The following is a 72,089-nucleotide window of genomic DNA, read 5'->3' as shown; positions in this document are numbered from 1 at the left end:
ACACACACACACACACACCATTCATTCTATTTCCCTAGTGAACCTTGACTAATACACTTGCTATAACCTTAAGTGCCCTACAAATCTGACCCTCTGATATCTCTAAGCTTATTGCCTACCACCTCTACCCAACTCAGCCTGTCCAGCTGCACAGGTCCCTTAATGTCCCTGGAACAGGCCAGGCACCCTCTTACCTCAGAGTATTTCTAGGTCCTGATGTCCATGCTTGGAATACATTTAACCAGATACCCCCATGGCTGGCTTACCTGTCCTCACTAATGTCTTGTTTGCTTGTTATCTTTCCAAGAAGCTCTACCTCCTGGACCATACAATGTTAAATTAGGAACCCCATCCCCAGCATGCTTGCCCTCCCTTTTTATGCCTCCATTATTCACAGAAGTTTTTGCCTACAAGCAAAACTTAGGATTTATTTCAGATGCAAAAACCACCTTCCATAGAGCTCACATTCCAGTAAAGAAGCAATAACAGTTAAAAAATAAGTAAAGCTTATGGTGTGTTAATTCAAAACTGCTGTGGAAAAAAAAAACGAGTGTGATGAGCAGAATCAGGAGGGCTGGGATAAAAGGTCTAAAAGGGGATCAATTTTTTAAAATCTGTATTCCCAGAAAGTAGAAAATTGCCTGGTATATAGTACCATGCAGTAAATATTTTTGTGTGCAAAAATTGTAAATTTATGCATTTAATTTTTTCCTATTAGAAGTGAGACCTCTGTTTGGGAAAAAGACAACACTCATTTTCCCAGACTAAACTTAATCAGACAGCTGAAGGCTGTTCTCAACACAAAAATTCAATTTAGAGGGAAAAAATTATAGTCTTCCTAGAATGGGGAAATATGGTATTTTGATGGACTACTCTGTGGTTCCCTATTGTCAGAAGCACAGTAAAATTAAAGTTTACTTCAGTTTTAGCAAACCATCAAAAGTAATTTATAACAAGATACTGCATTGAGAAGGTAAGCATTCTGGACTTTACTAAAACTGAACGTGAGAAACATTATATTTGTAGCTCCGGAAAACACTAGAAAAGAAAGAAGAAATATGAAGGTGGTTTATATCTCATTTATTTCAACAGATAGAAACAGCAGATTATAAAGAAACGTTACATCACCTATTACTAAGGAAGGTTCTTTAACCTAGCAAAAGAATATTACACAAAACTTAACTGGTTCTACTTGAGATTCCAAATGTTCACCATAGAAAAGTAAAGTGCCCGAGGCCAGGGGCGGCAGCCGGGAGGAGCAATCCCACATCCAAGGAGCCGTGGCTGCATGGGTGCAGGAGGGCCTAGAGGAGCTATCCCACGTTGAAGGTCAGAAAGGGCGGTGGTGAGGAGATACACCTCGTCCAAGGTAAGGAGCAATGGCTGCGCTTTGCTGGAGCAGCTGTGAAGAGATACCCCAAGCCCAAGGTAAGAGAAACCCAAGTAAGATGGTAGGTGTTGCAAGAGGGCATCAGAGGGCAGACACACTGAAACCATACTCACAGAAAACTAGTCAATCAAATCACACTAGGACCACAGCCTTGTCTAACTCAATGAAGCTAAGCCATGCCCATGGGGCAGCCCAAGATAGGCGGGTCATGGTGGAGAGATCTGACAGAATGTGGTCCACTGGAGAAGGGAATGGCAAACCACTTCAGTATTCTTGCCTCGAGAACCCCATGAACAGTATGAAAAGGCAAAATGATAGGATACTGAAAGAGAAACTCAGGTCTGTAGGGGCCCAATATGCTATTGGAGATCAGTGGAGAAATAACTCCACAAAGAATGAAGGGATGGAGCCAAAGCAAAAATAATACCCAGTTGTGGATGTGACTGGTGATAGAAGCAAGGTCCGATGCCGTAAAAAGCAATATTGCATAGGAACCTGGAATGTCAGGTTCATGAATCAAGGCAAATTGGAAGTGGTCAAACAAGAGATGGCAAGAGTGAATGTCGACATTCTAGGAATCAGAGAACTGAAATGGACTGGAATGGGTGAATTTAACTCAGATGACCATTATATCTACTACTGCGGGCAGGAATCCCTCAGAAGAAATGGAGTGACCATCATGGACAACAAAAGAGTCTGAAATGCAGTACTTGGATGCAATCTCAAAAACGACAGAATGATCTCTGTTCGTTTCCAAGGCAAACCATTCAATATCACAGTAATCCAAGTCTACGCCCCAACCAGTAACGCTGAAGAAGCTGAAGTTGAACGGTTCTATGAAGACCTACAAGACCTTTTAGAACTAACACCCAAAAAGGATGTCCTTTTCATTATAGGGGACTGGAATGCAAAAGTAGGAAGTCAAGAAACACCTGGAGTAACAGGCAAATTTGGCCTTGGAATACAGAATGAAGCAGGGCAAAGACTAATAGAGTTTTCCAAGAAAATGCACTGGTCATAGCAAACACCCTCTTCCAACAGCACAAGAGAAGACTCTACACATGGACATCACCAGATGGTTAACATCAAAATCAGATTGATTCTATTCTTTGCAGCCAAAGATGGAGAAGCTCTATACAGTCAGCAAAAACAAGACCAGGAGCTGACTGTGGCTCAGATCATGAACTCCTTATTGCCAAATTCAGACTGAAATTGAAGAAAGTAGGGAAAACTAGCCCATTCAGGTATGACCTAAATCAAATCCCTTATGATTATACAGTGGAAGTGAGAAATAGATTTAAGGGCCTAGATCTGATAGATAGAGTGCCTGATGAACTATGGGATGAGGTTCGTGACATTGTACAGGAGACAGGGATCAAGACCATCCCCATGGAAAAGAAATGCAAAAAAAGCAAAATGGCTGTCTAGGGAGGCCTTACAAATAGCTGTGAAAAGAAGAGAAGCGAAAAGCAAAGGAGAAAAGGAAAGATATGTACATCTGAATGCAGAGTTCCAAAGAATAGCAAGAAGAGATAAGAAAGCCTTCTTCAGGGATCAATGCAAAGAAATAGAGGAAAACAACAGAATGGGAAAGACTAGGGATCTCTTCAAGAAAATCAGAGATACCAAAGGAACATTTCATGCAAAGATGGGCTCGATAAAGGACAGAAATGGTATGGACCTAACAGAAGCAGAAGATATTAAGAAGAGATGGCAAGAATACACAAAAGAACTGTACAAAAAAGATTTTCACAACCCAGATAATCACGATGGTGTGATCGCTGACCTAGAGCCAGACATCCTGGAATGTGAAGTCAAGTGGGCCTTAGAAAGTATCACTATGAACAAAGCGAGTGGGGGTGATAGAATTCCAGTTGAGCTTTTCCAAATCCTGAAAGATGATGCTGTGAAAGTGCTGCACTCAATATGCCAGCAAATTTGGAAAACTCAGCAGTGGCCACAGGACTGGAAAAGGTAAGTTTTCATTCCAATCCCAAAGAAAGGCAATGCCAAAGAATGCTCAAACTACCACACAATTGCACTCATCTCACATGCTAGTAAAATAATGCTCAAAATTCTCCAAGCCAGGCTTCAGCAATATGTGAACTGTGAACTTCCTGATGTTCAAGCTGGTTTTAGAAGAGGCAGAGGAACCAGAGATCAAATTGCCAACATCCGCTGGATCATGGAAAAAGCAAGAGAGTTCCAGAAAAACATCTATTTCTGCTTTATTGACTATGCCAAAGCCTTTGACTTTGTGGATCACAAGAAACTGTGGAAAATTCTGAAAGAGATGGGAATACCAGACCACCTGACCTGCCTCTTGAGAAACCTATATGCAGGTCAGGAAGCAACAGTTAGAACTGGACATGGAACAACAGACTGGTTCCAAATAGGAAAAGGAGTACATCAAGGCTATATATTGTCACCCTGCTTATTTAACTTGTATGCAGAGTACATCATGAAAAACTTAGGGCTGGAAGAAGCACAAGCTGGAATCAAGATTGCCGGGAGAAATATCAATAACCTCAGATATGCAGATGACACCACCCTTATAGCAGAAAGTGAAGAGGAACTAAAAAGCCTCTTGATGAAAGTGAAAGAGGAGAGTGAAAAAGTTGGCTTAAAGCTCAACATTCAGAAAATGAAGATCATGGCATCTGGTCCCATCACTTCATGGGAAATAGATGGGGAAACAGTGGAAACAGTGTCAGACTTTATTTTTCGGGACTCCAAAATCACTGCAGATGGTGACTGCAGCCATGAAATTAAAAGATGCTTACTCCTTGGAAGGAAAGTTATGACCAACCTAAATAGCATATTCAAAAGCAGAGACATTACTTTGCCAACAAATGTCCGTCTTGTCAAGGCTATGGTTTTTCCTGTGTTCATGTATGGATGTGAGAGTTGGACTGTTAAGAAGGCTGAGTGCCAAAGAATTGATGCTTTTGAACTGTGGTGTTGGAGAAGACTCTTGAGAGTCCCTTGGATTGCAAGGAGATCCAGCCAGTCCATTCTGAACGAGATCTGTCCTGGGATTTCTTTGGAAGGAATGATGCTAAAGCTGAAACTCCAGTACTTGGGCCACCTCATGCAAAGTGTTGACTCATTGGAAAAGACTCTGATGCTGGGAGGGACTGGGCGCAGGAGGAGAAGGAGACGACAGAGGATGAGATGGCTGGAGGGAATCACTGACTCGATGGACGTGAGTCTGAGTGAACTCCGGGAGTTGGTGATGGACAGGGAGGCCTGGCGTGCTGCAATTCATGGGCCGCAAAGAGTTGGACATGACTGAGAGACTAATCTGATCTGATCTAATAACATATTTGAGAATCCTGACCATCTACCACCTCCGGGTCAGAAACTCAGGGCATGAAAACGTATACTACTACTAAGTCGCTTCAGTTGTGTCCACTCTCTGCAACCCCACAGACGGCAGCCCACCAGGGTCCCCGGTCCATGGGATTCTCCAGGCAAGAACAGTGGAGTGGGTTGCCATTTCCTTCTCCAATGCATGAAAGTGAAAAGTGAAAGTGAAGTCACTCAGTTGTGCCCGACTCTTAGAGATCCCATGGACTGCAGCCCACCAGGCTCCTCCATCCATGGGATTTTCCAGGCAAGAGTACTGGAGTGGGGTGCCTTCGCCTTCTTCTTGAAAATGTATAGCTTGGCCCAAAATAGAATTGTGTTTCATGCCTCTTAGTTTAGTTTAGTTCAGTCACTCAGTCGTGTCCGACTCTTTGCGACCCCATGAACTGCAACACAACAGGCCTCCCTGTCCATCACCAACTCCCAGAGTTCACTCAGACTCACATCCATAGAGTCGGTGATACCATCCAGCCATCTCATCCTCTGTTGTCCCCTTCTCCTCCTGCCCCCAATCCCTCCCAGCATCAGAATCTTTGCCAATGAGTCAACTCTTTGCATGAGGTGGCCAAAGCACTGGAGTTTCAGCTTTAGCATCATTCCTTCCAAAGAAATCCCAGGACTGATCTCCTTTAGAATGGATTGGTTGGATCTCCTTGCAATCCAAGGGACTCTCAAGAGTCTTCTCCAACACCACAGTTCAAAAGCATCAATTCTTTGGCACTCAGCCTTCTTAACAGTCCAACTCTCACATCCATACATGAACACAGGAAAAACCATAGCCTTGACAAGACGGACATTTGTTGGCAAAGTAATGTCTCTGCTTTTGAATATGCTATTTAGGTTGGTCATAACTTTCCTTCCAAGGAGTAAGCATCTTTTAATTTCATGGCTGCAGTCACCATCTGCAGTGATTTTGGAGTCCCGAAAAATAAAGTCTGACACTGTTTCCACTGTTTCCCCATCTATTTCCCATGAAGTGATGGGACCAGATGCCATGATCTTCATTTTCTGAATGTTGAGCTTTAAGCCAACTTTTTCACTCTCCTCTTTCACTTTCATCAAGAGGCTTTTTAGTTCCTCTTCACTTTCTGCTATAAGGGTGGTGTCATCTGCATATCTGAGGTTATTGATATTTCTCCCGGCAATCTTGATTCCAGCTTGTGCTTCTTCCAGCCCTAAGTTTTTCATGATGTACTCTGCATACAAGTTAAATAAGCAGGGTGACAATATATAGCCTTGATGTACTCCTTTTCCTATTTGGAACCAGTCTGTTGTTCCATGTCCAGTTCTAATTGTTGCTTCTTGACCTGCATATAGGTTTCTCAAGAGGCAGGTCAGGTGGTCTGGTATTCCCATCTCTTTCAGAATTTTCCACAGTTTCTTGTGATCCACAACGTCAAAGGCTTTGGCATAGTCAATAAAGCAGAAATAGATGTTTTTCTGGAACTCTCTTCCTTTTCCAATGATCCAGCGGATGTTGGCAATTTGATCACTGGTTCCTCTGCCTTTCCTAAAACCTTCTCGAACATCTGGAAGTTCACGGTTCATGTATCATGCCTCTAATCTTAGCCTAAAACAAACCTGGTTTCATCGTTAAAACAGAAGTATAAAATATCAGCATCATGTTTTCCTTTTGAGAGTGATGGTTGGTGTGTGTTGTTATCTTCAGTCTTTTTTCAGGAAGATAAAACAACAGTGCAGCATATTCAGAACAATAATTCACATATGTAACTATTAAGGAGTTGGGGGCTTTGAAGACCACACGTTGCATGTGTGCTGTAGGCAATGCCATGAATAAATGTGCAATAGATATGACTAAAGTGAAAGGAATTCATCCAATAACATTGTGACCACTTAGAGGACAGTTGGGAAGATGCTAGAGACATGTGTGGTCAACACACAACTTTTCAAGAGGGTATATCTGACAAGGTCAGTGGGTGACATAAGAACATGTTTAGGTGATTCTCACTGGATGAGAAAGTTATTTCTTCTGAAAAGAAATCCCAGAGCCAATTTCATGTCTCTGTTCCTTAGGCTGTAGATGAAGGGGTTTAGCATTGGTGTCACCAGTGTGTACATCAGTGAGGCAATCATGTCTTTGTCTTTGGACTTGCCTGATGAAGTGGAAAAGTACAGTGCCATAATGGTTCCATAGAATAGAGACACCACAGAGAGGTGGGAGCCACAGGTGGACAGGGCTTTGCAGATCCCCTTCGTAGAAGGGACCCTCAGGATGGAGACCCCAATGAGACCATAAGAGACCAGGATGCCACTCAGTGGAAGAATAACAACTGCAGTCCCTGCAGTGAATATGACCAGCTCATTGACAGAGGTGTCTGAGCAGGAGAGCTTGAGCAGGGCAGCAAGGTCACAGAAGAAATGTGGGATGATGTTGTCTTCACAGAAGGACAGCTGCGCCAGGAGGATGGTGTGGGACAGGGCAATGACACAAGAGAGGAGCCAAGATCCAGCCAGCAGAAACATACACAGCCCCTCCCTCATGATGGTGGTGTAGTGGAGAGGGTGACAGATGGCCACGTACCTGTCATAAGCCATCGCTACAAGAAGAAGGTTATCAATGCAGCCAAAAAGTAGGAAAAAATACATCTGTGCTATGCACTCTGCATAGGGGATGGATTGATCCTGGGTTTGCATGTTTATCAGCATCTTAGGGATGGTGACAGATGAGAAGGAGATGTCAGTGAAGGCCAAGTGGCTGAGGAAGAAGTACATGGGTGTGTGGAGGCGAGGGTCCAGCCTGATGAGCAGGAGGATGAGCAGGTTGCCCAGCACCATGGTCAGGTACACGCCCAGGAACAGGGCGAAGAACACGCCCTGCTGCTTTGGCTGGATGGGGAGCCCCAGGAGGAGGAACTCGGACACATGGCTCTGATTCTCAAGTCTCATGCTCTTCTTATCTCTGCTGGGAATGAATGAAAGTAGGAAATGTCAGGAACTTAGACATACTGAGCATAGCAATTACCATACATTACAAATTTCTCCCAGTGGCTGTGTCAATATACAGACAAATCTCACTGTATTTTGCTCACACATTGAGGCTCATCCAGTCTGGGGAGAACAATGAAAATGTGATGTATCTGAACACTGACACATTCACTTCGAGACATCAATCAAACATCAATAAAGCAAACATCAATCAAACTCTTCAATGGAAATCAGGAGAGTTTATTTTTTTAACATAGTGGAGACACAGTGAGAGACATTAGGAGAATAATAAATAAGACACAGTCTTTTCTATAACTTTATAGCCAGACTGTTGCTTATGTGTTTGTGTCTGTCTTGCACACAAATGCATAGCACACAGACATACATATTATAGCAGTTCCTCAGAAACTTAAAACATAGAATATGATCCAGAAACTTCACTTCTAATAATATAGCCAAAAGAATTGAAAGCAGAGGCCAAAGAGATATTAGTACACATATGCATAAAACAGCATTACTCACAGTAGCTGAAAGATGGAAACAATCTGTGTTCATTGACAAATGAATGGATAAACAAAATGTGGCCTTTACATACAATGGAATATTATTCAGCCTTAAAAAGGAAAGAAATCCTGACACATGCTACAACAAGACGTTGATGACGTTATGCTAAGTAAAATCAGCCAGTCACAAAAGTGTAAATACTATATGATTCCACTTATATGAGACCTTAGAATAGTCATATTCATAGAGACAAAAAGTAGAGTGGTGGTTGGTGGTTGCCAGGGACTTGTGTGGGAGAGAAAAGTGAGGAATTATTATTCAGTGGAAACAGAGATTCAGTTTAGAAAGTTAAAAAAGTTCTAGATTTGCATTTCTCTGATAATGAGTGATGTTGAGCATCTTTTCATGTGTTTGTTAGCCTTCTGTATGTCTTCTTTGGAGAAATGTCTATTTAGTTCTTTGGCCCATTTTTTGATTGGGTCATTTATTTTTCTGGAATTGAGCTGTAGGAGTTGCTTGTATATTTTTGAGATTAGTTGTTTGTCAGTTGCTTCATTTGCTATTATTTTCTCCCATTCTGAAGGCTGTCTTTTCACCTTGCTTATAGTTTCCTTTGTTGTGCAGAAGCTTTTAAGTTTAATTAGGTCCCATTTATTTATTTTTGCTTTTATTTCCAATATTCTGGGAGGTGGGTCATAGAGGATCCTGCCGTGATGTATGTCAGAGAGTGTTTTGCCTATATTCTCCTCTAGGAGTTTTATAGTTTCTGGTCTTACGTTTAGATCTTTAATCCATTTTGAGTTAACATCACTCATTATCAGAGAAATGCAAATCAAAACCACTATGAGGTACCATTTCACGCCAGTCAGAATGGCTGCGATCCAAAAGTCTACAAGCAATAAATGCTGGAGAGTGTGTGGAGAAAAGGGAATCCTCTTACACTGTTGGTGGGAATGCAAACTAGTACAGCCACTATGGAGAACAGTGTGGAGATTCCTTAAAAAACTGGAAATAGAACTGCCTTATGATCCAGCAATCCCACTACTGGACATACACACTGAGGAAACCAGAAGGGAAAGAGACACGTGTACCCCAATGTTCATCGCATCACTGTTTATAATAGCCAGGACATGGAAGCAACCTAGATGTCCATCAGCAGATGAATGGATAAGAAAGCTGTGGTACATATACACAATGACGTATTACTCAGCCATTAAAAAGAATACATTTGAATCCGTTCTAATGAGGTGGATGAAACTGGAGCCTATTATACAGAGTGAAGTAAGCCAAAAAGAAAAACACCAATACAGTATACTAACGCATATATATGGAATTTAGAAAGATGGTAACAATAACCCTGTATATGAGACAGCAAAAGAGACACTGATGTATAGAACAGTCTTTTGGACTCTGTGGGAAAGGGAGAGGGTAGGATGATTTGGGAGAATGGCATTGAAATACGTATAATATCATATATGGAACGAGTCGCCAGTCCAGGTTCGATGCACGATCCTGGATGCTTGGGGCTGGTGCACTGGAATGACCCAGAGGGATGGTATGGGGAGGGAGGAAGGAGGAGGGTTCAGGATGGGGAACACATGTATACCTGTGGCGGATTCATTTCGATATTTGGCAAAACCAATACAATATTGTTGTTTAAAAATAAAATTAAAAAAAAAGTTCTAGAGGTGGATGGTGGTGATGATTGTACAACAAGGTGAATGTACTTAATGTCACTGAACTGTACACTTAAAAACCATTGAAATGGTAATTTTTATGTTATATATATGTTTACCACAATAAAAAATGTCTACATTCAAAAATATGCCACAAGGGATAGTAAAGCATTGACTGAAGAGAAGCAGTCAAAGGAGTGTGACCCCAAAACTAAATAAATCAATTAATTATTTAGACAGGATGAATGACCAAGATCCCAGGTCAGGAACTAATGATAACAAAGATATGAGGAGGCCATCAAGAAAGAACCATGGTCTCTGAAGATTAACACATCCACAGCACTTGACTCACTGCAATTTTAATTAATTTGCTAATATATGCTAAAAACTGCCATCATAAATCTGCCTGCCAATGCAGGAGACAGAGGAGATGCCAGTTCAATCCCTGGGTCAGGAAGATCCCCTGGAGGAGGAAAAGGCAACCCACTCCAGTATTCTTGCCTGGAGAATCCCATGGACAGAGGAGTCTGGGGGGCTACAGTCCATGGGGTCACAAAGAGTTGGACATGACTGAGCAAATGAGTGCACTCACACACAATTGCCTTCATATGTACCACTGTCTCTCTCTTCCCTTCCATCTCCAGTGTTTTTAAATGCTTGAGTGAGCTCTGCACATACAACCAAAGTGAGTGACATGAGAATTTGCTCAATGTGTGGCCAGAGAGCCATGACATTACAGATGCTGTAGGACCTAGAAGTTGTATCAGAATTCACAGTCATCGGGTTAACTAGACAATATTCCAGAATTGACTCCACCATGTCCCCCAAAGTGGAAATAATGGAAATAATTAAATGTCGATGAAGAAAACTTGGGGCTCTGGAGAAGTTTGATATCTTTAAGCCACCAGGATGAACTGCCACAAACTTAGCATAAAGAGGACTTTGTTTAGAGCTGCCTGTTTACGTCCTGAAGCAAGAGAAGAGTCAGGCTGCAAGACTATCTTCCCAGGTCAAATGCAAACACGTTTCTAAGTCACTCACTTAGCCCACTCTGCTCTACACCCATTCAAGGAAAGAATTAGATTGTGAGGGTGCTGTACACAAAAACAGACACACAGAGTAACAAAGTGCCTTTTTTTGACCATCTCTGACTTATCTTAGACAAAAGTGTAGAGCTTTTTATGGATTCAGACCAACTTACACACAACTTTAAAATGAAATACTTAGTCATTACACAACTTGAAAATCATGAAAACAAAACCCTTCTACACTGTTGGTGTGGATGTAAGTGGTACGGCTACTATGGAAAACAGTATGGGGTGTCTCCAAAAACATTAAAAACAGAACTACCATATGATCCAGCGATCCCACCTCTGAGTATATATCAGAAAGAATAGAAATCAGGATCTCAAAGATATTTCTACATTCCCATGTGTATTGCAGTACTATTCATGATAGTTAAGTTATGGAAACAACCTGAATGTCCATTGACAGGTGAATGGATAAAGAAAATATGGCATAGACATACAATGTAATATTATTTTGCCCTTAAAAAAGGAAATTCTGAGATTTTTTACAATGGGGATGAACCTGGAAAACATGCTAAGTGAAATAAGCCAGTCTTACAAGGAAAATTACTGCATGATTTCAGTTTAAGAAATTCACTGAAGCAGAGAATAAATGGAGATTATCAAGTGCTGGAGAGGAAAGGAGCGGAAAATGTAGTGTTGTTATTCAATTGATATCAAGTCTCGTTTATGCAAAATGAATCAGTTCTAGAGTCCTCCTATACAGCACATTGCTAGAGTCAAAAATTCTGTATTGTGCACTTAAACACTCATTAAAGAGTTTTCATTACCACTTTGTGGCCACAAAGTGGTAATGAAAACTGTGTTAAGTTTTCTACCACAAAAAAAGGGACACGAGGAAATTTTTAGAGGAGATAGACATGTCAATTACTTGATTGTGGTGATGACTTCACATATGTGCGTGTATATGTCCAAACTCCTCAGATTATATACATTCAATATGTACAGTATTGTATAACCATCACACCAAAAAATCTGTTTTAAACAAACATGCTAAGACTACATCCAGGCAGCTCACAAGTCAAACACACACATAGAGAGAGTCCACTACACACACTGAATCACATATAATTAAACCCAACACACAAATAGGAGAAGGCAATGGCAATCCACTCCGGTGTTCTTGCCTGGAGAATCCCAGGGATGGGGGAGCCTGGAGGGCTGCCGTCTATGGGGTCTCACAGAGTCAGACACGACTGAAGCGACTTAGCAGCAGCAGCAACACACAGATAACTTACACACACCCACACAAGCACACACCCATGCAGTGCAAGAGAATCCCAGCCCTTCATGGTCTGTTATCAGCCCATTATAGGACTTTCTGTTGTGTATATGTACCACAGCTTTCTTATCCATTCATCTGCTGATGGACATCTAGGTTGCTTCCGTGTCCTGGCTATTATAAACAGTGCTGCGATGAACATTGGGGTACACGTGTCTCTTTCCCTTCTGGTTTCCTCAGTGTGTATGCCCAGCAGTGGGATTGCTGGATCATGAGGCAGTTCTATTTCCAGTTTTTTAAGGAATCTCCACACTGTTCTCCATAGTGGCTGTACTAGTTTGCATTCCCACCAACAGTGTAAGGGGTTCCCTTTTCTCCACACTCTCTCCAGCATTTATTGCTTGTAGACTTTTGGATCGCAGCCATTCTGACTGGCGTGAAATGGTACCTCATAGTGGTTTTGATTTGCATTTCTCTGATAATGAGTGATGTTGAGCATCTTTTCATGTGTTTGTTGGCCATCTGTATGTCTTCTTTGGAGAAATGTCTATTTAGTTCTTTGGCCCATTTTGTGATTGGGTCATTTATTTTTCTGGAATTGAGCTGTAGGAGTTGCTTGTATATTTTTGAGATTAGTTGTTTGTCAGTTGCTTCATTTGCTATTATTTTTTCCCATTCTGAAGGCTGCCTTTTCACCTTGCTAATAGTTTCCTTTGATGTGCAGAAGCTTTTAAGTTTAATTAGGTCCCATTTGTTTATTTTTGCTTTTATTTCCAATATTCTGGGAGGTGGATCATAGAGGATCCTGCTGTGATGTATGTCAGAGGGTGTTTTGCCTATATTCTCCTCTAGGAGTTTTATAGTTTCTGGTCTTACGTTTAGATCTTTAATCCATTTTGAGTTTATTTTTGTGTATGGTGTTAGATGGTGGAAATATTCAAACATCTGCTTTGTCCAATACAGTAGCACTAACCTCATGTGACTACCAAAGACTTGAAATAAGGCTAGTACAAGTAAAGAACCAAGTTTTTAATTTTAGGTAATTTTAATTTATTTTAATTTTATAGCCATCCGTGGCTGGTAGCACCATTTAGTCAGTGTGTGAACCAGTGAACACATGGTTGTACCAGCAATGTAAACATACCTTGTCTCTCTCTTTCTCCTAGTCTTCACATCAATGCACATATCTAGGGAAAGAGATGCTTCCCCACTTTGCTCAGACTGATGTTGATGCTTGCTGGTTCAGGCTGCTACCTAAATACCCATCTCTTGTACCTCCATGACCTAAGGATCTTTAGCACCTTCCATGCCTGACTATAAGAACTAGAACAATGAGCAGGAAGATTCATTTTTATCAATAAGAGTAAGGCCCCAGGGACTCAGCCCCAAGCTTCTTGTTAGAAAAGAATCCAACTGAGCTAATTGGCAAATTTCTTGCCTTTTTCTTAAGATGGATCCTTGCAGAGACCAAAGGGTTGAGCCACAGGAGTCCTGGGAGAAGGTGTCCCTAATGTCACTGACATGTTAGCGACCTCTCTGCCTGCTCATGAGGATAAGGAGAGGAGAATGCCCTTGACCTTTGAAGAACTCAGCAATGGACTCTGCCTCCCCATATATCACAGTAAGGTCCAGAGAGAGCAGTATTAGCCCTTGAGATCCCCACACCACTGATTGTGTGGAATGGGAACCGATAAATTTCAGTCTGTTTAGACATATTAAAGCCCACAAGCTCAAGTTGATTTATGTCCAGTTCTAGCTTGACACCATAGACTTCTTTCCAGCCTCTCCTTTTCCATATACATGGCATCTTTCCCCAACTGATGAATTACTTCCTTTTCCAGAATCAGTTCAGTTCAGTTCAGTCCCTCAGTCATGTCCAACTCTTTGCGACCCCATGAATCGCCGCACGCCAGGCCTCCCTGTCCATCACCAACTCCTGGAGTTCACTCAGACTCAATAGGTTTATTTATTTGCTAAATCTTTGAATACAGGTAATGTCACTTGAACTTAAACCACTGTTAATGACAGACTAACTTCAGCTCAAACCTTGCTTAATTTTTTCTTCACTGTGAGAGTAGTTTATAGACAAAATTCTGTGTTTAATTATTATTTGATTATTTTATCCCCCCCCCCTTAGTCCGATTATGGTATTAATTTGAAAAATAGTTAGGCGCATTTTTTGTTTTCTACTTTGCTTTATTCTCCATCATCTTCTATTTACTTATAGTAGGTAAATGGTAACATCATCAAACTATACAAATAAATATACTATCACTCCATCTTTTCCTATCCCATACCCACCCAACTCTTGTAGGTAAACAATTTCATTAGCTTCTGACTTATTCTTTGTGTGCTTTTTCTTGCTTAGTGGGAAGTTACATGTATATGTTATTTTCCCTTTACTTTTACACAAGAAGTAGCATGCTATAGATGCTGTCTTATATATTTCTTTTGTCATTAAATAATATAGCTTGGAAATCCTTCCACACTGATTCCTAGATATCTTTGTCATTTTTTCATAGCTTTGAAGGGCTCAATTGCATGATGTTCCACAAAGTTTCCTTTTGAAGCCCTAGAATAAGACAGCAGTGATAAATATACCAAATGCCATCTAACTGTATACCTCAAATGATTAAAATGGTAAATTTCAGGTTTTATGCATTATACTACAATAAAAGATTTTTTAAAGAAAAAGCAAGACACAGTCTCTACATAAAGTACAGAAAAGAATTATAAATTAATAATGATATGTGATTAATAGGTTAGCAGAGGGGAAATGGAATAATAAAATATATATTTAATTAATCAAAAGGGAGTAGGAAAGACAATAAGTATAAAATCAGATATCTCAACTAGAAGACATGTAGAAATGCAGGGATTTCCTTGGTCTGTTGGTTAGGATTCTATGCCACCAATGTGGGGAGCATAGATTCGATGATCTCTGTTTAGGGAACTAGAATCCTGCATGCCACACAGTGCAGCCAAAAACAAACAAACAAACAAACAAACACATAGAAGAAAACATATAGAAATATGAAAAATATAACTTCAAGTACATTCTGATTAGATTAGATTAGATGTTAAGAGAGAAATTCTCCAGAAATGATTGCCAATCTACATAAAAGAGCAAACCCCAACTTCACACTGTTAACCACTGACACTTTACAGATAGAAGAACATAACAAAGTTTAAAGTGGTGGAAAAAGTACCATGTAAACACTAATAAAAAGAAAGCTAGTATATCTATACTAACATCAGAAGAAGTAAATGAGACGTTAAGTTGGGAGCCATTGCTAAAGAGAAATGTCTCTTAACTATAAATGTAGTGGTATACTGTTAAATGAATGAAAACTGCTCTCTATTGTAGGGAAGACTTGCTTTGTAGCATTTGCCGATTTCCATAGTGTAATTATCCCCATTATGGCTGATTTCAATCCACCAGCATGTTGTCATTGAATATGGAGTTGAAAAGAGACGTTCACAATCAGCTTGAAGCCAATGCATCCAATTTCAGCACACCTTACAGGGAAGAATTAGCCCACCAGGAGTAGATCATGATGCTAAATCTGTGTGTCCTCAACAACACAATATAAAAATGTTTTGCATAACATTTTCCCACATATTTTATGAGAGATGAGGAACAAACAGAAAAAATTGAAGATAAAGAATATTTAAGAGTCCAAGTAACAAACTGGACTTTGTTGGCATATTAACAGCACTACAACATGACAGCAGAATGTATATTCATTTGAAGTTACACAAAGTTGCCAACCATACAATAATTTTAGGAGATATATCTCACTGTGCTCATGGCTGCAATAAGAGGATTTAGCGACTGTCATTTCAAGAAGTTAGCCCTATTGAGAAATATTTCTAGGGCTTGTTTTATGTCTCTGTTTCTGAGGCTATAGATAAAGGGGTTCAGCATGGGAGTATCTACTGCATATATGACTGAAGCAACTATATATTTGTCATTGGAGCCCCATAATGAGGAGAAAAATTAAACACCAGCAAGTGTCCCATAGTATAAAGATACTACAAAGAGGTGGGAGCCACAAGTGGAGAAGGCTTTAAAGAGTCTGTTAGTGGAGGGGACCCTCAGGATGATGGTCCCTATATGAACATATGAGCCCAAGATGATACTCAGAGGCAAGATGAACAGCATTCCTCCTTCAGTAAAGATGACCAGCTCATTGATGGAAATGTCTGAGCAGCTCATCTTCAGGAGGGAAGGGAGATCACAGAAGAAGTTGGGGATAGTATTTTCAGCACAGAAAGACAGTTGGACCAAGAGGAGGGTGTGCAACAGGGCATGGATACAACAGAAGAACCAGGACACAGCTACCAATGAGATACACAGCTCCTGCCTCATGACAGTGGTGTAGTGAAGTGGCTGGCATATGGCCACGTACCTGTCATATGCCATCACTGCAAGAAGGAAGTTGTCAAAACAGCCAAAAAGTATGAAAAAATACATCTGGGAAATGCACTCCACGTAGAGGATGGATTGTTGCTGAGTATGCATGTTCATCAGCATCTTAGGGATGGTAACAGAGGAAAAGGAGACATCAGTGAAGGCCAATGGCTGAGGAAGGAGTACATGGGGGTGTGGAGGCGAGCATCCAGCCTGATGAGCAGGATGATGAGCAGGTTGCCTAGCACCGTGGTCAAGTACATGCCCAGGAACAGGGCGAAGAACACGCCCTGCTGCTCTGGCTGGATGGGGAGCCCCAGGAGGAGGAACTTGGATGTGCTGCTCTGGTTCTCCCTCTTCATTCTCTTCTTAATTTCTGCTGAAAAGTGGAGAATGTGGGAAATGTCAGTGAACATTCCATAATATCATAATGTCCTTTTTAGTATGAAAATTCTTACTTTTTGCTACCTTTCTCTTTATTTCTCCTAATTGTTGGTGAATGAATCAGTCTGTCCCATTCTGGCTTTCTTAATGCATCACACCCTCACATTAAGCAAGTCTCTTTCCAAAAAAAAAAAAAAACAAAGGATATTATTCTTTATTCAATAAATATTTATCAAAAAACAGCTTCATCCCATATTAAGCACATAATAATGAACAGGACATGAGAAGTCTCCAGAGTTTAGGGAGTTTGCACCTTTATATTAAGCAGGGTTCAAACCTCTGTAGTTTACTAGGATCAAAAACGTGAATGGAAAGACTGCTTTACACAGATGTATAGAACAGTCTTTTGGACTTTGTAGGAGAGGGCGAGGGTGGGATGATTTGGGAGAATGGCATTGAAACATGTATAATATCATATGTGAAACGAATTGCTAGTCTAGATTCGATGCATGATACAGGATGCTCGGGGCTGGTGCACTGGCATGACCCAGATGGATGGTATGGGGAGGGAGGTGGGAGGGGGGTTCAGTATGGGGAACACATGTACATCCGTGGCGGATTCATGTTGATGTACGGCAAAACCAATACAATATTGTAAAGTAATTAGCCTCCAATTAAAATAAATAAATTTATATTAAAAAAAGTGAATGGAAATAAAAACAAAAGTAAACAAGTGGGACCTAATTAAACTTTAAAGGTTTTGCACAGCAAAGGAAACTATAAACAAGGTGAAAAGACAACCCTCAGAATGGGAGAAAATAATAGCAAATGAAACAACTGACAAAGGATTAATTTCAAAATTATAGAAGCAGCTCATACAAATCCATACCAGAAAAACAACCCAATCAAAAAATGGACAAAAGACCTAAACAGACATTTCTACAAAGAAGACATACAGATGGCTAATAAACACATGAAAAGATGCTCAACATTGCTCACTATTAGAAAAATGCAAATCAAAACTATAATGAAATATTACCTCACACTGGTCAGAATGGCCATCATCGAAAAAAATCTATAAACAATAAATGCTGGAGAGGGTGTGGAGAAAAGGGAACCCTCTCACACTGTTGGTGCGAATGCAAATTGATACAGCCACTATGGAGAACAGCATGGGGATTCCTTAAAAAACTAGAAATAAGACCACCATAAGACATATACCCTGAGCAAACCAAAATTGAAAAAGACACACATGTAACCCAATGTTCATTGCAGCTGTATTTACAATAGCTAGGACACGGAAGCAACCTAGATGTCCATCAACAGATGAATGGATAAAGAAGCTATGGTACATATATACAAAGGAATATCACTCAGCCTTAAAAAGGAATGCATTTGAGTCAGCCCTGATGAGGTGGATGAACCTAGAGCCTATTATACAGAGTGAAGTAAGTCAGAAAGAAAAACAATCATCATATACTAATGCATATATGTGGAATCTAGAAAGATGGTACTGATGAGCCTATTTTCAGAGCAGCAGGAGAAGGGCATGGCAACCCACTCCAGTATTCTTGCCTGGAGAATCCCATGGACAGAGGAGCCTGATGGGCTATAGTCCATGGGGTCACAAAGAGTCGGACATGACTGAGCAACTATACACAGCACAGCACAGTGGAAATACAGATGTTGAGAACAGAATTATGGACATGGCTGGGGGTGGGGAGAAGGAGAAGGTGGGAGGTAGGATGAGAGTAACATGGAAACACACATTCAGTTCAGTTCAGTTCAGTCACTCAGTCGTGTCCAACTCTTTGCGACCCCATGAATTGCAGCACGCCAGGCCTCCCTGTCCATCACCAACTCCCGGAGTTCACTCAAACTCATGTCCATCAAGTCAATGATGCCATCCAGCCATCTTATCCTCTGTCATCCCCTTCTCCTCCTGCCCCCAATCCCTCCCAGCATCAGGGTCTTTTCCAATGAGTCAACACTTCACATGAGGTGGCCAAAGTATTGGAGTTTCAGCTTCAACATCAGTCCTTCCAATGACACCCAGGACTGATCTCATTTAGGATGGACTGGTTGGATCTCCTTGCAGTCCAAGGGACTCTCAAGAGTCTTCTCCAACACCACAGTTCAAAAGCATCAATTCTTCGGCACTCAGCTTTCTTCACAGTGCAACTCTCACATCCATACATGACCACTGGAAAAACCATAGCCTTAACTAGACAGACCTTTTGTTGGCAAGGTAATATCTCTGCTTTTCAATATGCTATCTAGGTTAGTCATGACTTTCCTTCCAAGGAGTAAGCGTCTTAATTTCATGGCTGCAATCACCATCTGCAGTGATTTTGGAGCCCCCAAAAAATAAAGTCTGACACTGTTTCATATGTAAAATAGATAGCCAATGGAAATTTGCTGTATGACTCAGGGAACTCAAACCAAGCCTTGGTCACAACCTAGAAGGGTGGGAGGGGACATGGATATACCCATGGCTGATTCATCTTGATATTTGGTAGGAACAATGCAATACTGTAAAACAATTATTCTTCAATTAAAAATAAATAAATATGTTAAAAAACGTGAAAAGGGCACCAGGTCAGAGGTATCAGTCATTTCCTCATCAAAAGGATGTGCGAGTCCCTAAACTGAAAGAGAATTGCTAAAGCTTTGTCATGGGCTTTCAGTATAATTGGCTGCCTTCTTCTTGCTTTGAGTCACCTAAAATTCCCTGTTATCAAAAAGTGTCCAGGGACTTCCCTAGTGGTCCAGTGGCCAAGACTCCACTCTACCAATGCAGGAGGCCTGGGTCCAATCCCTGGTCAGGGAACTTGATCCCACATGCCTCATCAAAGAGCTCACATGCCACAACTAAAGAAAAAATCCCACATGCCACAACTAAAAGGTCCTGCATGCTGCAACCAAGACCCAGCACAGCTATGTAAATTACAAACAAAAAACGTGGTCTCCAAACCAACAACAACAGTACCAAGCACTGTTCCAAGTGTTTTACATGTACTTTCAAATGAAATCTTCATGATAACTCTAACAAATGAGTATTATTAAACACATTTTAATCATAAGAAAGCAGAAGTATGTAACATTTACTTTGCTTTTTATTTTTTGGCTGCTCTGGGTCTTTGTTGCAGTTGGCGTGCAGACTTGGTTTCCTGGCAGCATATGGGATCTTAGTTCCCTGATCTGGGATCGAACCTGCATCTCCTGCACTAGAAGGCAGATTCTTAACCACTGGATCACTGAGGAGGTCTCAAGTGTGCAGTACTTGAATGTGCAAAGATACACACCATTAAGTGCAACAGATGGAATCACAGCATTTGTCTCTCTGTCCAGAATCCATCTCTTAACTACCCTGCATAGAAAGTATATCCTCATTAATTAGAATTTTCAGAGAAGCTATGTTATGTTAGCTACCTTTCTCTAATATGTTCCTAACTCAAAGAAAAATTTACCACTCATATTTACATATTATACAGTTTACAAAGGACTTTTACATGGATTTTAACCTCTCAAAGCAATAATTATATATTTAGGGACTGCTTAACATTTACACAAGGCAAATGTTATGTCCTCATCTTATAGATGTGAAAACTGAAGCTAAAGAGATAAATGACTTACCTAAGGTGATTCAGCTCTTTCATGGTGGATTCCAGGTTTAATGTTTCTTTGCAAGTTAGGTTACATGTAAGGATTACTAACCAGATGGACCTAAAGAGGGAATCAAGACTGACATTCTCCCTGAAGTAGGGGAGCAGGACAATGAGTCCTCATTAGAGACTAAGAGGAAAGAACAAATTTGACTCCATATTGGATGTATTTAATTTACTTTAACATTTGTATTCTATTGTTTTTGCTACAAGCTAAGAATGTTGCCCAGGAACTTCCCTGGTGGTCCAGTGGCTGAGACTCCAGGTTCCCAATGGAGAAGGCCTGGATTCAATCCCTGGTCAGGAACTAGATCCCACGAAGATTGAAAATCTCATGTGCCATAATGAAGACCCAGCATAGTTAAATAAACAATTTAAAAACAAACAAACAAACAAAAGAAAGTTGCTTATAGCCTTAAATATATAAAGGCTAGCCCATTCTCAAGGCTCTGTTCTTTAAAGGTATAATATTTTTCTATTCATATAGGGATTAAAAAGTTGCAGAACAGAGAATAGCATTTGTCTTATTGGAGGTTTACAGGAACATCTTGACCTGACCTAAGGACAACTGCAAAAACACAGGATTCAGACATGAAGAAGTTTGCAACAACCAACCACATCCCCTTCCCTTTCAGTATAAAAGGAGCCTGAATTCTAACTAGGGGAAGATGTTTCCTTGGAACACCATCTTTTCAGCCTGCTGGCTTTCCAAATAAAGTCATTATTTCTTGCCCTAAAAATTTGTCTCTCAATTTATTGACCTGTCATGTGGCAAGCAGATTTATTGAGACTGGACTCAATAACAGGTCCATGAACTCTATCAGGGGCACTGAATTATTTTTAGTTCATGGCCACCAAAGAAGACAGTGACTTGATCCTTATGGGGAAGCATGGCTGCTCACCAACACACATTGGGTCAGTCCTTGTCGAGAAACCAGAAGAAAGCAAGATGACAGGAACCAAACAGCAACCTTGATTCAAGTAGGATCTTGTGAAAGAGGCAGCGGGCCACCAGCCCTGGAAAGGTCAGACCCTGATCTTGAAGTATGACATGGGGCCTTTGGATGAGCCTGTTGTCTTCTTTTACCAGACAATGGTGAAAGAGGAAGCTCCGTGACACATCCATTGGGTTTGGAGTAACATAATAAAAATATCTCCTTGTTAATGAGTACCAATTATGTTCCAGGCTTGGTGCTGAATAATTTGTATGTATTGTCTCATTTAATCCTCAAAATATCACTGTGAAGTAGGAACAGTTATTTCTTCTTTACCAGGGAGGATTCTAAACCTCAGAGAACTGCAATCACTTCCTAAGACCATAAAAACATTTAAGGGCCAGACTGAGGATTAGGCTCTGAACAGTGCAGCCCCTGATCTCATATCCGTTAGTATGTGGCAGCTACCCACGGGTTTTGGAAATGCATGTGAACCTTCCCCACTCATTGCAGTGTTGCGGCCACTGTTGAAGGACAGTTAAGGGAATATTTGGGCTCATGGGGTGAATCAGAAGCCCCTAAAACTTGCACATGAAACACACATTCATGTGCACACTTAAAACACTGAATTGCAATTTCTTACCACCTGTGACTTATAGGGCAGTAACTATGGCTTATAGATCAGTTACCCAAAGATTAACAAAAATAAATTCACAAAGAATACATGAGATGATGCTTGGGGCTGGTGCACTGGGATGACCCAGAGGGATGATATGGGGAGGGAGGTGGGAGGCAGGTTCAGGATGGGGAACACATGTACACCCGTGATGGTTGCATGTTGATATATGGCAAAACCAATACAATATTGTAAAGTAAAATAATAATAATAATCCATATAACTACACACAAACACTTGTATAATCTCAACACAAACATAAAACAACCAGTAACTCATAAAAATCACATATCAGATGTAAATGCTAACTCTGAATAGAGACTCATACATGCAAACACATATATTAAATAACAAAAAAACACAAGGTCACACATATCACACAGAAATCATCCAAGAAGCACACCATGGCACAGACATGCCTCTTCACAGTCAGGCAACCAACAACATGTATGGTCACACACCATCATTGAAAAATGAAATGCTCCAGGGCTTCCCTGGTGTCTCAGATAATAAGAATCTGCCAAGCAGGAGATACAGATTTGATCCCTGGGTGGGGAAGATCCCCTGGAGAAGGAAACAGCAACCCACTCCAGTATTCTTGCTTGTAGATTTCCATGAACAGAGGAGCCTGGTGGGCTACAGTTCATGGGGTTGCAAAGAGTCGGATGCGATTGAGCGATTTTCACTTTCAACCCCCACTGATCTATACCCGATCAGGTGAAGGCAGTCAATGAGTGAGACACTCAGGCTCCATTCACTAAGAAGAACTACCCAATAGATAATGTGCTGTGCTGTACTTAGTCGCTCAATCATGTCTGACTCTTTGAGACCCCATGGACTGCAGCCCACCAGGCTCCTCTGTCCTTGGGGGTTCTCCAGGCAAGAATACTGGAGTCCATTGCCATGCCCTCCTTCAGGGGATCTTCCCAACCCAGGAATCAAACCCAGGTCTCCCACATTGCAGGCGAATTCTTTATCAACTGAGCCACCAGGGAAGCCCCCAATGAACACTACCTGTAGATAAAATGTAGAGTAAATACACACACACACACACACACACACACACACACACAACTCATGAAGAAAACATACATATATCCACATTAAGGAGCAAAGAAACACCACACAGACCCATGTGGGATGGTACGCAGAATTCCAGACACAGACCTTGCCCACTAGAATTCCCAGCTCCATCTGTCCTGTGCCACTCCTTAGTGAGTTCAGGCACTGTCTAATCCAAGCAATTTCCCAAGTCTTGAGCTTCTGATGAGAACACCAGGAACAAAAAAGTAAGAAGGAAGCCTCTGTGAGCCCATAACCTCTTGAGCTTCCTGTGTCTGTCCTTGAACTCCAGAACTACAGGCAGGAGGAGACTATTTTACAAGCCTCAGAGAGGATTCCAAGAAGTCCCTCAGCTCCCAGTTGAGGAAAAATTCAAAGTTGACTAATTGCCTCCAATCCCTACCAGACCTTGGGGAGGAGCCTGTGCAGGGGCTGAAGGGGCTGAGCTTCTAAAGCCACTTGAGAGGGTTCCCCAGACCTCAGGGATGCCCTGGGCCCCTCTATGCCTGCTCCAAGTTCCAGCTGGGAAGTAGGAATGGCTTAGTCATCCTCCACGACTAATGCTGCCAATGCACTGGGTCAGTTTCTCCCAAAAGCATAGAAAGTCTGGCTTCTGCAAACCCCCACACCACTTACACTTGCTACCACATGAGCACAAATCTAGCTTTGACTTCACATCCTGCAGGAACCTTCTCTCCCTTGGGAAAGACTCCAGAGCATGGAGGGGAGCCTTTCTAAGAGAGTGTAGAGGGAGAAGATTGAGTTCTTGGGCTCATCAATCAGAAGAACTGGGTCTGGGCTATGCCAGGTAACTGTTGGCCCTAAGCAAATTAACTGCAGCCCTGCTTCATCAGCTGTAAAGTGCAGATAATAACTGCATTGTCATCCTGAAGTTATTATTGAGATTAAGTGGGATGATTCATGCTAAAGCACACTGTAAGTGCAACATAAACATCAGCTCTTGACATTATTACCTCTGTATCTTACAAAAATATATAACTACATCTAGGATCATTGACACTGATATAGGACTCATATTGAATGATGACTGAATTAACTGATCAATGAATTCTGATTTAATCTATGAATCCGAAACTTCTTAGTAAAACCTTGCCCAAGATCCTTGACATGAATCATATGATCATTTATAATGTATTCTTAACTTCTTAGATCTTTGTATACGAATGAAATATTTTTCTACCATAGGCATCAGTTCAGTTCAGTTCAGTCGCTCAGTCGTGTCCAACTCTTTGCGACCCCATGAATCGCAGCACGCCAGGCCTCCCTGTCCATCACCAACCCCCAGAGTTCACTCAGACTCACGTCCATCGAGTCAGTGATGCCATCCAGCCACCTCATCCTCTGTCGTCCCCTTCTCCTCCTGCCCCCAATCCCTCCCAGCATCAGAGTCTTTTCCAATAAGTCAACACTTTGCATGAGGTGGCCCAAGTACTGGAGTTTCAGCTTTAGCATCATTCCTTCCAAAGAAATCCCAGGGCTGATCTCCTTCAGAATGGACTGGTTGGATCTCCTTGCAGTCCAAGGGACTCTCAAGAGTCTTCTCCAACACCACAGTTCAAAAACATCAATTCTTCGGCGTTCAGCCTTCTTCACAGTCCAACTCTCACATCCATACATGACCACAGGAAAAACCATAGCCTTGACTAGACAAACCTTTGCTGGCAAAGTAGTGTCTCTGCTTTTGAATATGCTATCTAGGTTGGTCATAACTTTCCTTCCAAGGAGCAAGCGTCTTTTAATTTCATGGCTGCAGTCACCATCTGCAGTGATTTTGGAGCCCCCCAAAATAAAGTCTGACACTGTTTCCACTGTTTCCCCATCTATTTCCCATGAAGTGATGGGACCAGATGCCATGATCTTCGTTTTCTGAATGTTGAGCTTTAAGCCAACTTTTTCACTCTCCTCTTTCACTTTCATCAAGAGGCTTTTGAGTTCCTCTTCACTTTCTGCCATAAGGGTGGTGTCATCTGCATATCTGAGGTTATTGATATTTCTCCCGGCAATCTTGATCCAGCTTGTATTTCTTCCAGCCCAGCGTTTCTCATGATGTACTTTGCATATAAGTTAAATAAGCAGGGTGACAATATACAGCCTTGACGTACTCCTTTTCCTGTTTGGAACCAGTCTGTTGTTCCATGTCCAGTTCTAACTGTTGCTTCCTGACCTGCATACAAATTTCTCCAGAGGCAGATCAGGTGGTCTGGTATTCCCATCTCTTTCAGAATTGTCCACAGTTTACTGTGATCCACATAGTCAAAGGCTTTGGCATAGTCAATAAAGCAGAAATAGATGTTTTTCTGGAACTCTCTTGCTTTTTCCATGATCCAGCTCATGTTGGCAATTTGATCTCTGGTTCCTCTGCCTTTTCTGAAACCAGCTTGAACATCAGGAAGTTCACAGTTCACATATTGCTGAAGCCTGGCTTGGAGAATTTTGAGCATTACTTTACTAGCGTGTGAGATGAGTCTGATTATGCAGTAGTATGAGCATTCTTTGGCATTGCCTTTCTTTGGGATTGGAATGAAAACTGCCCTTTTCCAGTCTTGTGGCCACTGCTGAGTTTTCCAAATTTGCTGGCATATTGAGTGTAGCACTTTAACAGCATCATCTTTCAGGATTTGGAATAGCTCAAATGGAATTCCATCTCCTCCACTAGCTTTGTTTGTAGTGAAGCTTTCTAAGGCCCACTTGACTTCACATTCCAGGATGTCTGGCTCTAGGTCAGTGATCACACCATCGTGATTATCTGGGTCGTGAAGATCTTTTTTGTACAGTTCTTCTGTGTATTCTTGCCATCTCTTCTTAATGTCTTCTGCTTCTGTTAGGTCCATACCATTTCTGTCCTTTATCGAGCCCATCTTTGCATGAAATGTTCCCTTGGTATCTCTAATTTTCTTGAAGAGATCTCCAGTCTTTCCCATTCTGTTGTTTACCTCTATTTCTTTGCATTGATTGCTAAAGAAGGCTTTCTTATCTCTTCTTGCTGTTCTTTGGAAATCTGCATTCAGATACTTATATCTTTCCTTTTCTCCTTTGCTTTTTGCTTCTCTTCTTTTCACAGCTATTTGTAAGGCCTCCCCAGACAGCCATTTTGCTTTTTTGCATTTCTTTTCCATGGGGATGGTCTTGATCCCTGTCTCCTGTACAGTGTCACGAACCTCAGTCCATAGTTCATCAGGCACTCTGTCAGGCACTCTGTCTATCAGATCTAGTCCCTTAAATCTATTTTTCACTTCCACTGTATAATCATAAGGGATTTGATTTAGGTCATACCTGAATGGTCTAGTGGTTTTCCCTACTTTCTTCAATTTCAGTCTGAATTTGGCAATAAGGACTTCATGATCTGAGCCACAGTCAGCTCCTGGTCTTGTTTTTGTTGACTGTATAGAGCTTCTCCATCTTTGGCTGCAAAGAATATAATCAATCTGATTTCAGTGTTGACCATTTGGTGATGTCTATGTATAGAGTCTTCTCTTGTGTTGTTGAAGGTGGAAGAAACACCTTGGTGGAAGAGGGTATTTGTATGACCAGTGCATTGATCCTATGCTAGTTTTGTAAATCAATCCAGTTGTTGGGTTTGTGACCAATTACCTGTGTCTAGCACTTCTGGGTTATCTTGGTGAATATCTCCACTCCAAGGCTCTAACTTGTTGGCCCTGAGGAAATTTACTTCAAAAGAAAAATTACAGTCATGTTCAGGTCACTGTTGATATCACTAAATGGACTACCTTCATGTGGCCAATTAATAATGCCTGCTCTGACCCTGGCCATAAAAATATTTTCTTCTATTACTCAAGCTCAATCAGAGCAACAAGCAAAGTTTCAGCCAAGGAATAAAATCTCCCACAATTATGGGATGGATTTATGTAAACACCAGGCTATGGTAATTTAAGCTTAAAGCCTCTTCTATGCAGTGAACAATTAAATCATACTAAGGATAATCAGTCTAGTAATACCAGGAAACTGGCCTGTGTACCTTATGGACAATGCCAATATATAATTTCCCTGAAAGATAAGGATTGGTACAGAGTAGACTAAGTCAGATGCCCTGGGATATACTGGGCTGCACTTAATGGAAGCTCTTGGCTGAATTCTTACTTATGACTGCTAACTATATTATTTGTATGGAACCTGTTTTACAAAATGTCTGTTTCTTACATTAAAAAAAAAAGAACTTTAAGAGTGAGAATAAAGTGTTTGTATGTTTATGCCTCCTGTCAGTGGCCACCAGGGTGATGGTAGACAGCCCAAACCTACTTCCACACCTTGGTCCCTAAACATATATATTCTGCACACAACACCATACAATGGCCAGAACTAGTATCTTAGTGCCCTCATGGTCAGTTACCACACAGGGCTATTAATAAAATATGAGGAACTGAGAATTTATTTTGAATACTTGAGAAGAAAGGCATGAATATCCCTAAAGGTAAATTCTTTTTTTTTAATACAGTAATGACAATAAGGTCATTTGATAACATAGAAATAATTCTTGGGCTATACATTGAGGAGACACAAAAGTCTTGCTATGGTAACTTGTAGGTATGAACTGACTCTTTATGATTCTGAAGGAAAAGCATCTTGGATGTACTTAATCAAATCAAGAAACAAGTTCTGTAAGGCTCTATAGGGAAATATTGTCTAAAATTTTCTCACGTCCTTTTCTTGAAATCCTTTCTGTCTTTTGGGGAGTCTGGGACCTCTTAGTGACAGTAGCTAATTTTTGCTACCTTGTGTGTGTGTGTGCTCTCAGTGGCTCAGTCATGTCCCACTCTTTGTGACCCTAGAGACTGCAGGTGACCAGACTCCTCTGTCCATGGGATTTTTCCAGGCAAGAATACTGGAGCAGGTTGCCATTTCCTATTCCAGGGGATCTTCCCAATCCAGGGATCGAACCCATGTCTTCTGGGTCTCCAGCATTGACAAGCAGTTGCTTTACCACTGTACCACCTGTGAAGGCCCTTTGCTACCTTGCTGCTGTTAAGTCGCTTCAGTCGTGTCCGACTCTGTGCGACCCCATAGATGGCAGCCCACCAGGCTCCCTGGTCCCTGGGATTCTCCAGGCAAGAACACTGGAGTGGGTTGCCATGTCCTTCTCTTTGCTACCTTAGGGCCCAGCTAAATCATATGGATAGATATGGGCTAAAAATATTTCTATATTTTTAAAAATCTATAAAACTTAAAAAAAATTTAGAATATAAAACAAAGTGCAACTATTAGTTTTAGGATTACAATTAGTATCATTGGGGCCTATAGATATGGCTATAAGATCAGATGTTTTTCTCTTCCATTAAATGGTAGCAAAAATAATTCAGATACACTTGGTTTAGTTTGAAAGCCTGCTAAAAAATATAAGAAATAACAAATAATAGTCAGCTATCATTGAAATGGCAAAAACAGGATGCATACCCATAGAGAGAAAAGAAAAAATAAGAATGTCTGGCCAACTGGGTCATTAGGGAAAATTATGGAGTATCTGAAAACCTCCAAATATTTATCTGTGGAGAGTGTCTCTGTGTAATGTTTGCCAGTGTTTTTTCATCTTCACTTCCAGTTTAGATAAGCCATGGTGGCAGCATTTCTGCCATTAAAATTGCTCAGTAAGAGTAACAGTCGAACCCCCTCACCCCTTAAGGTAGTTTACAAGAGTAAATGAGTTGAAGCACATGATGTGCTTAGAACATTGTCTGTGTTAGTCACTTAGTCATGTCCGACTTTTTGTGACCCCATGGACTGTAGCCCACCAGGCTCCTCTGTCCACAGGATTCTCCAGTCAAGAATACAGGAGTGGTTTGCCATTTCCTTCTCCAGGGAATCTTCCCAAGCCAGGGATTGAACCTATGTTTCCTGCATTGCAGGCAGATGCTTTACCATCTGCGCTACTAACATTGTCTGGCATTTTGTTTATTATCTTTTTATTGTTTAGAGACATCACTTTCAGCTGCTCACACATGTATACACAATTTGTTTCATTACCACTGTTGTCATTATCGTGTTCATGCTCAGTCATATCCAACTGTTTGTGACCCCATGGACTGTAGCCTGCCGAGCTCCTCTGTCCATGGGATTTTTCAGGCAAGAATCCTGGAGTGGGTTGCCATTTCCTCCTCCAGGGGATCTTCTCCACCCAAGGATTAAACCCATGTCTCCTGTGTCTCTTACATTGCAGGCAGATTCTTTACCTGCTGAACCATTGGGAAGCTCACAGTTACAATTACCATTGTAGGTAATGACAATTCCATGTTGTTAAATCCAAATGTAGGCATCTTTGACTCAATCTTTCATGCTCCTCTCATTTCCAATTAGTCAACAACTCGTGTTGATCCTAACTTACAGCTAATCACAGTCTACTGAATTTTTACTACTTTTCCCGCTGTTATCCTAACCTCAGTTCAGTTCAGTCACTCAGTCATGTCTAACCCTGTGACCCCATGGACAGAAGCATGCCAGGCTTCCCTGTCCATCACCAGCTCCTGGAGTTTACTCAAACTCATGTCCATTAAGTCGGTGATACCATCCTACCATCACATCGTCTGTCATCCCCTTCTCCTCCTGCCCTCAATCTTTCCTAGCATCAGGGTCTTTTCCAATGAGTCAGTTCTTCTCATCAGGTGGCCAAAATATTGGAGTTTCAGCTTTAGCATCAGTCCTTCCAATGAACATTCAGGACTGATTTCCTTTAGGATGGACTGGTTGGATCTTCTTGCAACCCAAGAGACTCTCAAGAGTCTTCTCCAACACCACAGTTCAAAAGCATCAATTCTTTGGTGCTAAGCTTTCTTTACAGTCCAACTCTCACATCCATACATGACTACTGGAAAAAACATGGCCTTGACTAGAAGGACCTTTGTTGGCAAAGTAATGTCTCTCCTTTTGAATATGCTGTCTAAGTTGGTCATAGCTTTTCTTCCAAGGAGTAAGCGTCTTTTAATTTCATGGCTGCAGTCTCCATCTACAGTGATATTGGAGCCCCCCAAAATAAAGTCTCTCACTGTTTCCATTGTTTCCCCATCTATTTGTCATGAAGTGATGGGACGAGATGACATGATCTTAGTTTTCTGAATACTGAGTTTTAAGTCACCCTTTTCACTCTCCTCTTTCACTTTCATCAAAGGGCTCTTTAGCTCTTCTTCATTTTCTCCCATAAGAGTGGTGTCATCTTCATATCTGAGGTTATTGATATTTCTCCTGGCAATCTTGATTCCAGCTTGTGTTTCATCCAGTCCAGCATTTCTCACTATGTACTCTGCATATAAGTTAAATAAACAGGGTGACAATATACAGCCTTGACGTACTCCTTTTCCTATTTGGAACCAGTCTGTTGTTCCATGTCCAGTTCTAACTATTGCTTCCTGACTTGCATACAGATTTCTCAAGAGGCAGGTCAGGTGGTCTGGTATTCCAATCTCTTTAATAATTTCCACATGAGAATTATTACACACTGCCACTGCTAACTGCTGCTAAGTTGCTTCAGTCGTGTCCGACTCTGTGCAACCCCATAGACGTCAGCCCACCAGGCTCCGCCGTCCCTGGGATTCTCCAGACAAGAACACTGGAGTGGGTTGTCATTTCCTTCTCCAATGCATGAAAGTGAAAAGTGAAAGTGAAGTCGCTCAGTCGTGTCCGACCCTCAGCAACCCCATGGACTGCAGCCCACCAGGCTCCCCCGTCCCTGGGATTCTCCAGGCAAGAACACTGGAGTGGGTTGCCATTTCCTTCTCCAATGCATGAAAGTGAAAAGTGAAAGTGAAGTCGCTCAGTCGTGTCCGACCCTCAGCAACCCCATGGACTGCAGCCTACCAGGCTCCTCCATCTATGGGATTTTCCAGCCAAGAGTAGTGGAGTGGGGTGCCATTGCCTTCTCCGTATTACACACTATGAATTATTAAATTTCATCTTAGCTATTTTTATGACTTTATTTATCTAAAACAATATACCACACACCTTGATTCAAACTTAAATGTAAGGAATTTTATTCTAAAGAAAGTAGCGTATCACATTTGAAAATTCTTTTCTTTTTTTTTCAGCTGTGCCCCACAGATTGTGGGATCTTAGTCCCCAGCCAGAGATTGAACCTATGCTTTTGGCAGCGAAAGCATAGAGTCCTAACCACAACTCAGTGTCAGTAAATTAAGAAGAAAGAGGAGAGTGAAAAAGTTGGCTTAAAACTCAACATTCAGAAAACTAAGGTCATGGTATCTGGTCCCTTCACTTCAAGGCAAATAGATAGAGAAAAAATGGAAACAGTGAGAGCCTTTATTTTGGGGTCCTCCAAAATCACTGCAGATGGTGACTGCAGCCATAAATTAAAAGATGCTTGTTCCTTGGAAGAAAATCTATGACCAACCCAGACATCATATTAGAAAGCAAGACCTTATATTGCCAACAAAGGTCCATCTAGTCAAAGCTATGGTTTTTCCAGTAATCATGTATGGATGTGAGAGTTGGACTGTGAAGAAAGCTGAGCACTGAAGAATTGATGCTTTTGAACTGTGGTGTTGGAGAAGACTCTTGAGAGTCCCTTGGACTGCAAAGAGATCCAATCAGTCCATCCTAAAGGAAATCAGTCCTGAATATTTATTGGAAGGATTGATGCTGAAGCTGAAACTCCAATATTTTGGCCATCTGATACGAAGAACTGACTCATTGGAAAAGACCCTGATGCTGGGAAAGATTGAAGGCAGGAAAGAAGGGGATGACAAATGATGAGATGGTAGGATGGCATCACTGACTCAATGGACATGAATTTAAATAAGCTCCAGGAGCTGGTGATGGACAGGGAAGCCTGGCGTACTGCAGTACATAGGGTCACAAAGAGTCGAACATGACTGAGCGACTGAACTGAACTGAAAGTAGGTGTAACACACAAAAATGCAATATTTTTCAGACCTCTAATCATAGCCAAAAATCGCTTCCCTTCTTAGAGAGGAAACATATAATATGTACTATTTTCCTCAGAAAAAGGAAGTCCATGTATGTCGATACTACAGTAAGTCATTCAAATAGATAAGGCAGCAATTTAAGATGTTGACTTAACAAAATTAGAGTTGCTGGTAATGCCAGATTCCAAAGGTTATTAAATATAGTGAAGACAAGAGACATACCTAAAGCTAAGGCCATGAGTTACAATATCCATAAGGTTGTAAAGTCAGTGGGTTCTAGAAAAATAGGCAGAGAACACAATCCAAGCAGAGGAAACCGAAAAGGGGGAAGGACCATTGAAATCAAGGAAAGTTTGATGGGTACCAGAGACAAGGGCAATATCAGTATCAGTTAGCTTTGGCTGCATAACAAACCATCCCAAAACTTAGTCACTTAACAACAATCACTTGTTTATATGACATTTCCATGAGCTGGCGATTTGGGCTGGAACTGTGCTCAGTTGGATGGTGCTTTTGGTCTAGGCTAGGTTCAACTGTTCTCAGTAAAGTGAAAGTCACTCAGTTGTGTCCAGCTATTTGCTGTATAGTCCATGGAATTCTCCGGGCCAGAATACTGGAGTGAGTAGACTTTCCCTTCTCCAGAGGATCTTCCTAACCCAGGAATCGAACTCAGGTGTCCCACATTGTAGGTGGATTCTTTACCAACTGAGCTGTCAGGACTCACTCATACCTCTGCAGTCACCTGCCAGGTCACCTGGGAACAGATTGATTGTTAGCTGGAACACCTTGCTTCTCCTCCATGTGGTCCCACATCTTCACACAGTCCAACTTGGACTGGTTCACCTGGAGATCTCAAGGTTCTGAGAGTGGCAGGAACACAATCTACCTGGGCTTGGGACACTCACAACCTCACTTTCACTGAATCTATTAATCAAAATAAGTCACATGTCCTGCCCAGATTCAATGGGTAGGGAAATAAACTCTCACTTGGAAGGGAGGGCTGCAAAATATTGTGGCCCTTTTTGCAATCTACTGCAGTCGCCTACACAATTTTTCAGAACATGTCTCTGAAAGCATCCTTTAGTGGGTAACTTTTACTTGGCAAAAATAATCCCCTTCTTGTATAGAATTCCCAGGGCCGATTTCATGTCTCTGTTCCTCAGGCTGTAGATAAAGGGGTTTAACATGGGTGTCACCACAGTATGCATAAGTGAAGCAATTGTGTCTTTGACTTTGGAATTGTTTGTTGAAGGAAAGAAGTAAATCATTGCAACAGTCCCATAGTACAAAAACACCACAAAGAGGTGGGAGCCACAGGTGGACAAAGCTTTGCAGATTCTCTTGATGGACGGGACCCTCAGGATGGTGGCTCCAATGTGAATATAAGAGCCCAAAATAGCACTCAATGCCAAGAAGGCAAACACGCCCCCCTCAGTGAAGATAACTAACTCATTGAGGGAGATGTCTGAGCACGCCAACTTTAAGAGGGCAGCTGGTTCACAGAAGAAATGGGGGATGTTATTGTCAGCACAGAAAGACAGTCGGGACAGAAGGAGAGTATGCAGCAAGGCATGGACACAAGAGAAGAACCAGGATCCAGCCACCAGTAAGACACACAACCCCCCCCTCATGATGGTAGTGTAGTGGAGTGGCTGACAAATGGCCACGTACCGGTCATAAGCCATCACTGCAAGAAGGAAATTGTCAAGACAAACAAAAAGTAGAAAAAAATACATCTGTGCTATGCACCCCGCATAAGGAATGGATTGATCTTGAGTCTGCATGTTCACGAGCATCTTAGGGACAGTGACAGATGAGAAAGACACATCAGAGAAGGCCAAGTGGCTGAGGAAGAAGTACATGAGGGTGTGGAGGCGAGAGTCCAGCCTGATGAGCAGGAGGATGAGCAGGTTGCCCAGCACCGTGATCAGGTACATGCCCAGGAACAGGGCGAAGAACACGCTCTGATGCTCTGGCTGGATGGGGAGCCCCAGGAGGAGGAACTCAGACACGCTGCTCTGGTTCTCCCTCCTCATTCTCTTCTTAATTTCTGCTGGGGATAAAGGGAGTAGAAAATATCAAAGACTGAGATATAGTGATTGTTGTCACCATGGGTACATTACAGCCATGTGCTTTTTTTTTTTTTGCCTGGGGACTGCATCAAAATTCAGGCAAACTGCATATTTTTCTGCTGGAATTTTCTGTCTGCATCCTTCTGGTCACAGAGTGCATGAGATTTCCAGTGGCAAACGAGACTTTCTTTCAAAGGAGACTAATGTAAATATCTTCATTTGTTCAACCATATTCTAGACACTATTCTTGACACTGGGAATAGAACAGAAAATAACATGTAGTCACACACACACAGACACACAAATCATAGACCTCAGAGACCAACATCCATTCACTTTATGACCTATACTCATTCTAGGTTAAAAACAGTCAGGATTTGTGTTACTTTCAAACAAACTAACACATACATACAACACAAGACATAAACATCACACCTAGCCTTGAGACAAAGCACAACCCACAAAAAAGCACATACTATATACACACAGATACACATGCAGTCATGCAATCAATTAAAACACACAAACATAAACCTAGGCAGCATGTGTGTGTACACACATACACACACACACACACACACTACCAGGAAGATTTTTTTCAGCCCTTTATATTCTATCTAAATCCTTCCTACATACAGAGAGTTGATACACGATTCAGTCACCCACTGAATACACTGGGTATACAAATACAAAGACACATATGTGCACACACATTCCTGCATGGACATATACATTCAGTGTCAAGAGATGATTTTCCATCTTCCTCTGACCTGTGACAATACTTGGGGAGCTCAGACACCTCTGTTCAAGGCTGTTTCCTGAGCCTTCACTTGCTATGCAAGAAACCAGTATCTAAGGAACAAGAAGTTCTCGTGACCTAAGGATCTTCTGAATGTTTCATGCCTGTTTCTGAGCAGCAGAAAAGTGAGCAAGAATATCCCCATTCACCAACCAGGTTAATACCAGCAGGAAAACAACCCTGAGCTCTGATTAGATAAGGAGCCTGCCTGAGCTATTTACCTAATTTCCTGCCTTCCCCTGGAGAGGTAATTAGGGGCTGAGTCCCAGGAGTCCCAGGAGAAGGTGACCTTGATGTTAATGTTGATGCCTTAGAAACGCATCCCAGGAGAAGGTGACCTTGATGTTAATGTTGACGCCTTAGAAAGCAGAAGTGACCATGGTCACCTTGGCTTCTGAAGGACCCACAGCATAGAGCTAGCCACCGCTCCCCCACTCCCCCCGTGCATCACAGAATGACCCAGACAGAGTAAAGCCTGGCCCTTGCATATTCCCACATCACTAGCCTCAGTCTCCTTTACAGCACATATTCTAGGACCACTAGGAGAGCTTACATGTCTCATCATCTCTGCCCAGAGGGGCTGAGGCTTGTTCAGACAGAAGCAGGGTGATGAGGTTGATCCCAAGGGCCTTGGACACAGACTGACCCAAGATCAGTACCATTCCTGCCACTTACCCACTGGGTGCCCTGAGCAAGGATGATCCTGTTCCTCAGATCTGATAATAGTACCTTGTTCATGAGGTTATTGTGAGGGTTAAACGAGATACAGTATGTGAAAGCACTAAGCTCAGCAAGTTTCCTGAAAACCAGTTGGTCTAGGGGACTAATAACCTGGTCAATTTACCAAATGAAACATTCCCCTTAATCACTGTGCCAGTTGCCATCACCGTGTGACCCACCAAACTAAGTCTTTATTTATTTTAAATTATGATAGTAACTAACCAAAAGCAGGCTGTGGATGAGGGAGAGGCACACAAGACTTTCATTTCATGTTTTACTTTTGGGAGTGGCTCTTGTTCCTTCATCAGTAAGAATGGTGGGAGCTGCTGCCCAGGCCCCACCACCTCCAGGAGCTATGGCAGCAGCAGCAATGGGGCCTGCTAGCTCTGCCCAGGGCCCGCCAGCTCCATGGGCTCTGCTCCCCGCACCACTGTCACCCTCGCGGTCGACCCTCGGTATGCTCAGCGCGTCTCCCGGGAGCGGGCAGCGGTGCCCGCCGCAGCCAAGAGGCCTGGAGTCTGCAGTGCACCGGCCGAGTCCCCGCTGTGAGCAGGCGCATTGCCAGGCGGGCGTGAACGGGACGCGCGAGGCCACAACGCGGTCTCTCAGCGCCCTCAGCAGTCCTCCGCCGCCGGCCGGCGGCCCACACCCCAGCCTCCATACACCGAGTCTGCAGGCCCCTGAATGTTGAGTTTTAAGCCAACTTTTCCACTCTCCTTTTTCACTTTCTTCAAGATGCTCTTTAGTTCCTCTTTGCTTTCTGCCATAAGGGTGGTGTCATCTGCGTATCTGAGGTTATTGACTTTTCTCCCAGCAATTTTGATTTCAGCTTGTGCTTCTTCCAGCCCGGCATTTTGCATGATGTACTCTGCACAGAAGTTAAATAAGCAGGGTGACAATCTACAGCCTTGACATACTCCTTTTCCTATGTGGAACCAGTCTGTTGTTTCATGCCTAGTTCTAACTGTTGCCTTTTGACCTGCATACAGATTGCTTAGGAGGCAGGTCAGGTGGTCTGGTATTCCCACCTCTTGAAGAATTTTCCACAGTTTATTGTGATCCACACAGTCAAAGCCTTTAGCATAGTCAATAAAGCAGAAATAGATGATTTTTTGTAACTCTCTTGCTTTTTCGATGATCCAGCTTATGTTGGCAATTTGGTCTCTGGTTCCTCTGCCTTTTCTAAAACCAGCTTGAACATCTGGAAGTTCACAGTTCACATATTGCTGAAGCCTGGCTTGGAGAATTTTGAGCATTACCTTACTAGCGTGTGAGATGAGTCTGATTATGCAGTAGTATGAGCATTCTTTGGCATTGTCTTTCTTTGGGATTGGAATGAGAACTGACCTTTTCCAGTCCTGTGGCCACTGCTGAGTTTTCCAAATTTGCTGGTATATTGAGTGTAGCACTTTAACAGCATCATCTTTTAGGATTTGAAATAGCTCAACTGGAATTCCATCACCTCCAATAGCTTTGTTTGTAGTGATGCTTCTTAAGACCCACTTGACTGCATTCCAAGATGTCTGGTTCTAGGTGAGTGATCACACCATTGTGGTTACCTGGGTCATGAAGATCTTTTTTGTACAGTTCTTCTATGTATTCTTGCCACCTCTTCTTAATATCTTCTTGAGGGTTGGACTAAAAAGAAGGCTGAGAGCTGAAAAATTGATGCTTTCGAGTTGTGGTGCTAGAGAAAACTTTTGAGAGTCCCTTGGACAGCAAGGAGATCAAACCAGTCAATTCTAAAGGAAATCAACCCTGAATATTCATTGGAAGGACAGATGCTGAAGCTGAAGCTCCAATAATTTGGCTACCTGATGTGAAGAGCCTACTCATTGGAAAAGACCTGATGCTGGGAAAGACAGAGGACAGGAGGAGAAGGGGGTGACAGTGATGGTTGGATGGCATCACCGATTCAATGGATATGAGTCTGAGCAAACTCCGGGAGACGCTGAAGGACAGGGAAACCTGGTGTGCTGCAGTCCATGGGGTTGCAAAGAGTTGGGCATGACTTAGGGACTGAGCAACAACAACAATACGTATATTACATATAATATATAGTTTGAAAAGATGCAGACAATCTGGATATTATGCAGAATGTAACACTGCCCCACTAAATCAATGACATCATGGTAATTGGATCAGAAAACCAGGAAGTTGCTAACAAGTTGGAGCTTTAGCAAGACACATTCAGTCCTGAAGATGGGAGATAACACTACAAAGATACAGGGACCCTTTCACATCAGTCTCATTTTTAGGTCCAGGGATCTAAGAGAGCAATCAGAAAGTTATGGCTGCATAGAATATTCCCTATAACCAGCTGACAGAGGCGGGGAAAGTCTGAATATGGTTTACAAGTGGGTCAGCTCATTGTGTAAGGGCAGATCAAAATGAACAATGACTACACTGTAGCTCAATAATGGTTGCTTTCTAAGAGAGTCCTTAGCTTTAAGCTTTCTCTAGAGATAATCTTGGCTGAAGGAAACTGCTTCACCAAAGAAAATGCTTCTTTCCAGGACAGCCTACATCCAGTCAGCAGCAGTGTCAACCATACTCCTTGACATTTGAGCTTCCAAATTCCCAGTAGGATCAGCTGGGACCTTCAGTGGGACTTCATCACAACCCAACTTCTCCCTCTATCCAACCAGATACTGATCCCAAGAGTACTCCCTAGGGGACTTCCCTGGTGGTCCAGTGGGTAAGACTGTCCTTCCACTGCAGGGGTGTTAGTTTCATCCCTGGTCAGGGAACTAGGATTCTGCATGTTTTGTGGTGAGGCCAAAAAAAAAAAAAGCTATCCCAAGAATGTCCATGCCCAGTCACTCAGTCGTGCCCAACTCTTTCAACTCAATGGACTATAAGGCACAAGGCTCCTCTGTCCATGAAATTTTTCAGCCAAGAATACTGGAGTGGTTTACCATTTCTACTTCCAAGGGATCTTCCCAACCCAAGGACTGAACTCTCATCTCCTCCATTGGCAGGCAGATTCTTTACCTGTGTACCACCTGGGAAGACCAACCCAAGAGCAAGACCTAATAAACATTCTGCATGCTAATCTCCATTTCAAAGTCAGCTTCCTGGAGAACCCATTCCTTATACACCAAACACACGCATGCACACACACACACACACACACACAAACACACACACACACACAATGTTCTATGACCTCTGATTACCCACAGTTGAGGAAACTATGGGCTTCCCTGGAGGCTTAGAGAGTAAAGAATCTGCCTGCAATGCAGAAGACCTGGGTTTATCTCCTGGGTCAGGAAGATCTCTGGAGAAGGAAATGGAAATACACTCCAGTACTCTTGCCTGGATAATCCCATGGACAGAGCAGCCTGGCAGGCTACAGTGTGGGACTCATGGGGTCCCAAAGAGCCAGACATGACTGAGTGACTAACACTTTCACTTTCAAAGTATGTCCTGGAGACTTCATGATAAGTTTAAAAAGCTCTGAAAATAGCCTCCTTAAGAGTCCCCTGCCCCCTTGAGGGTAGCTACACTCCGTTTTGCTAGCCACTGTGATTTTTGTACTTAGAGAAGTCATAGAGCAAACACTCTAAAGGGAGCAGGTTGTAATAAGCACATCATAGCTCCCTCACCAGTACAGACCCAGAGGAGGCCAGGAGAGCTGAGTTCAAGCCTCTAAGAAGCTAGCAGACAGATTTCCCCAACCAAGAGAGTTCCTGCCACAGCGTGTCTTGGCAGTTCTGCCTTCTATGATTGGAAACAGAGAAAAATAGAAAAGTACTGAGACAGAGGTTGAGAAAGGAGCAGGGATGTGAAGCAGTATCAAGAAAATGGTTGACCCCTTTAAAACCTAGAGTAATCTGCTCTTTGTCCCCCCTCTCAACTCTTCATGCTTATCACTGGCTAGAAGGTCAAAAAGATCATCTTTCTGATATGTGAACCTAACCAATTTGGTACAGGATGAAGAACAGATTTTTTAAAAAAAGAAAAAATGAGAAGATATCTGGATATGAAAAGTGAAATCAGTAGACTGGCTGCCCACTGAACCATCCATCTCAATCAGGTACTTATTTCAGCCTCAAAATTCCATTTTTGAATTTTATTCCATTCCAAAAAAAATCACATGGACACTGTATAAAATGGAGTTTAGCCTAACATGAAGACTAACTTTGTATGTTATGATCACCCTATTTGACCACTGGGCCAGGGTATGTTGTTATCCCATGGTTCTTGAGAAGCAGGTCCCCAATAAGTGAATAGTGGGAACTTGGTAGAAAATAAAAATACTTCCACTCCCAGACTCATCCCAGGCTTTCAGAATAATGCCCTCAGATTCTCACTTTCAAAAATTCCTTCCATTTTTTAAAGTACTCATCATAGATGAGCACAGGAAATCCAACTTTACTTGACCACTTTGAATCTTCTTCATCTCACACTCCCTAGGCATTCCCTTCATGAATAACTTTTTTGAGGATGTATGTTGTACAAGCTGCACTTATACATGTTATTTTATTATCTCTTTAGAATTCCTTAGATCACTCAGTGAGCAAGAAATGAAGGTCAGGCACAAACCCTCACCTTCTGCTTCCAAATTCAGTGCACTTTCTACAAAACCCTCAATCCCATATAATTTTAATGTCCCCCCAAAAGACCAAATTTTCCCTTATTGTTGCCAGTGAATCCTGCCTATTAGAATTTTCAAATTCTACAATCTGTTCAACACAGAAAATACAGATTTTCCATTGTACATAACAAAGGTCTGTCCTTAATGTGACATTAAACACATTTAAAGAAAACAATGTGTGTATGTTAAAATAGAAAATAAATAAAAGGGAAAAAATAGATCTTAAGAGTGATTGTTTCAGATATATACTTTTATAGCTTTATGAAAATATGACAAGATGACAGAGTGGGTAAATCTTGAGATTTAGAATTAGTTTAACTGGGTTTGAATGACTTATTACTTTTCCTCTATATCTGTTTCCTCATCAGAAAAATATGATAAGAATAACAGTCTACACCTTACAAGATTGTCATGAGAATTAAAGTACAACCCATACAAAGTAAATGCTTAATTCACTCTCAGGTTATTCAAAGTGTAGACAAAAATACAATCTAAAAAAGTGTTGTAAACTGATAACCAAGTTAATTTGACCATTAGAGTATTTGAGTGTGAAGACTAGAGTCATTTTAATCAGATTCATTAATTTTGAGAATATGTACAAATACTTGGAGAAAAAGTCATTGGCAATGATGATAATGGGGAGAAGAAACAGTGGTATCAAATGTTTACTCTGTCCTGGAACTGTTCTAAGTGCTTAAGCACAAGCTATTGTGAAAACCTCATGAAAATCTTATAAATATTGTTCTGTGTGCTCAGAAGCTCAGTCATACTGGACTCTTTGCAACCCCATGGACTGTAGCCTGCCAGTCTCCTCTGTCCATGGGATTCTCCTGGCAAGAATATTGGAGTGTGGTACCATTTCCTTCTTCCAGGGGACCTTCCTGACCCAGGGATTAAAACTATATCTCCTGCATCTCCTGCACTGCAGGCTGATTCTTTACCATCTGAGCCACTAGGGAAGCCCTTTCAAGGATATATACACAGGTAAATAAACAAATGGATGATGGTATTGAAGGATGTGCTTGCTTAACAGTTGGGTAACAAAGATCTGGGAACATGATTAAGTTTAAGGAGCTAGAGGGAAAACTAAATAACAAATTAAATTTTAAAATAAAGATTTGCATGGAGTGGTAGTATAATTTGATATTCACAATGGATCATTGCCTTCTAATTAAGTGCTTCTGAAGGTATAACAAGCACAACAGTAAAACTTCGTTGACTTAGATCTATTATTCCTTTGATTTCTCTGTTGATTACTTTATCAAGTCCCCTTTTTGGAAAGGTAGTTCAAAGACACATTTTAACATGCCACCACTGAAAATTTGTTTTGATATACAGAGAAAAATCAAACCACCTTATCTGAAATCAATAAATTCACCACCTTATTTCTATTGGTCTCTATGTGCTTGTGCTATGCCGTGTTGTGCTAAGTCACTTCATTCATGTCTGACTCTTTGGGACCGTATGAACCATAGCTTGAAAGTCTCCTCTGTCCATGGGATTCTCCAGGCAAGAATACGGGAATTGTACATACCCCTACTATGGGTTGCCATGCCCTTCTCCATGGTATTTTCCCAACCCAGGGATCAGACCCAAGTCTTGAAGCCAGGTCTCTTAGCCTTCTGCATTGGCAGATGGGTTCTCTACCACTAGTGCCACCTGCGAAGCCCTCTCTATACCCTTATGTGGATTTATTTTTATTTATAAAATGCAGAACTAGCTGGTGATAGATAGATAAATCCATAGATAGATAGATCCTCTATTACAATGCAAAATCCACAAACAGTCCTGACTATGTCATATTCACAGTTGTATCCCCACTCCCAGAATATTTTTCACAGAATAGGTGCTCAGTAAACAATTATTTCTAGATTTAAAATTAAACTGACTAAGGAAGATTTCTGGGCCTCCCTGGTGGCTCAGAGGTAAAGCATCTGCCTGCAATGCAGGAGACCTGGGTTCGATCCCTGGGTTGGGAAGATCCCCTAGAATGAAATGGCAACCCACTCCAGTACTCTTGCCTGGAAAATCCCATGGATGGAGAACTGGTAGGCTACAGTCTGTTGGGTCACAAAGAGTCAAACACGACTGAGCGACTTCACTTTCATTTTTCATTTTCAAGGAAGATTCAACTCTGGTCTTCCTCAAAAGTTCTTGCTATCAATACAAGAAGCATGTGAGGTCTTAGAGTTGAGAAGGAAGGGCAAGTTCAAGGACCACAAAGGTGACAAGTTGCCTATGTGGCAGCTAGTCACAACCCTATAGGTAGAAAGTCTTGCTATCAATACAAGAAGCATGTGAGGTCTTAGAGTTGAGAAGGAAGGGCAAGTTCAAGGACCACAAAGATGACAAGTTGCATGTGTGGTAGCTAGTCACAACCCTATAGGTAGAAAGTGAAGGTAGGAAGAAGCACAAACTTGTTGGCTTGTTTATGGTTTCAGTCATGGAGATGTGTGTTACATTATATGAATCTTCTCTATTTTAGTTGGCTCTATGATCATGGAAAGACTCAACCAAACCAGCAGTGTCTCTGAGTTCATCCTCCTGGGACTCTCCTCCCGGCCTGAGGACCAGAAGCCACTCTTCATCCTCTTCCTCATCATATACCTGGTCACCATAACAGGGAATGTGCTCACCATCCTAGCCATCCGCTCTGACCCCCAACTGCACACCCCCATGTATGTCTTCTTGAGTGTCCTGTCTTTCACTGACATTTGGTATACAACAAGCATTGTCCCCAAGATGCTAGTTGACTTCCTGTCAGAGAAGAAGACCATCTCCTATGCTGGGTGTCTGACTCAAATGTATTTTATATATGTTTTGGCTAACATTGACAGCTTTCTTCTTGTAGTCATGGCCTTTGACCGTTATGTGGCCATCTGTGACCCCTTCCACTATGTCACCATCATGAACCATCACCGCTGTGTCCTGCTGGTGGCCATCTCCTGCTCATTGCCTCACCTCCACTCACTCCTACACATACTTCTGCTGAATCAGCTTACCTTCTGCAACTCCAACGTTGTCCACCACTTCCTCTGCGACATCAACCCTCTGCTGAAATTGTCCTGCTCCTCCATATTTGTCAATGATCTCACAATAAAGACAGAAGGGCTGGTTGTTTTGGTGACCCCCTTCCTATGCATTGTTTTCTCGTATGTGCGAATCTTCATTTCAGTTCTCCGGATCCCCTCAGCTACTGGGAAACGCAAAGCCTTCTCCACCTGTGGCTCCCACTTGACTGTGGTGATCCTGTTTTATGGAAGCATCTTTTATGTCTATTTACAGCCCTTGTCCAGGTACACTGTTCAGGACCGAGTGGCTACAATTGTCTACACGGTTCTGTCCTCCATGCTCAACCCTTTCATCTACAGTTTGAGAAACAAAGACCTGAAGAGGGCCCTGGGGAAGCTGATGGCCAGGAGGAAATCCTAGTCAGAAGCTTTGTGGACATGTCCATGGGTGTTTCTGCTGGTTTCTGATATACACAATAAACTCTTGTAAGTCAGCAGGTATAAATCACATGTGTCATGGATGTTTGATTGTTCTCACTTCTTTACGTGTGCAACTATCAACTACTGAGACTCTATTATGATTAGTAATAGGCTCCAGTTCTACCAAAATCCTGATTCCAGTTTTCATATATCTACATCTGTCTTTCTACTGAAAGGTTGCACATGCTATGAGCCATGTGCGATGTTGGGACTCATGCCTCTGGAGGAGACAATTCAATCTGGGGCCAGAGATGAGGCTTGATAACCAGAAGGTTTTGTGTAATAAACTTTTATTAATGTATGAAAGAACTAGAGAAATGTTCTGACATAGACATCAGAAGGAGACAGAAAGAGTGCCTCCTTGTTAGCTTTTAGCAAAGGGGTATAATAGCAATAACCTCAGATATGCAGATGACACCACCCTTATGGCAGAAAGTGAAGAGGAACTAAAAAGCCTCTTGATGAAAGTGAAAGAGGAGAGTGAAAAAGTTGGCTTAATGTTCAACATTCAGAAAACGAAGATCATGGCATCCGGTCCCATCACTTCATGGGAAATAGATGGGGAAAGAGTGGAAACAGTGTCAGACTTTATTTCTTTGGGCTCCAAAATCACTGCAGATGGTGACTGCAGCCATGAAATTAAAAGATGCTTACTCCTTTGAAGGAAAGTTATTAGCAACCTACCTGCTGCTGCTAAGTCGCTTCAGTCATGTCCGACTCTGTGCGTCCCCATGGACTGCAGCCTACCAGGCTCCTCGGTCCACGAGATTTTCCAGGCAAGAGTACTTGAGTGGGTTGCCATTGCCTTCTCCTGAGACAGCATATTAAAAAACAGAGACATTACTTTGCCAACAAAGGTCCATCTAGTCAATGCTATGGCTTTTCCAGTAGTCATGTATGGATGTGAGAATTGGACTGTGAAGAAAGTTGAGTGCTGAAGAATTGATGCTTTTGAACTGTGGTGTTGGAGAAGACTCTTGAGAGTCCCTTGGACTGCAAGGAGATCCAACCAGTCCATCCTAAAGGAGATCAGTCCTGGGTGTTCATTGGAAGGACTGATGCTGAAGCTGAAACTCCAGTACCTTGGCCACATTGGAAAAGACCCTGATGCTGGGAGGGATTGGGGACAGGAGGAGAAGGGGACGACAGAGGATGAGATGGCTGGGTGGCATCACCAACTCGATACACATGAGTTTGGGTAAACTCTGGGAGTTGGTGATGGACAGGCAGGCCTGGCGTGCTGTGATTCATGGGGTTGCAAAGAGTCGGACATGACTGAGAGACTGAACTGAACTGATACACCTATTAACAAGCTGCTAATTAGAGAGAGGAAACACCTCAAAACTGAGAGAGTTGCACCAGGCCCCTCACCCAAACATGCATTTTAAGATAGTGTTGGCACAAGGTGAGTCATCCCCAGCCATAAAACAATTGATATGAATCTTGAAGAAAGGCAGATTTCTAAGAAAATACATAGTTTATTAACAAGCTAAGGAAAGATATTTACATGGGAAAAACGCATTGGTTAGCTCAAGGTTTGAGATAAAGTGAAGTTCAGGTGGAACCAGTTGCCGCCATGGTGGAGCCAATGGTTCAGGTGGTTCAGGTGGAAGCAATTCTGTGTCGCAACACAGAATTCAAAGAAATTTCTTTAATTTTGTGTAGAGAAGGTAAAAAAAATGCCTGCCACTTGCAGTTTGTTTCCTCCTGTCTCTTGGGGACCTCTGGACTTCCTCAGCTCAGTTCAGTTCAGTCACTGAGTTATGTCCAACTCTACGACACCATGGACTGAAGCAAGCCAGGCCTCCCTGTCCATCACCAACTCCCAGAGTTCACTCAAACTCATGTCCATGGAGTTGGTGATGCCATCCAATCATCTCATCCTGTTGTCCCCTTCTCCTCCCACCTTCAATCTTTCCAAGCATCAGAGTCTTTTCAAATGAGTCGGTTCTTCACATCAGGTGGCCAAAGTATTGGAGTTTCAGCGTCAGCATCAGTCCTTCCAATGAACACCCAGGACTGATCTCCTTTAGAATGAACTGATTGGATCTCCTTGCAGTCCAAGGGACTCTCAAGAGTCTTCTCCAACACCACAGTCCATCAGCAGATGAATGGATAAGAAAGCTGTGGTACATATACACAATGGAGTATTACTCAGCCATTAAAAAGAATACATTTGAATCAGTTCTAATGAGGCAGATGAAACTGGAGCCTATTATACAGAGTGAAGTAAGCTATAAGAAAAACACCAATATAGTACACTAACGCACATATATGGAATTTAGAAAGATGGTAACGATAACCCTGTATGTGAGACAACAAAAGAGACACAGATATATAGAACACTCTTTTGGACTCTGTGGGAGAGGGAGAGGGTGGGATGATTTGGGAGAATGGCATTGAAACATGTATAATATCATATATGAAACGAATCACCAGTCCAAGTTCAATGCATGATACTGGTTGCTTGGGGCTGGTGCACTGGGACGACCCAGAGGGATGGTATGGGGAGGGAGGAGGGAGGGGGGTTTGGGATGGGGAACACGTGTATACCTGTGGCAGATTCATGTTGATGTATTACAAAACCAATACAATATTGTAAAGTAATTAACCTCCAATTAAAATAAATAAATTTATCTTTTAAAAAAAAGCATCAATTCTTCAGCGCTCAGCTTTCATTATAGTCCAACTCTCACATTCATACATGACTACTGGAAAAATCATAGCTTTGACTACATGGACCTTTGTTAGCTAAGTAATGTTTCTGTTTTTTAATATGCTGTCTAGGTTGGTCATAACTTTTCTTCCAAGGAGCAAGCGTCTTTTAATTTCATGGCTACAGTCACCATCTACAGTGATTTTGGAGCCCCCAAAAATAAAGTCTGTCACTGTTTCCATTGTTTTCCCATCTATTTGCCATGAAGTGATGGGACCAGATGCTATGATCTCAGCTTTCTGAATGCTGAGTTTTAAGCCAACTTTTCATACTCCCTACCAAGGCTTTAACACTCTCACTACCTTTCTCTTCTCCAGGAACCCACATCTTTATTCATTTGCTCTAAGCATTATTGAAACCTTTGTCTTCCCACAAAATTTCCTGAAACTGATTTATATATGACCAATGACTTTTGATTCCCTTAATATCCTTCAGTTTTCAGTGTAACTTCTGTGATTAACTTGTTGAAAGTCATTGCAGTGATTCAGAAAGCGAGGAGAGAGATAGAGACAAGATTGAGACTCTTATAAAACTGAAACTTCCACCAGGTGAGCCAAGTGTCTAGTGCAACAGCTATACAGAGATTGTGCCTCTTCCTTCTTCCATATTTTTGACAGCAGAATGTTCTGGGTTCTGTAGTCATCAAAAGCCTAACTCTTAGCCCCACTTAGCCAAGTGACCTAGTAGTTCAGCACTCAATTGCCCTGATAATGAGGCCAGGGTGCATGGGGCTGAGTTGCCTCTGGGCCTTTACCCTGGTCATCTGGTATTTGTGCCTCCAGGGACTGGTGCTATCCTTTCTCTTAGCTTCAGTTCCCCTTAGAGATTCCCCTACTGCCACCATCATAACCATCCAGATCTTCCTGTGCCCCAGGAAAGAGTTGTTGTATGAACTTAGAATTAATTATTCTAAGGAAAGTATTAAAACTCATAAGTGAATGTTAAGTGCAGACAAAACTAGGAGCTTCTTGAACCAGACAGAGACATACTGGGGTGCTCTGGAAAGTAGAGTCATCTAGGCAAGGACTTTGTTCTGTTCGCTTTTGTTTCTCCCTTTATTTTCTATTATTATTCAGTGATTTTAGACTTTATTTTTTAATCTGAATATTTTATCATTTATTATTCCCCTACATTCTTCCTGAAGCTATTATTCAGTAGGTTTCATGTGGGCCTGTGAATCTGCATTTTAAGGAGCACCTCCTAGAATGACTAATCTGGACTTTATGTGGGAAACTGCATGACTGAACATTTCTGACCACTCCCTATGTCCTGCTGTTTGTATTTCTGGACTTATGCTTTCAGTAATCCTATAATCTACATGTATACAGATACTCACTGATTGCAGCACTTTTTATACTAGAAAAAATTAGAAATAATCTAAAAGCCTATAAATAGAGAGATAGATAAACAGCGGTTCAATTTTTCCATAGAAAGAAATGACATATAATAGGTACAAATAAGGAGGTATATCTCTAGCACTGACCTGAAAAGGCATTATGAATATACACCTAAATATTTATAAGTAAACCTATTATGTTAAAAAATAAATAAAAGTGTATATATATGGTGTGTGTTTGTGTCTGTGTGTGTGTGTGAGGGTACATTTTTGTGTATCTGGTGAAATTATATACCAAGTAAGAAAACATATACCCTTATACACACACAGTTCAGTTCAGTCGCTCAGTCATGTCCAACTCTTTGCAACCGCATTGACTACAGCATGCTAGTCCTGTCCATCAAAAACTCCTGGAGTTTACTCAAGTAAACTTACTGAGTTATTGAGTCGGTGATGCCATCCAACCATCTCATCCTCTGTCGTCCCCTTCTCCTCCTGCCCTCAATCTTTCCCAGCATCAGGATCTTTCAAGTGAGTTAGTTCTTTGCATTAGGTGGCCATAGAATTGGAGTTTCAGCTTCAACATCAGTCTTTCCAATGAATATTCAGGACTGATTTCCTTTAGGATGGACTGGTTGGATCTCCTTGCAGTCCAAGGGACACTCAAGGGTCTTCTCCAATACGACAGTTCAAAATAATCATCTCTTTGGTGCTCAGCTTTCTTCATAGTCAACTCTTACATCCATGCATGACTACTGGAAAAACGATAGCCTTGACTAGATGGATCTTTGTCGGCAAAGTAATGTCTCTGTTTTTTAATATGCTGTCTAGATTGGTCAGGAGAAGGCAATGGTAACCCACTCCAGTGTTCTTGCCTGGAAAATCCCATGGACAGAGGACCCTGGTAGGCTGCAGTCCATGGGGTCATGGAGAGTCGGACATGACTGAGCGACTTCACTTTCACTGTTCACACTCATGCATTGGAGAAGAAAATGGCAACCCACTCCAGTGTTCTTGCCTGGAGAATCCCAGGGACAGCGCAGCCTGGTGGGCTGCCATCTGTGGGGTCGCACAGAGTCGGACACGACTGAAGGGACTTAGTAGTAGTAGTAATAGTAGGTTGGTCATAACTTTCCTTCCAAGGAGTAAGTGTCTTTTAATTTCATGACTGCAGTCACCATCTTCAGTGATTTTGGAGCCCAAAAAAATAAAGTCTCTCACTGTTTCCACTGTTTGCCCATCTATTTCCCATGAACTGATGGGACCGGATGCCATGATCTTAGTTTTCTGAATGTTGAACTTAAAGCCAACTTTTTCACTCTCCTCTTTCACTTTCATTAAGAGGCTCTTTATTTCTTCTTCACTTTCTGCCATAAGGGTGGTGTCATCTGCATATCTGAGGTTGAATTTCTCCTGGAAATCATGATTCCAGCTTGGGCTTCATCCAGCCCAGTGTTTCTCATGATGTATTCTGCATATAAGTTAAATAAGCAGGGTGACAATATATAGCCTTGACATTCTCCTTTTTCTTATTTGGAAGCAGTCTGTTGTTCCATGTCCAGTTCTAACTGTTGCTTCCTGATCTGCATATAGGTTTCTCAAGAGGCAGGTCAGGTGGTCTGATAGTCCCATCTCTTTCAGAATTTTCCACAGTTTCTTGTGATCCACACAGTCAAAGGCTTTGGCATAGTCAATAAAGCAGAAATAGGGGTTTTTCTGGAACTCTCTTGCTTTTTTGATGATCCAGCATATATTGGCAATTTGATCTCTGGTTTCTCTGCCTTTTCTAAAACCTTCTTGAACATCTGGAAGTTCACAGTTCACATATTGCTGAAGCCTGGCTTGGAGAATTTTGAGCATTACCTTACTAGCATGTGAGATGAGTGCAATTGTGCGGTAGTTTGAGCATTCTTTGGCATTGCCTTTTTTTGGGATTGGAATGAAAACTGCCCTTTTCCAGTCCTGTGGCCACTGCTGAGGTTTCCAAATTTGCTGGCATATTGAGTGCAGCACTTTCACAGCATCATCTTTTAGGATTTGAAATAGCTCAACTGGAATTCCATCACCTCCATTGCCTTTGTTTGTAGTGATGTTTCCTAAGGCCCACTTGACTTCATATTCCAGGATGTTTTGCTGTAGGTGAGTAATCACACCATTATGATTATCTGGGTCATGAAGATCTTTTTTGTACAGTTCTTCTGTGTTCCCTGCCACCTCTCCTTAATATCTTCTGCTTCTGTTAGGTCCATACCATTTCTATCCTTTATTGAGCCCATCTTTGCATGAAATGTTCCCTTTGTATCTCTAATTTTCTTGAAGAGATCCCTGGTCTTTCCCATTCTGTTGTTTTCCTCTATTTCTTTGCATTGATCATTGAGGAAGGCTTTCTTTTCTCTCTCGCTATTCTTTGGAACTCTGAATTCAAATGGGTATATCTTTCCTTTTATCCTTTGCTTTTCATTTCTCTTCTTTTCACAGCTATTTTTAAGGCCTCCCCAGACAGCCATTTTGCTTTTTTGCATTTTTTCTTGCAGATTGTCTTGATCCCTGTCTTTTGTACAATGTCATGAACCTCCATCCATAGTTCATCAGGCACTCTATCAGATCTAGTTCCTTGAATCTATTTCTCACTTCCACTGTATAATCATAAGGGGCTTGATTTAGGTGATACCTGAATGGTCTAGTGGTTTTGCCTACTTTCTTCAACTTAAGTCTGAATTTGAGCCCATCTTTGCATGAAATGTTCCCTTTGTATCTCTAATTCTCTTGAAGAGATCCCTAGTCTTTCCCATTCTGTTGTTCTCCTCTATTTCTTTGCATTGATCACTGAAGAAGGCTTTCTTATCTCTTCTTGCTATTCTTTGGAACTCTGCAGATGTTTATATCTTTCCTTTTCTCCTTTGCTTTTTGCTTCTCTTCTTTTCACAGCTACTTGTAAGGCCTGCCCAGACAGCCATTTTGCTTTTTTGCATTTCTTTTCCATGAGGATGGTCTTGATCCCTGTCTCCTGTACAATGTCACGAACCTCAGTCCATAGTTCATCAGGCACTCTATCTATCAGATCTAGGACCTTAAATCTATTTCTCACCTCCATTGTATAATCATAAGGGATTTGATTTAGGTGATACCTGAATGGTCTAGTGGTTTTACCTACTTTCTTCAACTTAAGTCTGAATTTGGCAATAAGGAGTTCATCTGGTCTTGTTTTTGCTGACTGTATAGAGCTTCTCCATCTTTGGCTGCAAAGAATATAATCAATCTGATTTCAGTGTTGTTTCCTTCGTACTGTTCATATTGTTCATGGGGTTCTCAAGGCAAGAATACTGAAGTGGTTTGCCATTCCCTTCTCCAGTGGACCACATTTTGTCAGAACTCTCCACCATGACCTGTCCGTCTTGGGTAGCCCTACACAGCATTGCTTAGTTTCATTGAGTTATTCAAGGCTATGGTCCATGTGATTAGATTGCTTGGTTTTCTGTGCTTGTGGTTTCAGTCTGTCTGCCCTTAATGCCCTCTCCCAGCACCTACCATCTTAGTGGGGCTTCTCTTTCCTTGGACTTGGGGTATCTTTACGGCTGCTCCAGCAAAGCATAGCTGCTTCTCCTTACCTTGGACGTGATGTATCTCCTTATGGCTGCCACTCCTTACCTTGGATGTGGGGTATGTCCTCTTGGCCGCTGGCTGCTCCAGTGCTGTGCAGCCACTGCTCGCTGCTCCAGCTCTCTAGTTCTGTAAACCATATTGGGCCATGCTCAGTAATTCTTTAATCCAATTTTCTGCTAGTGAAGGCTATGGTTTTTCCTGTGGTCATGTATGGATGTGAGAGTTGGACTGTGAAGAAAGCCTAGCACTGAAGAATTGATGCTTTTGAACTGTGGTGTTGGAGAAGACTCTTGAGAGTCCCTTGGACTGCAAGGAGATCCAACCAGTCCATTCTGAAGGAGATCAGCCCTGGGATTTCTTTGGAAGGAATGATGCTAAAGCTGAAACTCCAGTACTTTGGCCACCTCATGTGAAGAGTTGACTCATTGGAAAAGACTCTGATGGTGCGAGGGATTGGGGGCAGGAGGAGAAGGGGACGATAGAGGATGAGATGGCTGGATGGCATCACTGACTCGATGGGGTGAGTCTGAGTGAACTCCGGGAGATGGTGATGGGCAAGGAGGCCTGGTGTGCTGTGATTCATGGGGTCGCAAAGAGTTGGACATGACTGAGCGACTGAACTGAACTGAACTGAATCAATTTTTTCTAGATTTAAAAGTAAACTAATGAAGGCTCAACTATGCTCTTCCTCAAAAGTTCTTGCTATCAACACAAGAAGCATGAGAAGTCTTAGAGTTGAGAAGGAAGGGCAAGTTCAAGGACCACAAAGGTGTCAAGTTGCCTATGTGGTAGCTAGTCACAACCCTATAGGTAGAAAGTGAAGGTAGGAAGAAGCACAAACTTGTTGGCTTGTTTATGGTTTCAGTCATGGAGATGTGTGTTACATTATATGAATCTTCTCTATTTTAGTTGGCTCTATGATCATGGAAAGACTCAACCAAACCAGCAGTGTCTCTGAGTTCATCCTCCTGGGACTCTCCTCCCGGCCTGAGGACCAGAAGCCACTCTTCATCCTCTTCCTCATCATATACCTGGTCACCATAACAGGGAACGTGCTCACCATCCTGGCCATCCGCTCTGACCCCCATCTGCATATCCCCATGTATGTCTTCTTGAGTGTCCTGTCTTTCACTGACATTTGCTTCACAACAAGCATTGTCCCCAAGATGCTAGTTGACTTCCTGTCAGAGAAAAAGACCATCTCCTATGCTGGGTGTCTGACCCAGATGTATTTTATATATGCCTTTGGTGACATTGACAGCTACCTTCTGGCAGCCATGACCTTTGATCACTATGTGGCCATCTGTGACCCCTTCCACTATATCACCATCATGAGCTGCCACCCCTGTGCCCTGCCGGTGGTCTTCACCTGCTCACTGCCTCACCTCCACTCACTCCTACACATACTTTTGCTGAATCAGCTCAACTTCTGTGACTCCAGTGTTACCCACCACTTCCTCTGTGACATCAACCCTCTGCTTAAATTGTCCTGCTCCTCCATATTTGTCAATGATCTCACAATAAAGACAGAAGGGCTGGTGTTTGGGGCGACCCCCTTCATATGCATTGTTTTCTCGTATGTGTGAGTCCTCATAGCCGTTCTCAGGATCCCCTCAGCTGCAGGGAAATGCAAAGCCTTCTCCACCTGTAGCTCCCACTTTACTGTGGTGATCCTGTTTTATGGAAGCATCTTTTATGTCTATTTACAGCCCTTGTCCAGGTACACTGCTCAGGACCAACTGGCTACAATAGTCTACATTGTCCTGTCCTCCATGCTCAACCCTTTCATCTATCGTTTGAGAAACAAAGACCTGAAGAGGGGCCTGGGGAAGCTGATGGGCAGGAGGAAATCCTAGTCAGAATCTTTCTGGACATGATCATAGGTTTTGCTGCTGGTTTCTGATGCACACAACAAACTCTTGTAAGTCAGCAAGTATGACTCACGTGTGGCATAGATGTTGAAATGTGTCCACTTGTTTACACATACAACTATCAACCATGGAGACTTTATGATGATTCAGTATTAGGATCCAGGTCTACCAGAATCTTGACTTCCAGTTTTCATATATCTACATCTCTCTTCCTACCTTCCTCTTCTTCAGGAAACCACATCTTTATTTGCTTTAAGTGCTGTTGAAACCTTTGTCTTTACCCCAAATTTCCTGTGACTGATTTACCTCTGTTCAATGACTTGTGATTCTTTTAATATCCTTCTGCTTTTAGTGAAATTTCTGTGATGAACTAATTTTTTGAAAATCGTTGCAGTGATTTAGTAAAAATAAGCAGTTAGACAGAGAGTGACAAGATTGAGATTCTTATAAAACTGAAACTTCCATCAAGTAAGGAATGTGTCTAGTCCAACAGTTATACAGGGATTGTGTCTCTTCCTTCTTCCATATTTTTGACAACAGGATGTTCTGGGCTCTGTAGTGAACAAAAGTTCAGCTCTTAGCCCTGCTTAGTTAAGGGACCTATTAGTTCAGCACACAACTGCCCTGATAATCTGCCCTGATAAAGGCCACGGTGCATGAGGTTGAGTTGCCTCTGGGTCTCTAGTCATCTGATATCTGTGCCTCAAGGCACTGGTCTTGGCCCCTCTCTTAGCTTCAGTTCCCCTTAGAGATTCCCCTATTGCCACTATCATAACCATCCACATCTGTCTGCTTCCCAGGGAAAGAGTTGTATGTACTTAGAATTATTCTCAGTAGCTTTTGAGCAGAGACTTACAACTTACATGTGAACACTGAAGGCAGATACAACTAAGAGCTCCCAGTTCCATGCAGAGATATACTAGGCTGCTCTGGGAAGTAGAGAGTCATCTAGGCAAGGACTTCATTCTCTTCACTTTTGTTTCATCCTTTCGTCTCCATTATTTACTCTGTGGTGTTAGGCTTTATTTCATAACAGTATTTTGTCATTTATTAATACTACTGTCCTACCTTCTTCCCACGGTTACTCTTCAGTAGGTCACGTGTGGGGCTTGTGAATCGGCACTTTAATAAGCAACTCCTAGAGAAAACTAACTGGGACTTTTAAAAAATGTATTTATTTTATTTGTTTATTTTTTGTTGTGCTGGGTCTTCGTTGCTGCACAGGCTTTCTCCAGTTGCTGTGAATAGGACTACTCTTCCTCCGTTCAGGGGCTTCTCACTGTGGTGGCTTCTCTTGTCGCAGAGCACGGGCTCTGGGTGCACACAGGTTCAGTAATTGTGGAGCACGGTCTCAGTTGCTCTGCAGCATGTGGAATCTTCTCGGACCAGGACTCAAACCCATGTTCCCTGCCTTGGCAGATGGATTCTTAACCACTGGAACCACCAAGGAAAACCCTAAACTGGTCTTTATGTGAGAAGCTTCATGACTGAAAATTTACAATCACTCCTTATGTCCCATTGTTTGAATTTCTTAAACCCATGCCTCTAGTAATACTCTATGAACTGTATAAAGCTAAATGTAAAGAGACACTCGCTGCTTCCAGCATTGTTTATGAAAGTAAAAAATTAGAAAAATTAGAAACAAACAGATGTCCATCAATAGGGAATTAGATAAATAATGGTGCCTTTTTTCCATAGAAAGAATATGTAATAGTTACAAATGATGAGATGTATATCTATTACTGACCTGAAAAGCTCTTATGAATACAAAGCAAAATGTTTAAGAGAAAGCTTGCTAAGATTAATATATATGAATGTGTATATGCAGGTCAGGAAGCAACAGTTAGAACTGGACATGGAACAACAGACTGCTTCCAAATAGGAAAAGGAGTATGTCAAGGCTGTATATTGTCACCCTGCTTATTTAACTTATATGCAGAGTACATCGTGAGAAATGCTGGGCTGGAGGAAGCACAAGCTGGAATCAAGATTGCCAGGATAAATATCAATAACCTCAGATATGCAGATGACACCACCCTTATGGCAGAAAGTGAAGAGGAACTAAAAAGCTTCTTGACGAAAGTGAAAGACAAGAGTGGAAAAGTTGGCTTAGAGCTCAACATTCAGAAAACGAAGATCATGGCATCTGGTCCGATCAGTTCATGGGAAATAGATGGGGAAACAGTGGAAACAGTGTCAGACTTTATTTTTGGGGGCTCCAAAATCACTGCAGATGGTGACTGCAGCCATGAAATTAAAAGATGCTTACTCCTTGGAAGAAAAGTTATGACCAACCTAGATAGCATATTCAAAAGCAGAGACATTACTTTGCCAACAAAGGTCCGTCTAGTCAAGGCTATGGTTTTTCCAGTGGTCATGTATGGATGTGAGAATTGGACTGTGAAGAAGGCTGAGTGCCGAAGAATTGATGCTTTTGAACTGTGGTGTTGGAGAAGACTCTTGAGAGTCCCTTGGACTACAAGGAGATCCAACCAGTCCATTCTGAAGGAGATCAGCCCTGGGATTTCTTTGGAAGGAATGATACTGAAGTTGAAACTCCAGTACTCTGGCCACCTCATGCAATGAGTTGAATCATTGGAAAAGACTCTGATGCTGGGATGGATTGGGGGCAGGAGGAGAAGGGGATGACAAGAAGCCATCAGAGATGGCTGGATGGCATCACTGACTCGATAGACTTGAGTCTGAGTGAACTCCGGGAGTTGGTGATGGATAGGGAGGCCTGGCATGCTGTGATTCATGGTATCGCAAAGAGTCGGACATGACTGAGCAACTGAACTGAACTGAACTGAACTGGATACTGGTGAAGGGCTAGACAACAAGACAGCTAGCATATGATCGAGAACCCAGAAATACAGCCACACATTGGTATACACTTGACTTATGAAGGAGGCACTGAAGAGTATCTTTTCATGAATGCAGCTATTCACATGGAAAAATAAAACTGGATTTCTACCACACACCATATGCAAAACTTAACTCCTGATGAATTACAAACTTACATGTGAAAACCAAAAGCTATTAGTTTTGAGAAAATAATATAGACTATCTTTGTCTTCTTAAGATAGAAAAATATTTCTTCAATAACAAACAGAAAGAAAGCACTAACTATAAAAGAAAATAGTAAACTGTGTTAAAATCAAAGGACATCTTAGAAGAAAAAGTCAAATAACAAAATGGTAAATTATATTTGAAATTCACAAAACCAACAAAACACTCAGATTAAGAGTACATAAATATCCCAAGAAACCAGAAAGAAAAGCAGGCAGAGCCAGGAGTTGAGGGGGATGGGCATCCATAAAAAGAATTGAATAAACATTTCACAAAAGAGAAGAAAATCTAAATGACCAATAATCATGAAAAAATGCTGCATTTCATTAATAATCAGAGAAATTCAAATTGAATCACAATGGGAAGCCATTGCACACCAATAGATTACAAAAATTAGAATTCTGAGGATACTGTTAAGGGTTTAAAAATATTTAGAAATATAAAATTGTGCTCTAGTATGAATATGTGTGTGTGTTAATCGCTCAGTCGTGTCCAACTCTTCATGATCCCATGGACTGTAACCCATCAGTCTACTCTTGCCCATGAAATTTTCCAGGCAAGAATACTGGAGTGGGTTGCCATTCCTTTCTCCAGGGGATCCCCCTGACCCAGGGATTGAACTTTGGTCTCGTGCACTGCAGGCAGATTCTTTACCATATGATCCACCAGGCAAGTAGAAATATAAATTTGTGCAGTCAATTTGGGAAACAATTTGTTATCATCTTTGAAGTATAGGTAAAGATACAGCATGGTAACTCAGGTTAACAAGACTGTGTTATATATTTGAAGTTGTTATGACAATAGATTTTAAAAGTTGTCACTACAGAAAGCATAACTATGTATGTTAACTATTATTATTGTGGTAATCATTTTGTAATAAAAACATCTATCAAATCATTGTGTTGGACACCTTAAACAGTGTTATGTGTCCATTATATCTCGATAAAGCTGGAAAAAATAAATAATACTTGTCAAGAGGATGAAAGAATAGAAAGAAAGACAGACCCATGAATAGTAAGTGGAGGAGACAAAACCCAAAGCCAAGACTTTCTGTCTCTACATTATTTACTCTTAATATGTAAACTCAAGTTTTAAAAATAAACTCACCACTAAGGAAAAGGGCACATGGGTATTGCATGAGGCAGTGGTTTATTTTGAGGGCAGTAGCCAAATGTACTTTGTTTCCTGTAACTTTGCTATGGATGATGTTCACCAAAATACACAATATTTTCTGTATAAAATTCAAAAGGAAATTTTCTCTCCTATTTTCATGCCAAGAAGCTGTGATATCTTCATTTAGGAAAGGAAGAACCTAAGGTTTCTATAGGCTAAGTAACTTCTCAAATGTAACTACTAACAGAAAAGGACAGTATTCTAATAAATATCTCTTTTCCTCGACACTAAACATCAAACACTCCTCTAAGACTAAATTCTGAAAACACATGCCTTTTTATCCAATACCCATTTGTTACATATGACAATATCTTTGTCATGGCTCTGGGCTTTAAACATACATAAACGTTAACTGCATACCACATGGAAAAATGTCTAGTCCACATGCCAACCCAGATACTGGGAAGCACAGACACTGAAAGCACATAGATCTACCACTGCGTTCCCTGAAAGCTTTAACCTTCCACTATATTAACCTATGAGCTGCCAGGATCTAGAATACACCTTGGTCCACATTTGAATCTCCTAAAATAAAAATATTCATCCCCATGAGTATTTGTCCATATAAAACATAGTTGGGGAAACTGAAGCATGTCCATGAGATAGTGCACTAAGATTCAGAAGATCTGAGACTAGTCCCAACATCTGAACAGGAAATCTCAAGGGTCCCGTGTCCCCTTGGAGTCAGAAGTGCTAACGGTGATTACCATTCTGCTTTCTCTGCCTACAGAGATCCCAGGATAACCTCTCCAGAGACGTCATCACACCTCAACTCCCTCAGCCTAACAAACCCCCCAGAGGCCAGCAGAGCAGATCTGAAACTCATGAGAAGCTGGCTGGGCTTCCACAGTCAGAAGAGTCCTCCCACTTGAGTCAGAGCATCTCTACCTTCTGAGATCTGGAGTTGGCAGAAGCAGCAGTGAGCTAGGGACCACGTGTTAGGAAAAAAATGGAATTGAGGTCAGGGAAGGGAAACGTGTTGTCCCTTTGGAGAGTATATCATCTCCTCCTCCAACCCTGCTTCTCTCCTTTTCAATCAGTCCAGAAGTACATGGGAGACACATGCAGGAACTGAACTTTGGCTGAGAAGCAGACTTAACCTGATTAACAGAAGTGGTGCATGTCATCTTCTGGAGCGGCTGGGAAGGAAAGAAAGGCATCTGGACTTGGAGGTGAGCTTCAGAAGCTGGCCACTCACTTGGCTACTCCAACCTATTTTGGTACCTTACTCTTTTCTCCCTGATACTTTCAAATATTTCATGGTTTGAGAAGTCATAAGTCCAGGGAGGTAAAACTACCTTTTGGAATTTGGTTTTAAGTCCATGCAGTTGGACTTCTAGGCCATATATACCATTTGCTTTTATGGAAACAAAACCACACCAGTAGAAAAAAAATACAAAAGAGGAAAAAAAAAAAAAAAAAAAAGACTGTAGTCTTGGCCTGATCCACTCACCCTCTGCTTTTAGAATGTTCTTCCTGATTCTCCAATCAGAAATCTTCCTCCTTGTTTCTAGTCATCAGCCTGGGTGTTCCTCACTTCTCTGACCTAGAGCAATCAATTCTATTAATTCACCAAATCTCCACTAATTTTTGTATTGCACATTCCCCAGGCAGCCCTTTCACAATGACTCACTTTTGAATATTGATCTGTGTGTGATGTACGGCTTTACAGACATAGTGTCTCCCTTGTTATTCATAAAACATCAGGAACCAGCTTGTAAGCAGGTGATGCAGGGTGAATCAAACCCCTCACTTTTTGTCTTCACCAGAGGGCACTGTCCACTGCAGGACACCAGCTCCACACACCAGACACACCCAAGTCATACATGGCCAATTTTTTCCACCCGATTTGGCCAGTTAATCATGGATATTCATATTTTCAAATTCCACTATCTCTACAACACAGAAAGATAGGCCACCTCTATATCAAATACAAGAGTAAATTCTGAATATGGGAGAAGAAAGTGTGTCAGAGGGTACAAGGGCAATTCGAGAAGGAAATTTTTAGAACAATAAAAACAGTGCCTATGTTGATGGTGTTAGACGACTAACATAGCGTAACTAGAGGAGGGGAAGCTTAACAATGGAGAGCATAAACTTAGAGTGAGCCAGCTTGGAGTTCAAATCCTGATTACTTCTCATGTCCTTAGTGAACTTCAGCAAACCACTTCACCTCTGTAAGCCTTAGTCTCCTGAAATGCTTCATAATTCCTTGGGATTTAGTGGCATGTTTAACATAAGCTTGGTACATAATCAGATCAGATCAGATCAGTCACTCAGTCATGTCGTACACTTTGCGACCCCGTGAATCGCAGCACGCCAGGCCTCCCTGTCCATCACTAACTCCCAGAGTTCACTGAGACTCACGTCCATTGAGTCAGTGATGCCATCCAGCCGTCTCATCCTCTGTCGTCCCCTTCACCTCCTGCCCCCAATCCCTCCCAGCATCAGAGTCTTTTCCAATGAGTCAACTCTTCACATGAGGTGGCCAAAGTCTGGAGCATCAGCTTTAGCATCATTCCTTCCAAAGAAATCCCAGGGCTGATCTCCTTCAGAATGGACTGGTTGGATCTCCTTGCAGTCCAAGGGACTCTCAAGAGTCTTCTCAAACACCATGGTTCAAAAGCATCAACTCTTCAGCGCTCAGCCCTCTTCACAGTCCAACTCTCACATCCATACATGACCACTGGAAAAACCATAACCTTGACTAGACGAACCTTTGTTGGCAAAGTAATGTCTCTGCTTTTGAATATGCTATCTAGGTTGGTCAAAACTTTCCTTCCAAGGAGCAAGAGTCTTTTAATTTCATGGCTACAGTCACCATCTGTAGTGATTTTGGAGCCCAGAAAAATAAAGTCTGACACTGTTTCCACTGTTTCCCCATCTATTTCCCATGAAGTGGTGGGACCGGATGCCATGATCTTCGTTTTCTGAATGTTGAGCTTTAAGCCAACTTTTTCACTCTCCACTTTCACTTTCATCAAGAGGCTTTTGAGTTCCTCTTCACTTTCTGCCATAAGGGTGGTGTCATCTGCATATCTGAGGTTATTGATATTTCTCCTGGCAATCTTGGTTCCAGCTTGTGCTTCTTCCAGTCCAGTGTTTCTCATGATGTACTCTGCATAGAAGTTAAATAAACAGGGTGACAATATACAGCCTTGACGAACTCCTTTTCCTATTTGGAAGCAGTCTGTTGTTCCATGTCCAGTTCTAACTCTTGCTTCCTGACCCGCATACAAATTTCTCAAGAGGCAGATCAGGTGGTCTGGTATTCCCATCTCTTTCAGAATTTTCCACAGTTGATTGTGATCCACACAGTCAAAGGCTTTGGCATAGTCAATAAAGCAGAAACAGATGTTTTTCTGGAACTCTCTTGCTTTTTCTATGATCCAGTGGATGCTGGCAATTTGATCTCTGGTTCCTCTGCCTTTTCTAAAACCAGCTTGAACATCAGGGAGTTCATGGTTCATATTGCTGAAGCCTGGCTTGGAGAATTTTGAGAATTACTTTACTAGCGTGTGAGATGAGTGCAATTGTGCGGTAGTTTGAGCATTCTTTGGCATTGCCTTTCTTTGGGATTGGAATGAAAACTGCCCTTTTCCAGTCCTGTGGCCACTGCTGAGTTTTCCAAATTTTCTGGCATATTGAGTGCAGCACTTTCACAGCATCATCTTTCAGGATTTGAAATAGCTCAACTGGAATCCATCACCTCCACTAGCTTTGTTCGTAGTGATGCTTTCTAAGGCCCACTTGACTTCACATTCCAGGATGTCTGGCTCTAGGTCAGTGATCATACCATCGTGATTATCTGGGTCATGAAGATCTTTTTTGTACAGTTCTTCTGTGTATTCTTGCCACCTCTTCTTAATATCTTCTGCTTCTGTTAGGTCCATACCATTTCTGTCCTTTATCGAGCTCATCTTTGCATGAAATGTTCCTTTGGTATCTCTGATTTTCTTGAAGAGATCCCTAGTCTTTCCCATTCTGTTGTTCTCCTCTATTTCTTTGCATTGATTGCTGAAGAAGACTTTCTTATCTCTTCTTGCTATTCTTTGGAACTCTGAATTCAGATGTTTATATCTTTCCTTTTCTCCTTTGCTTTTCGCTTCTCTTTTCACAGCTACTTGTAAGGCCTCCCCAGACAGCCATTTTGCTTTTTTGCCTTTCTTTTCCATGGGGATGGTCTTGATCCCTGTCTCCTGTACAATGTCACGAAACTCATTCCATAGTTCATCAGGCACTCTATCTATCAGATCTAGGCCCTTAAATCTATTTCTCACTTCCACTGTATAATCATAAGGGATTTGATTTAGGTCATACCTGAATGGTCTAGTGGTTTTCCCTACTTTCTTCAATTTCAGTCTGAATTTGGCAATAAGGAGTTAATGATCTGAGCCACAGTCAGCTCCTGGTCTTGTTTTTGCTGACTGTATAGAGCTTCTCCAACTTTGGCTGCAAAGAATATAATCAATCTGATTTCGGTGTTGACCATCTGGTGATGTCCATGTATAGAGTCTTCTCTTGTGTTGTTGGAAGAGGGTGTTTGTTATGACCAGTGAGTTTTCTTGGCAAAACTCTATTAGTCTTTGCCCTGCTTCATTCCGTATTCCAAGGCCAAATTTGCCTGTTACTCCAGGTGTTTCTTGACTTCCTACTTTTGCATTCCAGTCCCCTATAATGAAAAGGACATCTTTTTTGGGTGTTAGTTCTAAAAGATCTTGTAGGTCTTCATAGAACCATTCAACTTCAGCTTCTTCAGCATTACTGGTTGGGGCATAGACTTGGATTACTGTGATATTGAATAGTTTGCCTTGGAAACGAACAGAGATCCTTCTGTGGTTTTTGAGATTGCATCCAAGTACTGCATTTTGGACTCTTTTGTTGTCCATGATGGTCACTCCATTTCTTCTGAGGGATTCCTGCCCGCAGTAGTAGATATAATGGTCATCCGAGTTAAATTCACCCATTCCAGTCCATTTCAGTTCACTGATTCCTAGAATGTCGACATTCACTCTTGCCATCTCTTGTTTGGTCAAACAAGAGATGGTACATAATACTCATAAATATTGGTCATTAGTATTAGCTTTAATTACTGATTCATCCAATTCTTCAATGCATAAGCAAATATTTTTTCCATAAAAACCTGCCAAATCCTGAGATTAGGCAGACAATTTTGCAGTGAGGGATGTGATACTTTACGTACATAAATTAATTGATTTTCAGAACATCAAGAAATAGAAGATAAAGGAAGGTGACACAGGGACTGATGAGGATCAACAGCTTCTCCTTCATGCTGACAATATGCTTATCTCTTTTCTAAGTGTTTTCATGCGTTATCTCACTAAATCTTCATGAGAATGTGAGTATTTGTGTCCTATATGACACATGAAATACTTGAGGGTTAGAGATGTTTGATAACTTATATAAAAATGTAAGCAATTAATTATAAATGAAGTAATATATTAATTTAACAATGTTAAATAAATTAATATGTAATATATGACTTTAAGGCCTTCCCAGGTTGCACTAGTGGTAAAGGATCTGCCTGCCAGTGCAGGAGTTGTAAGAGACGTGGATCCAATCCCTGGGATGATCTCCCTGAGAAGGGAATGGCACCTCACTCAAGTATTCTTGCCTGGAAAATTCCATGGGCAAAGGAGCCTGGCAGGTTGTAGTCCTTGGGGCCTCAATGAGTTGGACATGACTGAACGACTGAGCACGCACACACACACACACACACACAAGACTTGATGTCCTGAGTATGACTGGAAGACACATATTTACATGTTTCTCATATATATCTTTGAATAAAATATGAGCGAAGAAATTTTATTTTATTTTATTTTTTAACTTTACAATATTGTATTGGTTTTTCCATATATCAACATGAATCCACCACAGGTATACACGTGTTCCCCATCCTGAACCCTCCTCCCTCCTCCCTCCCCGTACCATCCCTCTGGGTCATCCCAGTGCACCAGCCCCAAGCATCCAGTATCGTGCATCAAACCTGGACTGGCAACTCATTTCATATACGATATTATGTATGTTTTAATGCCATTCTCCCAAATCATCCCACCCTCTCCCTCTTCCACAGAGTCCAAAAGACTGTTCTTGTACCCCAATGTTCATCACAGCACTGTTTATAATAGCCAGGACATGGAAGCAACCTAAATGTCCATTAGCAGATGAATGGATAAGAAAGCTGTGGTACATATACACAATGGAGTATTACTCAGCCATTAAAAAGAATACATTTTAAATCAGTTCTAGTGAGGTGGATGAAACTGGAGCCTATTATACAGAGTGAAGTAAGCCAGAAAGAAAAACACCAATACAGTATACTAACGCATATATATGTAATTTAGAAAGATGGTAACAATAACCCTGTATACGAGACAGAAAAAGAGACACTGATGTATAGAGAGAAGAAATTTTAAAACATGAATTGTATAGTTAACAATGGATGCCTTTCTGTACAAAAATGGTTTAGGACAGGGGATTAATGAAGGGAAAAACGATTTACGAAAGAAGGGAGACTTGCACAAACTGATATTAGCATGCCGTGAGTTCAGGAGGGGTTAACCTTTGAAAGGTTAAGAACCTTTCATTCTGTGTCCAAACAAGGAAAAACCACTGTTGAATTGGATTCAATATTCCTCTCAGATATTCACTGTTGATTATTTTGGCAAATGCTTATTTCTATCAAAGACACACAAAGTCTAGTTTTATAACAACTGAATTTGCTTTGGTAAAGAATGGGGGTCCTTCATGTTGATATATGGCAAAACCAATACAATATTATAAAGTAATTAGCCTCCAATTAAAATAAATAAATTTATATTAAAAAAAGAAAATGGAAAAAAATAAAGTAAAATACTCCCCACCTCCAATGATATCTGTCTGCTTATACTAATAATACCCTATTTTTTAATAAATGTATCACTCAGTTCACTTCAGTTCAATCACTCAGTCATTACCAACACCCAGAGCTTGCTCAAACTCATGTTCATACACTTGGTGATGCTATCCAACCATCTAATCCTCTGTTGTCCCCTTCTCCTCCTGCCTTCAATCTTTCCCAGCATCAGGGTCTTTTCCAATGGGTCAGTTTGTTACATCAGGAGGCCAAAGTATTGGAGTTTCAGCTTCAGCATCAGTCCTTCCAGTGAATATTCAGGACTGATTTCCTTTAGGATTAACTGGTTTGATCTCCTTGCAGTCCACGGGACTCTCGAGAGTCTTCTCCAACACCACAGTTCAAAAATATCAATTCTTTGGTGCTCAACTTTCTTTATAGTCCAACTCTCACAACCATACATGATTACTGGAAAAACAATACCCTTGACTAGATGCACCTAGTAAAGTAATATCTCTGCTTTTTAATACGCTGTCTAGATTGGTCATAGCTTTTCTTCCAAGGAGCAAGATCTTTTCATTTCATGGCTGCAATCACCATCTGTAGTGATTTTGGAACCCAAGAAAATTAAGTCTGTCACTGTTTCCATTGTTTTCCCATCTATTTTCCATGAAGTGATGGGACTGGATACCATGATCTTAATTCTTTGAATGTTGAGTTTTAAGTCAGCTTTTTCACTCTCTTGTTTCAATTTCATCAAACGGCCCTTTAGTTTCTCTTCACTTTCTGCCATAAAGGTTGTATCATCTGTGTATCTGAGGTTATTGATATTTCTCCCAGCAATCCTGATTCCAGCTTATGCTTCATCCAACCCAGCATTTTGCACGATGTACTCTGCATATGAGTTAAACAAGCTGGTGACAATATACATCCTTGATGTATTCTGTACTGCTACATGTATGTATCACTACTTGATACTGTATTACATATACTCTTTGTGATCATCTGACTTATCACCCAAGCTACATGAATTACACAAAGGCAAGAATTTCTGTTCTATTGCTGTATTCCCAGCAGGGACACAGATTTCGTAGACTAGGAACTAAGGAACTTGAATCAAGGGGTCCAGCTGTGATGGTTTCTAAAGGAAAACCCTTCTTCTGTTCCTTCAGGTTTCATCATAAGGCCCTTATGATCACAAGGATTTGGGAAAGAAGGACCACATTAAGGCACCAGGAGGGTAACAAACTTTCCCAGTGCAGCTGCTCCTGCTGCTGCTGCTAAGTCGCATCAGTCATGTCCGACTCTGTGCGACCCCTTAGACGGCAGCCCACCAGGCTTCCCCATCCCTGGGATTCTCCAAGCAAGAACACTGGAGTCGGTTGCCATTTCCTTCTCCAATGCATGAAAGTGAAAAGTGAAAGTGAAGTCGCTCAGTCGTGTCGGACTCTAGCGACTCCATGGACTACAGCCTACCAGGCTCCTCCGTCCATGGGATTTTCCAGGCAAGAGTACTGGAGTGGGGTGCCATTGCCTTCTCCACTCAGCTGCTAATAGTGCCTAAATAGAGGACAACAAAGACTTGCTGGGTTCTTGTAATTTGGGCTGTGGAATTGGAGCATGATAAATAACAAATCTTCTTGTACATAGCTAGACCAAAGTCAATGGAAAGACTCAATCAAACCAGCAGTGTCTCTGAGTTCATACTCCTGGGACTTTCCTCGCGGCCAGAGGACCAGAAACCACTCTTTACCCTCTTCCTCATCATGTACCTGGTCACCGTAACAGGGAACCTGCTCATCATCCTGGCCGTCCGTTCTGACCCCCAACTGCACACCCCCATGTATTTCTTCTTGAGTTTCCTGTCTTTCATTGACATTTGCTTCTCAACAACCATTGTCCCCAGGATGCTGGTGAATTTCCTGTCAGAGAACAAGACCATGTCCTATGCTGGATGTCTGGCCCAGATGTATTTCATATATGCCTTGGGCAACACTGATAGTTATCTTCTGGCAGCCATGGCCTATGACCGCTATGTGGCCATCTGTGACCCCTTGCACTATATCACCATCATGAGCCGCCGCCCCTGTGTCCTGCTGGTGGCCTTCTCTTGCTCACTGCCTCACTTTCACTCACTCCTACACATACTTTTGCTGAATCAGCTCACCTTCTGTAACTCCAATGTTGTCCACCACTTTTTCTGTGACATCAACCCTCTGCTGAAATTGTCCTGCTCCTCCATATTTGTCAATGATCTCACAATAAAGACAGAAGGGCTGGTGTTTGGGGCCACCCCCTTTCTATGCATTGTTTTCTCATATGTGCGAATACTCATAGCAGTTCTCAGGATCCCCTCAGCTGCAGGGAAACGCAAAGCCTTCTCCACCTGTGGCTCCCACTTTGCTGTGGTGATCCTGTTTTATGGAAGCATCTTTTATGTGTATTTACAGCCCTTGTCCAGCTACACTGTTCAGGACCGAGTGGCAACACTTGTCTACACAGTCCTGACCTCCATGCTCAACCCTTTCATTTACAGTCTGAGAAACAAAGACATGAAGAGGGGCCTGGGGAAGCTGCTGGGCAGGAGGAAATCCTAGCTAGAAGGAGGAAATCCTAGCCTTTTGGGGATATGTTCATGGGTTTCTCTGAGGCTCTAAATCCTGTTTCTGCTGGTTCTTGACAAACATAATAACTCTTGTAGGTCAGTAGATATGACTCACATGTGTCATGGGTGTTAGGTTGCACCCACTTCTTTACACATGCAACTACTAACCATGGAGTTTTTATGATGATTCAGGAATAGGCTCCAGGTCTACCAATATCTTGGCTTCCATTTTTCATATATCTGCAACTCTCTTTCTGCCCTCCTCTTCTTCAGGAAACCACATCTTTTTCATTCCTCCAAATGTTGAAACCTTTGTTTTCCACAAAATTCCCTAGAACATACATCTGTTCAATAACTCTTGATTCTCTTAATATAATTTGGGTTTCAATGTAATTTCTGTAATGAACTAGCTTTTTGAAAATCGTTGCAGTAATTTAGAAAAAAGAAGCAACTAGACAGAGATGGTGACAAAACAGAGACTTAAAAAACTGAAGCTTCCACCAAGCGAGGAGTGTGTCTAGTGCAACAGTTATACAGAGATTGTGCCTCTTCCTTCTTCCATATTTTTGACAGCAGAATGTTCTGGCTCTGTAGTGAACAAAAACCCAACTCTTATGCATGTTAACTATCATTATTGTGGTAATCATTCTGTAATAAAAACATCTATCAAATCACTGTGTTGGACACCTTTAACAGTGTCATGTGTCCATTATATCTCAATAAAGCTGGAATAAATAAATAACACTTGTCAAGAGAATGAATGAATAGAAAGGCAGACACATGAATAGTAAGTGGAGGAGACAAAACCCAAAGCCAAGACTGTCTGTCTCTACATTATTTATTCTTGATATGTAGATGAAAGTTTAAAATAAATTCACGACAAAGGAAAAGGACCCATGGGTATTGCATGAGGCAGTGGTTTATTTTGAGGGTGGTAGCCGAATGTACCTTCTTATCTATAACTTTACTATGGATAATGTTTACCGAAATACACAATATTTTCTGTATAAAATTCAAAAGTTAATTTCTCTTTAATTTTCATGCCAAGAAGCAGTTTTACCCTCATTTAAAGGGTAAAGGAAGAACATGAGGCTTCTAAAGGCTAAGTAACTTCTTAAATGTAACTACTAACACAAAAGGGCAGTATTCTAATACATATCTCTTTTCCTCAACACTAAACTTCAAACACTGCTCTGAGACTAAACGCTAAAAACACATGCTTTTTTTTATCCAACATCCATTTGCTACATATGACAATATTCTTTGCATGGCTCTGGGCTTTAAACATACATAAACATTAACTGCATACCACATGGAAAAATGTCTAGTCCACATGCCAACCCAGATACTGGAAAGCACAGACACTGAAAGCACATAGATCTACCACTGCATTCCCTGAAAGCGTTAACCTTCCACTACATTAACCGATGACCTGCCAGGATCTAGACTACACCTTGGTCCACATTTGAATGTCCTAAAATAACAATATTCACCCCAGTGATTATTTGTCCATCCTTGATAAAGTATATCACTTGGGGAAACTGAAACAGGCCCATGACATAGTGCACTGAGGTTCAGAAGCTCTGAGATTAGTCCCAACATCTATTCAGAAAGTCTCAAGGGTCCCCTGTCCCTTTGGAGTCAACAGTGCTAGTTGTGATTCCTCTTCTGCTTTCTCTGCCTACAGAGATTCCAGGACAAACTCTATGAAGAGATCATCACACCTCAACTCCCTCAGCCTAACAAACACCACAGAGGCCAGCAGTGCAGACCTCAGACTCATGAGAAGCTGGCTGGGCTTCCTCAATCAGGAGAGTCCTCCCACTTGAGTCAGAGCATCTCTGCCTTCTGAGATCTGGAGCTGGCAGAAGCAATAGGCAGCTAGGGACCAAGTGTTAGGAAAGAAGTAGGAGTTGAGGTCAGTGAAGGAAAACATGGTACCCCTTTGGAGTAGCCTATCAGCTCCTCCTCCATCTCTGTTTGTCTCCTTGTCAATCAGTCCAGAAGTTCATGGGAGACATACGAGGAAGCTGAACTTTGGCTGAGAAGCAGACTTGACCTGATAAACAGACGTGGTGCACATCATCTTCTGGAGTGGCTGGGAAGGAAAGAAAAGCATCGGGATGTGGAGGTGAGCTTCAGAAGCTGGCCACTCACTTGGCTACTCCAATCCAGTTTGGTACCTTACTCTTTTCTCCCTGATACTTTCAAATATTTCATGGATTGAGAAGTCGTAAGTCCAGGGAGGTAAAACTCACTTTTGGAATTTGGTTTTAAGTCCATGCAGTTGAACTTCTAGGCCATATATACCATTTGTTTTTATGGAAACAAAACCCCAGCAGTGGGAAGAAAACAGAAAAAAAAAAAAAAAAAGATTGTAGTCTTGGCCTGATCCACTCACCCTCTGCTTTTAGAATATTCGAGTCAAAAACCTTCCTCCACTCCTTTTCTTCAACCTGGGTGCTCCTCACTTCTCTGACCTAGAGCAACCAATCCCATTAATTGACCAAATCTCCACTAATTTTCGTATTCCACATTCCCCAGGCAGCCCTTTCACAAATGACTCACTTTTGAATATTGATCTGTGTGTGATGTACTGCTTTACAGACATGGTGTCTCCCTTCTTATTCATAAAACATCAGGAACCAGCTTGTGAGCGGGTGATGCAGGATGAACCAATGTCATCAGCCCAGGGTACTGTCCTCTGTACGACTCCAACACCAACACCAGACACGCCCTAGTCATGCATGGCCAATTTTTCCACCCAATTTGGCCAGTTAATCATGGATATTCACATTTTCAAATTCCACTATCTCTACAACACAGAAAGATAGGCCACCTCTCTAGCAAATACAAGGATAAATTCTGAATATGGGAGAAGAAAGTGCGTCAGATAAGGAGGATAGATGGGGAAACTGTGTAGGAAATTGTCAAAACAATTAAAATAGAGCCTATGTTGATTGTTATAGACAATTAACATGCCAAACCTAGAGGAGGAGTAGCATGATACTGGAGAGTATAAACTTACAGTGAGCCAGCTTGGAGTTCAAATTCGGATTGCTCTTCACATCCTTGAAAGTGAAAATGAAAGTAGCTCAGTCGTGTCTGACTCTTTGCAAGCCCATGAACTATACAGTCTATGGAATTCTCCAGGCCAGAATACTGGAGTGGATAGACTTTCCCTTCTCCAGGGGATCTTCCCAACCCAGAGATTGAACCAAGGTATTCCACATTGCAGGGGGATTCTTCACCAACTGAGCTATCAGGGGAGCCTTAATGTCTTTAGTGAACTTCAGCAAACCACTTCAATGCTGTAAGCCTTAATCTCTTAAAATGCTTCATAATTCCTTAGGATTTAGTAGGATGCTTAATATAAACTTGATACATATACTTACTCACAAATATTGGTCATTATTATTAACATTAATTACCAATTCATCCTATTGTTGATGCATAAACAAATATTCCTTCCATTAAAAACTTACAAAATCCTGAAATTAGCCAGACAATTTGGCAGTGAGAGATGTGATACTTTATGTACATAAATTAATTGATTTTAAGAACATCAAGAAATAGAAGATAAAGGACAGTGACACAGGGACTGATAAGAATTAACAGCTTCTCCTGCATGCTGACAATATGATTTTCTCTCTTCTAAGTGTTTTAATGCATTATTTCACGAACCTTCGTGAGAATGTGAATATTTTAGTCCAATATTACACATGAAGTATTTGAAATTTAAAGATATTTGATAACTTAGACTACGAGCAGTTAATTGTAAATGAAATAAAATATTAATTTAACAATGTTAAATAAATTAATAGAGCAATCAATAAATTAATATATAATATAAAACCTTAAGGGCTTCCCAGGTTTTGTTAGTGATAAAGGATCTGCCTGCCAGCGCAGGAGATGTAAGAGACATGGATTCAGTCCCTGGAAAGTTCTCCCAGATAAGGGAATGGCACCTCACTCCAGTATTCTTGCCTGGAAAATTCCATGGGCAGAGGAGCCTGGCAGGCTATAGTCCATGGGGCCTCAATGAGTTGGACACGACTGAGTGACTGACCACACACACACACATAAGACTTTATATATTTTTCTTTTTTAAATTTTATTTTATTTTTAAACTTTACAATATTGTATTAGTTTTGCCAAACATCAAAATGAATCTGCCACAGGTATACCCGTGCTCCCCATCCTGAACCCTCCTCCCTCCTCCCTCCCCATACGCTCCCTCTGGGTCGTCCCAGTGCACCAGCCCCAAGCATCCAGTATCGTGCATCGAATCTGGACTGGCAACTCATTTCATACATGATATTATACATGTTTCAATGCCATTCTCCCAAATCTCCCCACCCTCTCCCTCTCCCACAGAGTCCATAAGACTGATCTATACATCAGTGTCTCTTTTGCTGTCTCGTACACAGGGTTATCTTTACCATCTTTCTAAATTCCATATATATGTGTTAGTATACTGTATTGATGTTTTTCTTTCTGGCTTACTTCACTCTGTATAATAGGTTCCAGTTTCATCCACCTCATTAGAACTGATTCAAATGTATTCTTTTTAATGGCTGAGTAATACTCCATTGTGTATATGTACCACAGCTTTCTTATCCATTCATCTGCTGATGGGCATCTAGGTTGCTTCCATGTCCTGGCTATTATAAACAGTGCTGCGATGAACATTGGGGTACACGTGTCTCTTTCCCTTCTGGTTTCCTCGGTGTGTATGCCCAGCAGTGGGATTGCTGGATCATAAGGCAGTTCTATTTCCAGTTTTTTAAGGAATCTCCACACTGTTCTCCATAGTGGCTGTACTAGTTTGCATTCCCACCAACAGTGTAAGAGGGTTCCCTTTTCTCCACACCCTCTCCAGCATTTATTGCTTGCAGACTTTTGGATCGCAGCCATTCTGACTGGCGTGAAATGGTACCT

At 41.7% G+C, this 72,089-nt stretch overlaps 4 protein-coding genes and 2 pseudogenes across 5 annotated transcripts; 3 read left to right on the top strand and 3 right to left on the bottom strand.

Annotated features, from left to right (window-relative positions):
* Positions 1–6,724: 6,724 nt before the first annotated feature.
* Positions 6,725–7,666, bottom strand: OR1J32 (olfactory receptor family 1 subfamily J member 32). Its single transcript, NM_001390818.1, has one exon. The coding sequence runs from the start codon at positions 7,664–7,666 to the stop codon at positions 6,725–6,727; it is 942 nt and encodes a 313-aa protein (NP_001377747.1).
* Positions 16,034–16,971, bottom strand: OR1J30P (olfactory receptor family 1 subfamily J member 30, pseudogene; annotated as a pseudogene).
* On the bottom strand, positions 33,329–34,270 carry OR1J6 (olfactory receptor family 1 subfamily J member 6). The gene has a single exon (NM_001389869.1). The coding sequence runs from the start codon at positions 34,268–34,270 to the stop codon at positions 33,329–33,331; it is 942 nt and encodes a 313-aa protein (NP_001376798.1).
* Positions 34,271–42,779: 8,509 nt separating this feature from the next.
* On the top strand, positions 42,780–45,942 carry OR1L13 (olfactory receptor family 1 subfamily L member 13). 2 transcript variants are annotated; one of them, XM_002691553.5, is made up of 2 exons: positions 42,780–43,853; positions 45,852–45,942. In XM_002691553.5, the coding sequence occupies exons 1-2, from the start codon at positions 42,919–42,921 to the stop codon at positions 45,937–45,939; spliced, it is 1,023 nt and encodes a 340-aa protein (XP_002691599.5). In that variant the 5' UTR covers positions 42,780–42,918; the 3' UTR covers positions 45,940–45,942. The 2 variants fall into 2 exon arrangements, with proteins under 2 accessions (XP_002691599.5, NP_001377131.1); NM_001390202.1 differs by lacking the exon at positions 45,852–45,942 and having other exon boundaries at positions 42,919–43,857.
* On the top strand, positions 52,495–53,427 carry OR1L14P (olfactory receptor family 1 subfamily L member 14, pseudogene; annotated as a pseudogene).
* On the top strand, positions 66,208–67,140 carry OR1L21 (olfactory receptor family 1 subfamily L member 21). The gene has a single exon (NM_001390713.1). It carries the CDS (start codon positions 66,208–66,210, stop codon positions 67,138–67,140), a length of 933 nt encoding a protein of 310 aa, NP_001377642.1.
* Positions 67,141–72,089: the final 4,949 nt, after the last annotated feature.

The sequence above is a fragment of the Bos taurus genome, chromosome 11 (genome assembly GCF_002263795.3).
Source record: "Bos taurus isolate L1 Dominette 01449 registration number 42190680 breed Hereford chromosome 11, ARS-UCD2.0, whole genome shotgun sequence".
Taxonomy (NCBI): domain Eukaryota; kingdom Metazoa; phylum Chordata; class Mammalia; order Artiodactyla; family Bovidae; genus Bos; species Bos taurus.
Note: the sequence above shows the minus strand (reverse complement) of the source record. Positions and strands in the feature narration are given on the sequence as shown.

Coding starts and splice junctions, on each gene's coding strand:
- OR1J32 (NM_001390818.1), bottom strand. CDS start 7,666: ATGAGACTTGAGAATCAGAGCCATGTGTCCGAGTTCCTCCTCCTGGGG.
- OR1J6 (NM_001389869.1), bottom strand. CDS start 34,270: ATGAGGAGGGAGAACCAGAGCAGCGTGTCTGAGTTCCTCCTCCTGGGG.
- OR1L13 (XM_002691553.5), top strand. CDS start 42,919: ATGATCATGGAAAGACTCAACCAAACCAGCAGTGTCTCTGAGTTCATC. Junction 43,854..45,851: donor CTGATGGCCAGGAGGAAATC/CTAGTCAGAAGC, acceptor ATCAGAGTCTTT/TCAAATGAGTCGGTTCTTCA.
- OR1L21 (NM_001390713.1), top strand. CDS start 66,208: ATGGAAAGACTCAATCAAACCAGCAGTGTCTCTGAGTTCATACTCCTG.